Below are 72089 nucleotides of genomic sequence, written 5' to 3' on the forward strand. Positions count from 1 at the left end.
TAAAACAATCCCTCACAGTTCCCCATAGCCTTCAGAGTTACTGACTGTGCATGCCTCTAGCAATGTACCCCCCACAGCAGAGTACTTGTATGGAAACATATAGCCTTCATGTCTTGCACCATGTTGAATGAACCAGCGTTACCGTTTGTTTCCTAGACTTGTTACTTATTCAAGTCTGGTTACGCGATCGTCAGTACTCTGAACTGGCAGTCAAAATACATATATTAACCCTGGCTCATTTCTTGACTATAAACTACTTACTTAACTACATGTACATATTGTAATCAATAAAACAGGAGAAAATAAATGAAACCCACAGTGAATTAATATAAAAATACAAAATATCTTCAGTATTTACTCTGTATTTACAATACCAAAGGCCTTTCATTTACAATTATTGACATCATAATATCAAGTACCATATGTATAAGTACCATGTTTATGAAAACTATGAATATGTTTATACTTTGATTATTTATTCTGGGAGCAATTGACAGAAATTCCATTTGCTTTTTCTTTTTAATGACTTTACTAGTGGTAGAATCATAGAATTGCTTGGGTACGAATGGACCTTAAAGGTCATGTCATCCCAACCCACTGCCAGGGAAAGGGACACCTTCCACAAGACCAGGTTGCTTATAGCCTCATCCAGCATAACTTCGAGCACTTCTAGAAATGGGGCAGCCACAGCTTCTCTGGGTAACCTGTGCCAGTGCCTCACCATTCTCACAGTAGAAAATTTCTTCACTTCTTTATCTAACCTTTAGATTAGATAATTCTTTTTCAAAATATCTAATCTAAACCTTCTGACTTTCAGTTCGAAGCTGTCTCACTTTAGAGACAAGTTTAGGAGAAGAGCACCTCGGAATGAGTGTTTCTGCTAACAAAAAAAGGGGTTTCAACAATCCTTTTTTGCCAATGAGAAAAGGAATACTAGTGGATGAAAGTGTAAAAAACCCCAATCATTTATTGACAGGTGTCCATAATGCCTGGGGAAAAAAATTAATAAATGCTAGATATTGAATTCACAGAATTCACAGAATGACTACATTGAAAGAGACCTTCATTAAGTCCTACTCATGCCCTAACACCTCACCATAGCACTGAGTGACATATCCAGTCTTTTTTTAAACATATCCAGGGATGGTGACTCTACCACCTCCCCAGGCGGACCATTCCAGAACTTTATCATTCTTTCAGTAAAAAACTTTTTCCTAATATCCAACCTGTATTTCCCTTGATGCAGCTTGAGACTGTGTCCTCTGGTTCTGTCAGTTGCTGCCTGGAGAAAGAGACCAACCCCCACCACCTTTCAGGAAGTTGTGGAGAGTGATAAGGTCACCTCTGAGTCTCCTTTTCTCCAGGCTAAACAATCCCAGCTCCCTCAGTCATTTGTAATAGGGCTTGTGTTCCAAGCCCCTCACCAGCCTTGTTGCCCTCCTCTGGATGTGCTTGTGTCTACATCCTTCCTAAATGGAGGGGCCCAGAACTGGACGCAGCACTCAAGGTACTGCCTCACCAGTGCTGAGTACAGGGGAGGAATGAACTCCCTGCTCCTGCTGGGCACACTCTTCCTGATACAGGCCAGGATGCTGTTGGCCTTCTAGGCCACCAGGGCACAGTGCTGGCCCCAGCAGGGCACACTGCTGGCTCACGTTCAGTCAGCTGTTGACCAGTACCCCCAGGTCCCTTTCTGCCTGGGCGCTCTCCAGCCGCACCGTCCCCAGCCTATAATACTGCAGGGGGTTATTGTGACCAAAATGCAGGACTCGGCACTTGGACGCCTTAAACTTCATCCTATTGGACTGTGCCCATCCATCCAACTGTTCCAGGTCTCTCTGCAGATCCTCCTACTCTCCAACAGATCAACACACGCTCCCAGCTTACTGTTGTCCACAAATTTACTAATGAAACACTCAATCCCCTTGTCCATGTCATCAATAAAAATATTAAACAGAACTGGTCCCAGCACAGACCCCTGAGGGACACCACTGGTGACTGGCCCCCAGCTGGATGCAGCACCATTCACCACCACTCTCTGAGCCCGGCCATCCAGCCAGTTCCTAACCCAGCAAAGAGTGCTCCTGTCCAAGCTGTGGGCTGCCAGCTTTTCCAGGAGTGTGCTGTGGGAGACAGTGCCAAAGGCCTTGCTGACGTCCAGGTAAACGACAGCAACAGCCCTTCCTGCATCCACCAGGTGGTTCACTTGGTCATAAAAGGAGATCAGGTTGGTCAAACATGACCTACCCCTTCTAAACCTGTGCTGGCTGGGTTTAATACCCTGGCCATCCTGTAAATTCTGTCTGATGACACTCAATATAAACTGTTCCATAATCTTCCCTGGTACTGAGGTCAGGCTAATGGCCTATAATTAACAGGATCCTCCTTCCCACCCTTTTTATGAATGGGTGTCACACTGGCCAGCTTCCAGTCATCTGGAACCTCACCAGTGAGCCAGGACTGTTGGTAAATGATGGAGAGTGGCTTTGCAAGCTCATCTGCCAGCTCTCTCATTACCCTGAGATGCATCCCATCTGGTCCCATGGATTTATGAATATCCAAGCGTCTCAGCAGTTCTCTGACTGCCTCTTCTTGGATAACTGGGGGACCATTCTATTCCCTGATATCATCAACCAATCCAAGAGGACAGCTATCCTGAAGGCAAGTTGTCTTCCCACTAAAAACTGAGGGAAAGAAGGCATTGAGCACCTGTGCACTCTCCCCATCTGTAGCTGTCAAACCTTAGCCCTCACACACATATACCTCCCCCCAAACCAGAACAAAAAACCCAAAATGCCAGGGAAAGAAAAAAAAATTCCTGGCCACGTGACAGGGAGGAACAAAATGGTGCCAGCTTTTGTATCAGCAAAAGGAAAAAAGTTCACACAACAGCTTGGGGGAAAAAAAACAGATGGGAACTTGGTGGATCTCCAGTGTTGGTCTCCTCCTCACATATGACAAAGCTGGTGGATGCAGGGTCCTTACTTTCACAGGTCAGCCCCTTTTTAGGTCTGGGCTCCAGATGAAGCTCCTCAGATCTCACTGGTCCACAGCCTATGCTTGTCCCATTGATTCGTCATCTCTGATCTCGGACCAAAACCAAGCTGAACAGTTCAAGAAAAAACAAAAGCTGCTGGAGAATTGCACTCTCCAAGGCCAGGGAAAGGCAAAAAACTCCTCCTCTTGCCTACGCTAAGACCAGAGCCCTAAGGATCCCACCCCTTGCCCAACCCCATCTTAAAGCTACAACACCCATTTCTGGCCATAGAGCAGATGATATAGGGAATAGAGGATCACCATAAAATCACTGCAGAACAGAAGCCATTCCTCCATGTCCTATCACTAGAAACACTTGTAAAAAGTACCTTTCTGTCACGGGGGCTCCCTTCAGGCACTAGAAGGTCATAGTTAGGTCATCCAGAAGCCTTCTCTTCTCCAGACTGAACAATCCCAAGTCTCTCAGTCTTTCTCCATAGAAGAGGAGCACCATCCCTCTGATCACCTTGGTGTCACTCCTCTGGACTCTGTACAACAGCTTCATGTCCTTCCTGTGCTGGGACCCCTGAGCAGCAGCTCTGCAGATGGGATTTTACCAAAGTGGGGCAGAGGGGCAGAATCCCACTCTCCACTGCTACCCACTGGTCTTTGGATGCAGTCCAAGATACATTCGGCTTTCTGGGCTCGGAGTGCCCATGGCTGGCTCATGTCCAGCTCTCACCCATAGCAACTCCAAGTCCCTCTGGGCAGGGCTGTTCTCAATCTGTTCATACCCAGCCTGGGTTAAAACCAGGGGTTGCTTTGATGCATGGGCAGCACCAGCACTTGGTCATATTAAAATACAGGAGATACATATGGGCTCCCTGCCTTCTGGTTGTGACTACCAAACGAATCCCTTACCCTCCCAACAGCCGATCTACTGAATCCATCTTTCTCTAATTTATAGAGCAGAAAACTACTTATGTAGTTAGCAATTGAACAAAAAAGCCAGTTTAAGCCAGAAGATTTTTTTCTGAGGTGCTGAAAAGTTCAGCACTATTTACTTTTGACAAGATGAAGGATGCTGGAAAAGTTGACAGTGCAATTACTTTTTCTACTAAATCACATTATCTTAACATTTATTTAGGCTTTATTTGCATATGTGGCATCACATATTTGTGTGTGTATTTTTTGTGACGTTTATAATTTCTGCCATTTGAAAATATTGGTAATTAGATTGATACAAAATATCACTAATGAGATTATTTGTTTTGATTGAGGGGTCTTTATACTATTATCTTGCTGTGAAGATGTGAGAAAACCAAGGCAACAAAATTAAAATGTTATGGGGTAAGAGGAAAAAGCACTAGTTTAGCTTTGCATCTGTGATCTCATGACAGTGCCTAGAATAAAAGTCAGCTACAGAAAAGTTCAATCTGGCTTGAATTTACAGGGTTTAGCAGCAAGTAGAGAACAGCAACTCACAGAGGCGATGGAAATACCTTCACTATATACCATAAGGGTAAAGGAAGAGACAAAGCTCAGCTTTACCTACCCAGGGCTATGTGATCTCATGGCCTTGTGCCATTTGCTGTGTGGGAGTTAAGGTGGCCTCCAGGACGTGCTAGTGAAGGTGGGTCTTCATTATTTCCCACATGGGTCTATGTGGGTCTTCATTATTTCCCAAACTGGTGCAAACAATTTACAGAGAAGACAGAACCTGTCCTGGAGGAATTTGCTGCACCTGGTTGATTGTGGAAGTGTTTTTGGATTGACAGTTCCCTGACACTTTGGTGCTGTGAAATTCCTGCAAATTTCAGTCCTCTGGTGTCAGAAATAGTTGTCTTCTCTCCAGCTTCAGTATTAATCTTTACTAGGTGTTACAGAGCTAATTTCAATTTGGGTGATTACTGATCATTTCACCGACATAAACTGTCCTTTAAACTTGTTTGGCAAAGTTAATCCGCAGATGAAAGATGGAGGGTAAATGTTATGAACAAAATTCGGGTAATATTTTTTTTGTGAGAAAAAGTTACAAAAAGGCAGCCAGATCACTGTAGCTGCCGAAGTTCTTCGTGTTTTGTTATTGTAATCCCGGGTCATTGAGGCTAATTGCTCCTTTTGTATTAGCAGAGCCTTGCCCGAGGCTAAGGTGTACTTTTCCCAGAAGGGTGAAGAGACCTGAGAAGGTGAGGGGGGCTATGCAAAGTGACTCCCAAGACCAGAATGCTTTGTGGGACCCCCAACTCCAAACTCACGGAGAAACCCCAAAAACAATGAGCCACCTAAGAGTTGAGAGACTGGAATGATGTCTGGACATGAGGAGCCGAGTGCTGAGCCTGCAGAGACGCGGAACACAGTCGGAGCCTCTCGCCCTGACCAGGAGAGACGACCCCGGCGGTGAGACCAGGCCGACTGAGTGGGAGGGGCAACATCTGGCGGGGGACACCACTCCTAAACGCTCCCACGAGGACTGGATTCCCCCAGCTCTGCCCCTTGTGGACAGAGCTGTGCATATCCTCCTTCTCTGAGTCGCCTTGGGAGACGACGGGACGCTGCAGACCTGCCGAGCCACCCAATCCTGAGCTGATCACTTTTAATAAAGGCATTAAAAAGGAGAAGAAGTCTCCTGGCCCTGTTTATTTCAGTAAACCTCAATGATTTATGTTGAATTTATTGATCAGGGTCAGCATCCTTATCACTAGGGTTGAGAGCAGCTTGTTTTTGTTCAAAGATCAAAATTGATAATATTCATGATGTTTATATTGCTTTATCACAACTCATAGATTCTTAAAAAAAAGAGACAATTATGTGTCACTCAGAGCAGTAATTGCTAACTGATTAACTTTTAATAATGAATTTCATATGGTGCCTGAGATTTTTATTGTTTTTTGAAACACAATTTTAGAGTACTCTTTGTCTTTTTTTCTTCCCCATTACGTTTCGTTCCATGTTTTAAAATGCCTTACAGCTGCAGAAATATTTTACAATGTGTAAGCATTTAAAAGTCTGTGATTTTTGGTTGCTATAGTTTGTTTTTATTTTGACTGTTACTGTTGACTGATCCAAATAAAAGATCAATTCAAATGAACTCCAAATACCATGTTTATAGCAGAGTTTTGATGAGAAATGCAGATGTGAAATTCAGTTCAGGGTTCAGGCTACTTCTTGGAGCCATTCAGTTTCAGTGGCAAAGTATATGCCTCATGCTTCTTGTTGAAAGTATAATTTGTGAATGACCATTGGAGTCACTGCTGCTGCTACATATATACAGATCTATACAGATTTTTTACCACCACTATCAAAAAAGCAGGCATGAGCATCCATTTAGGGAAAAGAGGAACTCCTTGCAGTAATTTAAGGTCTGCATTTTTTTTTCTTGCAACATGGAAAAGGGTCAGCCAGAAATGTTGTGACTGGTATCTGTAAGGGAGAAACTGTAATTTCCACAGATATTCTGCAACATCTAATGTGTATAATTAGATGCAATTGCTCTGGGGTGATTCTGCCTAAAATATGTGTCATGGTTTGGCATGAGAGACATTTAGGGAAGTGATGCAAACCTTCCAGTCCCTAGGAAGCTGGACACGCCTCTGTGAAAAACACATGTTAATGACGAAAAAAACGCGTGAACTTCCTCTTTTCCTTCGAGCCTGGGGACAGGTAACACAGCCCACAGCCCTCCCCAGCCCTGCCGTGAGGCGGGGACCCCTTTTCCCAGGCCGTCAGTCGCCCCCCCACCTTTCCCCCATTGGCTGCTGGGCAGGGAAAGGGGGGTGCTCCGGGGCTGGATGGAGCTGGCCTTGCTAATATCTGGCTGCTTGCTGTATCCCCTCCGGCGAGAGGTCCAGCTGAGCCAGCTGGGCCCTGGGAGCAATCTCGGGGCACTGGCAGGATTTTATCCCCGTGGAAGCTGCCCGTAAGCGTTAGCAGACGGAAGGAGAAGCCCCTCCCTGCTCCATCTCCAACCTCCAGCATGCTGCTGCTGCTGAGACCTGGCCTGGCTGATTTGATCGGAACCGCTTCCCCAGCGACAGCTCCCGCTGTCTGTAGCACCCTGCTCGACCCGGGTCAGGTTGACTATCTGCAGGCCCCAGGCAGGATGTTAACCCGTTCAATACTGTGAAAAATGTATATTATATTATTGGCTTTTTGCAAATATTAAAATGAATATTATATGTGTTATGTTAGAAAGTTGTGCTGTATTAATCTTTTGTGTGTTAAATATAGTTTTAGGCTACAATATAATATTAAAATAGAAACGATGTGATGTAAGATACTTTTTTAACTAGCTCAAGGAATGGATAAGATAACCGAGAAATTCATTGCACAGAGATAACAGCAACAAGACACTACAACCCCAAAGAGAAGAATTATTGCCTCCTTACTGAGAAGAACCAAGCTTCTTCTACATACTTTTAGACTCCATGGAGTCAAACCATGATTTACAAGATGAAGGGGGAGAAGTTGACAATAAACAGAAAAATCCCTAGTTTGAAAGGAACGTTTGCATCATATATGAGATATATGAATACGCAAGAGGCTATTGCTTTTAAGGGTTAATCCCTTGTTAGCGGACATGCTTTTTTGAGGAAACCATCTGAACATTCATAATTCTTTGCTTTTTTATTGTTCTTTACTGTCCTAACTCTGATTGTCCAAATTCTTACTGGTCTATTTTTATAACCATTTTATTACTATTAAAGTTTTAAAATTTTAAAACAAGTGATTGGTGTTTTTCACAAGTATTTCTATCTTCCCTCAGGTGAGAGAAAGGAACAAGATGGAAGCATGTGAAGGAACAACATGAAGACATCATGGTCAGTGAGGAAGAAGTTAAATCCCAGATGAGAGGGATGAGGACATGCCTTGATTTTGGAGCTGAAATCCTCTTGTAAGCTATGGAGAAAGGCTATGCGTTCCCTATAACGCATGAAACTATGGGGAGATGAAGGGTTCAAACTGGTATCAAGCAAAGGCCTCCAGGTTAAAATAAGCAGATGTTAAAGTAACTGTGATCCCATGAGAAGTTTGAACAGAGAAAGAGCGAAGAGTAGTCCTGTGCCCCCAGGAGAAGATCTCTGTTCCCAGGGATGAAGATGACTTTGGAAATAGATAATGAGAACTTTTGCCTTTGAACAACTCATCTTTAAAACAGTACCCCATAAGTCAACATGGCCCATCGACAAGATGTGGGAAGGTGTGTGTAAAATGGGAGGAACTTCACTATGGCAGGGTCCCCTGGGCGGCTGTTATCAGTGAGGAAATTAAGAGCCGTGAGAGAAAATGCTTTTTTGTCCTCTTGTGGAGAAGTTTCCATAACGTTAACAAGAGGGGTTTCTCTCCCTATGTGAACAGAAGAAAGACTATTTCAGAGGTAGTAAACTGGAAATTTTAGGGGTTTTTTTCTTTACATTGTCAGTGGAAAAGAAAAGGTTGTAGGGGGAAGAGAAGTGTTCTGAAGGGTTTGTTTCAATTCTTACTATTTTCTTTTAGTTACTGTTAATTAATTTTCTTTTAAAGAAAGATTTTAATACCCTGTTAAAGTTTTGAGCCTGCTTTGCCTTTCTCCTAATCCTGTCTACATCAGGAAGTGAGGGCATGTGTGAATGGCCAGCACTGAAGCCCACCACACTCATCAGCTCATTGGTTGGAAAATCTCAAAACTGGGGTAATCTTAATTTGGTGAACCAAACCACTACAATATCGTTTTTGCCATTAAGGGACAAATTTCTGCTTAAGTGAAATCAAACATATCTTTGTTAAGGGAATAAAAGTTTACCCTGTTCTGCTGCTATTGTTAATACAAAGGGAGGTATGGTTGGAAAAAAAAGAACAATGAAAATCCTGAAACTGCAAAACAGCATTACAATTAGAACTCTTCACATATTTGCTGATGACTTACATTACCAACAAGCATGGCAGGTGGCCTGTGATCCTTGAAAGGCTGATATGTTTCATATAGTTGTCAAAATCAAGTGTGGTTTCACACTGGGTTGAAAATACGGCTCTGGTACTATAACATGCACATGTTATATTTAGGCTCTCATGCATTGGAAGGCTTTGCATCTTCTCAGAAGCACACTGAGTTTCACAAGACTTATTTCAGACACAGAAATCTGTTTACACAGAAGTGCTCAGTGCAAAAAATAGATACTACAAATCAGAAAGAATGTATTGCTTTAACATCTTTTGTATTTGAGAAATCATTGAGAAATCAGATCAACTGTATATATATATATATGTATATATTTATGTGTATGTGTATATATATATATATATATATATATATATATCTAAAAATGAATGTGATTAGACAGTGTTTACTGCACTTTGTGCTTATGCATCTTTTTTTTTTCTTCCCAGTAACAAGAATTTTATCTATGATCTTTTTTCTTGCTAGGAGTAAACTGCAATTTTATCATAACTTTTTAGATCACAGACATGAATTTCATATATAACTATAATACTACCATTTTGCAAGTTCTTCAGATATTTGTAGACTTCAGCAAGATAGCTTTTTCTTAGCCACTTAAATGTTTAAGACTTTTCCTTTCATGGAGTCATATAATTCTGTGTAGGCACCTATGGGTATGACTTACATGGATAATGCTAAGTTTAAATTAGCACAATGTGTCCTGTAAAATTTTTATACTGTCCTTGTATTATACTGACTCAGGGTACTGCTACTATGCAAGGAATTAAGTAAAAATGCACCTTATTTCTATTCACATAAGTTGTTTTAAGTAGAATGAGGAATTGACCCTAAGAGTATACAGTACAATGATTTTGTAGTTTCTGGATGTTCCCACAAATTATATAAACAGCAAAGACAAGGGGCAAAAAATGCAACTTACTTTATTTTTGAAGGTGGCTTAACTTTGGACATAGGCAATCATTGAAGACTTGTTAAATAAATTAGATTGGATAGGACCTATAGTGGTTCTCTAGTCTGACCACTAGCTTAGCCTATAGTTGTCAAAGCTACTATGGGTGGCATAGAATCACATTCCTTTGATTTTTAGGCATTTCTAGAAAGGGGATAGTGTAATTTCCCTTGGCCACAAATTCAGTCCTTGTGTATTGCCACAATAATAATCCTTGTCTCTGAGCAGAATGTATCCCTGCTGGGCTGGAAGCACAAAATGCCATGAAAATGTGCTGATGGGTGGGTAAACTGATGCAACAGTTGTAAAATGCAATAAATCTCACAAGCTCTAAATGCTGGAAAGTATTTTTTTAAGTGGGTTTTTTTTCTTTTACAAGCTGTCTGTACTTTATTGAAATTAATGTTCCACTCAGAGAACTGTTGGTCCCAGAACTTGTACAGTTTTCCACCCTCAGGGTCATGATTGCTAAGTTATTCTTACTAAAAGCTAAAATCAGCTAAAAAAGAAGTTGTTTTTTTTCCCTCTGTTTTCAGTTTTGCCTCACTTATCACATAGGGTGTCTCAGTTCTTTATTGCACTATGTTCTTGTGGGATTTTCCTATGCACAGAGAGGTTTGAATGATGACTGACATTTTACAGTAATTCAAAGATAGATAACAAAATGGCAATGATCTTCCTTTATGATCATATTAATATGAGAAGACAAACTGATGCTGGGTACAGCTGTAATACTGAAGGATTATTTAAAAGTTTCAGGATTTAAAGGGGATGATAAAGAACCTGTGATTTCTAATGAGATGGGAAATTGTATTACTTTCTGTTCTTTAGAAAAGTCTACAGATCTATAACAAGATCTGGCCTGATCTTGTTATAAAAGCCCAATAATAATTCAAATCCTTCCTGTTACTGAGTTGCGAGCCCCTGTGCCATAAAAATCTAGTAATAATCAAAATCCTTTTGCATTTCATGCTTATTGTGGAGATAGTCTTTACTCCAGGATGCTTTAAATTTAAAAAAGGTGTTCCATGGTTCAAATTAAAATGTTCACAAGATGACAAATTATGATCGGTGTTTCTTCATAAGAAATAGGCTGTAGATACCTCAATTTGATTACTGCTGGCAGGGGGTTACAGCATTCTTCTACTTCCTTAGCCTGTTTTCGTCAGTTGTATTGCACTTTTTAATTTAACTTGCAAAACTGGGAAAATCTTTCCCATCAGTTACTCAATATAGGGCCTACTGGCATATAATGCCACATCCTGAATGCTCAGGATGACTTCTCACAAGCAAAATCAGTTGCAGTTCCAGGGATCAGCAGCAAAAAGCTGCTGATCCCTGGAAGAAGGAAGATGTGCTGCCCACAGTTGAGGACTGTGCAGATTTTGGTACCCATCTTGCTTGGAAACTTAGCTGTGCAGTGTTAGTTTTCTCTTTCTCTTTATGATATGCTCCCGTTCTCTGATCTCAAAATGTTTAGGTTTGAGTCCAATATCACTTTAGAACCTCTGCGTGTGCTCCTATTTGTTTCAAACAAGGTCTACTATGACATTTTCAAGGAGCCAGTTTCAATAATGATGTGTTAGGAGGAGGATTTGCAGGATTCTTTTTCTAAATTGATTATCTTCCTCCTTCCTCCCTCACACACATGTTGTTCTCTACTGTTTCACTCCTTGCTTTAGAAACAGGAAATAAAGTCACTTTTTCTCTCTGCTACTTTGTCCATAGAGCCCAGCATAAGTACACAACATGAAAAATGTGTCTCCAAGTAAGGCTGCTTCTGCATGGCTGAGAAAAATAACTAGTTTCCTAAATGGCCACTTACAATAAGAAGGACTCTTTATTTACCTATTTCAGTCTCACAAAGTCTTTTTCATCAACAGCTCCATTCACAGTGGACAAAATATACCATTAGGAGGTAGTAAGTAAGCTGGGAACACGGATGTGAAAGTCTTAGAAAGGCAGAAATCCTTGCAAGGAGGCTGATGAGGGAAGATGTCTAGAGGCAGAAAGAATGCCTCAAGGAGCAGGCACTAATTACAGCAAAGCAAGGGATGGATATTTCTATCCCTTGAAAATTTCCCAGAAAGAGGGTGAAGATTCTGGGGCTGGATCACTGTGAATAGCTTCCAGAAATGACAAAGCAATACAAAAATTCAATAAAATGTAATATAAAAGATTAGGAAACCTATCTTTTGGTATTTCAGGATTAGGAATGAAGACTTCATAAAGCTAGTATCAGCTGTTCTGGAAATGTATACAACATTTTCTGAGTTTTTTTCTTATAAAGAGCACATCTTCATTAGGATAAAGTTGGCTACGGCCTCTAAAATCCAGTAAACTGGATTTTAAAAGAAAGACCTTTTTAAAAGGTGTAGACCTTTATAGTTTAACCCGACCTAAAATCTCCAGTCCAGTAAGTAGAGTTCAGTGCTTTAAGAGAGTGTACATGGGGCACAAGCTCTGAGCTGTGGTAAGAGTTATGCCAATGGCTCTGCATTTGTATTCGAATAATTGCCCTACTTGCTCACACAGTTTTCCTTCCCACTGAGACTCTGTGAGGTGGTACTGGCTCTCTTTTGTCTTTTGCTTCTGGAGACCATTTTAAGCAGAGAAGGGATGTACGTATTTGTAGTGCTCTCAATGCATTGGTTTGGTGGGAGTATGGTGCTGCTCAACATGAATGAAAGGTACCATGCAAGCTGAGCATTGACCACCATTCCCACTGAAAATCATTCAGTATGAATCATATACTTTTTCCTTGGCAGTACTGTCCTGCAAGGCACTTTATGGCTGCAAGCAGGGCTATCTCCTGTAGCCTATTTCTGTGGTCAGCATGGCTTCTGTTGCCTTTTTACCCCTATGTTTAAATTGTTTGCTGACTTCTGATAGACTAAAAATAATACATTATCTGTCTAATGCAAAATTTTCAACAAGTTCAATACAAGGCCAGATTAAAGTAAAATAGCAGATTTGACAATACTAGTTGAGTGGTTTACCTAAAAAATCTATATATATTTTTTTCTCTGCTTTGAAACCAGGAGGATTAATATTTTGTGATATCATGGTAGAAGTTTATCTCATTGCTTCAAATATTACTGACAACTCAGTAGTTTTAATGAAAAAAAGTTTTAATGAACAAAACTTTTTATGTATTTTGGTTTTGTAAATGTGAGCTAAACAATGGTAACTATACATTCCTTCAGTTAAAATTTATATTCTTACCTATACATGGATCACTACCAAGCCCAGCACTGGGAAGTAACACACTGATGACTCTACTTATTAATTTGGACAATGTGAAACTGGAACTGAAAACCTCAGTTCAGTGGTAAGCCAAGTGTAAAAGCCAGCTGTTGAGATTGGATGATCTGAAATAATTGTTTCCTTATTTTAAAATGTTCAGATAAAATGCAATATTTCAAATTTCATATGCAGCAATATGAAAGAGAATCAAATAGCAAGTGTTTCCATTTGTCAGTTTGATCACAAATGTACATATGTGCAATTATGTCCAGTAATAGAGTGGGAAGACAATGGAAGGATATGATGACTGCAATGTCTTTATAATAGTTATTTAAAATGTATGTGTTCTGGCCTCTGTTGTGAGTGTCTTATGTAATGAAAAATTAAAGATACATTGGCTGGGTTTTCCCCCTTGAAGCAGGTATCACAGAAAACTAGATTCAAAATTCTTTTCTCTGTAACAAAATATATTCAGTGATTTGTTTTTTGAGGTGACAAAAGAAACCCGACACAGAGAAACTGCAGCAACTCTGCAACTATATTTTTGTTTGTTTTTAATGGAAGAGTAATATGTATAATTCTTCTTTTGTTACTACCCCTTAACAAATAAATTAATGCTCTTAGATAGTTGTTTTTTATCTCAAGGTTACTTAGTATGATGTGCAGCTAAAATTTTTCTGCAGGCTTGAATCTCCAAAATACTGGATGTGCCATTTGACTGGTCATAGGGTAGCATTTCTAGGGTGTTAAGACCTGATATATTACTGACTTCCAAATCATCAAAGTGGTGAGCAAGAAAGAAAATTCAGAAATCAGATTAACTGACTTATTAATCAAGACTGTTAGTCCTGTGCTGTCATTTCAAGTGAGGGATCTATATGCAGTTTTTCTGTGGAAAAAAAAAGAAGATAACCCAAATCCACAGAATTCCTGCAGTGGTTAGAGCACTTCTCTAGCATGTGGGATGACATTCAGGTCAGTTTGTTTCTACAGGCTGTCCAAATTCCCCTAAAAGGTAGCACTGTATGCTTCTCAGAACAATTTGCTGTGATCCACAGGCCTGCTGAGGGGGATCAGCAAGCAAAAGGTCTCCTGAGATTACAGGTGGGGATCAGAGTAGTGTTTTTGGCACCTGCAGGAGGGAGTTTCCTACATCATTCCCATGACCTTACTCTTTCCTGCAGACATTAAATTCAGACTCAGCTGATCCTGGCATTCCTCACTCTTGATCAGGGAACTATGGTTATGCTAAAGTTGAAGCTGTGGAGGTGAAACAGGAGCAGGCTTCCAGCCTTCTTCACCCTGCTAATTCCTGTCCTCCCTCAACACTTTCCTCTCTGTATCTGGACTCTGCAGATTCTCTGCTACAACCCTGGTAAACTCCCACTCATTCTCTGGGGAAGAACATTCCACTCACCACCCTACAAATTCTTTGCAAGCACAAAAATATGTATCTCAGTTTGCTGCTTATGGAAGTCATAAACACCATGGCTTTACACGTACTCTCCATAGTATGATTTCTTATTAAAGCTACTGTCTCCTAATGGTGTGGTGTGCACTATTTCTTCCTCCTGCCCAGGAGAAAACTGCTTGTTTTCAAATCCAAGGAGATTTTTCTAATTCTGTGACAGTCAATGAAGTTGCTATTTGCATCCGTGCTTTTTTCCAAAATATTTTGAACTTTATAACTCTTGTGAAAAAATGCTTGTTTTCTGAAGCAGCTGCTTGGTAAAATAGATTTGCAGGGAAGTGGAATATAATTCTGGAGATCATGAGCTGTGGTAAATATTTTACAAAATCAGCAATCTAAGAATTAATGAAAAAGCAATTAAGCTTTTGTAGAGGGGTAAGTGTTGTGAGAAATGAAGCCCACTTCTCTAAAATTTTAAGAGTTTAATAAGGGATAATAAGGGACAGATCAATAAAGCAAAAGTAACAGCACAGGGCGGCAGACAGCAGCCAGAGGCACATCCACTTCTTCAGCAAGCAGTCCTTTATACTATTGCAATTGCATTACTTCCTTAATTGTCTTGACACATTTTCAGAACCCGTTGACCACAACTCTGCCTCAGGTTGCCACAGCATTGCATAAGTCCACATGATGGGCCACAGGGAGGCAGTCCAGGGTGGTCTTCAGATGCAACTTCAGACTTGATATTCTCCTTTTATGGTCCTTTGTTCTTTGCCTAATGCTATCTTGGATACACACTTCACAAGACCAGACATACCTTATGAAATGACTGCTCTTGCAAAATATACACCCTCAGACAACACTTTGCCAAAGCAATCTTATCTTGTGATACACTTTCTGCAAGTCTGCTTGTATCTTGTGATAGCCTTGCTTTATGCCTAATTCTAGTTTTCCGATCTGCAAAAGTGATTACAAATTTGAGCTATATCTAAAGCCAGTTACAATTTATAATCATTATCTATAAGCAATTACAGTGTTTAATAACTTACAAAAGCAAATACATAGTGAAAGCCAACTATTACATAGCTGATTATAACAGTGTGAATGAAGTGGTGTCCTGGTTTGAAAAGGAAGAATTTTTTGAATTTTTTGGGATGCTGCAGCCCAGCTGTGGGCTGAGTGGGGGAGGGGAAGCCTTGCGGCCGGGTGAGGTAGGCTGGGCGTTGGACAGAGAGGGGAGGTGAAGGCCTCTGCAGAATGGAAGGGTGGAGGAACACTGAGTGGCATCGGGCAGCCACTCCACCCCTGCGAGAGAGAGAGAGAGGGAGAGAGCCTGTGTCTTTTCTTGTGCCACCTTGAAATTTAATATCATGTGCTGACAGCACAGCTGGCCGAGAAGGAGAAGTGGGGGGGGGGGGTGCAGCAAGAAGGTGCCCGGCTGTGGGAGTTCTGGGCAGGCAGACACCAAGATTTTAACCCTTTTCTTGGACAATGAAAACGTCACAGAACATTAAAGCCTCCAGGAAAGAGACAAACATAAAATGGAAGGAAATAGGCAAGTGTGGTGAAAGTTTGAGCAAGTAAAAGATGTCAGAAAAGTTGAGAAGAATCCTAGGTGGGAGGAGATGATACAGTGGCCTTTAGCTGGACTTTTCTTGTATAGCCATAGACAGAACCATTTTTTTCCTGTGACACAGACTGCATTTAGGGGGAGGCAATGGCTTGGAGCCAAAAGAGTGCAGTGATGTTATGTGAAGGAGTAGCATGAACAGAGACAATGGATGAAGAGGGTGGTGGTGCCCTCAATCTTCAGTAAAAAAGAAGATCTCTGTTCTCGAGACCCCTCTTCCCCAGGGGGTGAATCTGGGGGGGACTGGTGTCCCAAGAGAGACTGTTGCTTTTTTGGAACTGGGCAAAGCATCCTTAAAATGAAAACCCTAAAAACAGCTCTAGACCATGTGCAGTAGTGAGAGCACTATACATGGAAAGAAGATGTCACGATAGCAAATGTTCTCAGGGCAGTGCTACATGTGACACAGAAACACAAGAAGTTTCAACTGTGTTTCCTAAAGAAGCCTATTGTACAAAAAGAACTCTCGTCTTGATGAACTGAGAGTTGATTATCTGAAGGGTGTTAATAAACTGAGAGTTAATTATCTGAGAAGTAGTAACTGGATTGAGAATCTAAAGTTCTATTTCGTGTATTGATGGAAGTTGTGGGAAGGAGGAGGAATGGTTTTGGAAGGTTTTCATTCTGAGTTATGTGATGGTTCCTTTTTACATATAGTTGTAAGTTAATAAAGCTTTTTTTTCTTTATTTCTAAGCTTGAGCCTGCTTTACTCTCTTTCTAGTCACATCTCACAGCAGATATTAGAGACAATATATTTTCATGAGAGCACTGGCATTGTGCCAGTGCTGAACATTCAGGCAAACAAAAGAAAGAATGTTTTATCCAAGATACTCATCAGAAGCCCTTTGAGTGACCACTGCTTTAATTGTTTACACAAGTGTAAACTCCTGTTTGCTAAATGAGAAACAATGAAAACAACTCTCAGCATCAAAGTCAAATATTAGTTTTAGGGAGCACAAAGGAAAGGTGCAAGAAGCATCCTAAAAGGATGCAAGTTCAGCTTTGGCCAGTTTAGGTACTACAAAGAAAAGCTTACCAGGTCAAACATTCAGCATCAAGCCATAACAAGTGGTTTGGTAACTTTCTTCACTGTCATCTATTGTTATCACAGATCAGTATTTCATCACAGTTCGTAGCTTTCAGCTCTCAGAGGGAAGGGAAGGTACCTAAAATACAGATTTTTAAAGGGGTGAAAGCATAAATTATGAATTACGAAGATGGAGATAAAACACAAAGACCAATTACTGACTCCAGTGGAGGGCTGTTGGAGTTAATGAAAGGGTTGTATGTAATTTTTGAGCCTGATCATAAAAGAAATAGCAGAAATTGATGGTAGGATAGTAGTCTTGGAAAGACCAGAGCTTTCCAACTGAAGTCAGAGGTATAGTGCTTATGGTGCAATAGATTTCAAAGATACAAGAATAGTACAAAAAGATTTGTGAAAATGACTTCAAGAAGATTATGGTAAGATTCATTTTAAAAATGTTGGAATTGTGCCAGGTTTGGATGTTGATCAAACTTCTGTCATTCTGCTATTAGTTGTGTGGATTTAATAGGGAGTTCATTGGAATGATGTCAGAATGGAATTTATCTTATGAAGATCAGAAAATAAGTGTGTTGCCAGGTACATCTGCAGTTGTGATAGCTAACATTTCTCCAAATTCGCATAAAATACAAATGATCTTGATAGCTTCAGATTTATCTTTGAAAAAAAATAAGAGTCATTAAAGACTAGTTCACTGTAAATAAAGAAAAAACGGAGGCAAGTATGTCAGCTGCAAAATAACATCAACTCACACATTAGAGGTGAACTTCATAAAGTCAAATGAATGAAGTTAAACACACTGGAAATAAATTAGATTAAATATACAAAATAGCTAGAACTTGTGTATTAAACAAAGAAGAAAACCGGGGACTAACCAAAATCTTCAGAAATGCAAAAAGAACTCCATTTTCTGGGCTTAATTTTTTACTCTTAGACACATGGAAAAATTAAGAGTAAGAATTGCTGAAAATTTGGTCTAACTTTGTAAAGCAAGTAACCCAAAAACCTCAATGTTCTTCAATTTCACCAATTAAAAAAAAATAGGGTGAACAAACATAGTTTCACATCCTGAAACTAGAGGTTTGGAGAAGTCTAGGCAGAGCTCTTAAACTGGGTTTTCAATTTTCACCTAGGATAATAGAACTTCTTATTGGAGGTAAACACTAAACAGTAGAGGAAGGGTTAGAATATGAAAACTGCTTCCACTAGGATGGAAGTGAAACTCAAATGAATATTTTCAAACCAGGTTATCTAACCTTTTCTCTTGAATGATGAAAAAAGTGCCCCACGTTCCTTCACTCCCTGTATAATAAGTTTCATTGTAAGTTGTACAATTTTAAAAAACCACAATCTACTTAATGGATTAAGCAAAATTAACACATCAGAAAATAATAATAATAATAATCATCTTCAGTTATTTGAGAATATATTTTGTAAAGGCTTTAAAGTGCTTGAAGAGGAAATTGCATCGGCCTGCTCTGAAAATAAAATTATGAGTTTGGAGGAAAGTTACAGAGATTCAGACATGAGTCTTCGGACCAATATAATTTAATATTTTCATTAAAGTCTTCAGGAGAAGAGAGCTAATGAGGCCTGCTGATAAAACAAAGTTGTTCAGCATGATCGAAAAAAGGGATGAAAAACTGGATCACTTTGTGAAATAGCCTGAAGTGTATGAGATTAAATTTAATAGTACAGCTGCTTAGTCCTATCTTTTGGAAGTGGCAATAAGAAAATTCATTATTAGCTGAAAACTGTTTAGTTGGAAATGACAAAAGATAACGGCAATTAAGGGTAACAGTTGATAACAGAAAAAGTACAAGTCAAGAGTTACGAAAAAAGATGTTTCCAAGGAAAGGGATGATGAGATCCCAGGATTCCTTGCTAGCATGCTATAGGCTTTTACAATAGGAGTGTTTCTAATAGAGTCTTTAGGAAAAGGGATACAGGCAAGGGTCAATATGCAGACTGTTGTGGGCAGAAATGAAATTAACTATGGTTTGTTTGGCATAGCAAAATAAAAGCATGCCCTCTAGAAAGGGAAAAGGACTAGTTCAGCTATATAACAATACTGATAAAGTACCAAATAAAGGGACTACATTAAAGTTTAGAAAACCAGGAAAAGTGTTCAACTATCAGAAATAGTGGAAGTCTGGAAAAAATCCAATAAAGGTAGTGGAACTTGACAGTCTAAGTACTTTTAGGGCACTTTGATGAGCTTGTCACCAAGCAGAAAGTATAAAAAGCTTTCTAAATGTGATGAAATACCATGAGCAATTTTCTTTCAGCCTTTGCATCTATTAACTAATTTGAGCTTTATTGAATATCTAAATATTCTCCTTAGAGCTTCACTGCACTTGTTTCTGTATTTACATATATTCTGTAATGGTCATTTACTTACGAGCTTCTTTGGTGCTTGTGGATGGATTACTTTTATTGCCCCTAAAAACTAAATCCAAAAAGTTGGCAAGCAAACCAAATGGGCTGGACTACCTTTATGACTGTTCTTGATTCTTCTTTATCTTTTCAATTCTTTCTATTTCCCTAGTCCTTCCTTTTCAGTGAGATCCTTCTCAGCTTCTCTTACAGTCATCCGGTTGCCATGCTGACACATTAACACTTCCATTTTCCTCACTTCCTAACAAATCAGGAGTGAAATTATGAAAGCCTCATGTTTTGCAGATTTAATTCTGAAGGGAGCCCAGGCACCTTACACCTTAAAACAGTGTTTTTCAACCTTTTGTAGTCAGAATCTATGTAGTCATAGTCTATGCCAGTTCATACCTGGTATAAAAAATTAATTAAAAATTTAAAATGTTAAGTAGGAACATTAGGAAATTTATTTTGCAAGCAATCCTTCTCTTTTCAAAAAACTTCGTGATGTGCATTAAGTCTGCATGAATTCATGGCAACTTTTCTACAACAGTTTGAGATTCATAAACCAGCACTACATAATACCCCTAGATAATTCCTAGATAAATCAAAGGGAGTAAGGTTTTCAAATGTCACTAAAGCTTACAAATCCATGAGAGATGAGATCTTGACCCTTGTGCAAGTGGCATGCAGACCCTTGTGCAAGTGGCATTCAGAACCTAAGGAGTCTCAGAGTGGTGCCCTCTGAGACTATTTACTATATGAATAGTCCTAACAGACATCCCTATCTTCCCATAAGGCGTTTTTAAAACTAATCTCCTTTAGAGGGAGCATAATTCTTACCTCATGGGTTTTTTTGGCAATAAAATAAAAGCAATAAACATGCTGACAGAGCTTCACAGAACCATAGAATTAACTAGGTTGGAAAAGACCTTTGAGATCATCAAGTCAAACCTATAACCTAACACAACATTTTCAACTAAACCATGACACTGAGGTTTGGTGCTGAAAGCACCAAATGTAGAGAAATAATCAGTATTTAGAAAGAGGAAATTATGAAAGAAAATTATTTTCTTTTCCACTTTTCTATTATAAGCTACTGTGTCTCAAATGTACATGGCCATGACTGCATTTCAATTTGGATTGAGTATTTTTTTATGCCTTAGCCATGTGCAGGATTTTTTATCCTAGGAAGATTACTTATATGTATTTTGAATTTTTCACAAGCACTTCCTACACAGATTTTGCTAATAATACACTGGCTTAAACTTCGTAAGAGTTACTATATATCTCTACTGACACACTATACTAAACTGTGTAAGTTCATGCCTCTAGGCAATGAATTTCTTAGTGAGACTGATAGTAGAGCCCTGGAAAATGTTCAAGATAGAACTCTGAAAAGGCTTTGTGTTTTCTCAGATCAGTGCACCTGCGTAAGCAGTATGATAAATGATATAATTTTCAGATGTGATGATTATTATATAATCATAAGAAGCATCATGAGAAACTATGTTGGAAATTTAAAGAGGGGCTATGTTTAGCTGAAATCTATGTATACAATAGAACAATATAGACCATTCATCTCAAATGTATGGTCGGAATCAGATTTGGGTTCTAATACCCTGATTCCCAGAGCTCTTAATAAAAGCACCTGCATATAATTATGTGTTTTTGAACGCCAACATTTTGGCAACCCGGGATAGAGCCCTGTGATTGCTGCTGAGTGAGTTCGCAACTTGACCACGCTCCAGTCGGCATCGAGGGATTCTCGCGGAGCCCATCGGCCACGACCGCTCCTGCCGCTCACAACGTCCCCAGGAGAAAGGTAAGGTGCTTTTTACTTTACTTTTGGGTGCCTGCCAATAAGACGCAGCGAAAGCTACGTTTGGCTGGGGTAAAGGAATTCCTGGTGGTATAAAGCCTAGGGGCCGTCCATAAGACAATTGCAAAAGCGTTATGGGTTTGGCAATTTGTGGTATATTTGGAATGGAGAAACTTAAAGGGATTTTGGGCAGCAATGCCTCTATTCTGCAAACTTCTCCTTTGGGGTGCTTATTAGCACATTGGAAACAGGGAAATTTGGGGGAAGAATTACATAAAGCTAAGTTGATTGAATATTGTACTACATGGTGGCCAGAATATGTCTTGAAGAACGGTGAAAAATGCCCAAAATACAGTACTCTGCAGTATAATACTGTTTTGCAGTCAATGTCATTTTGTAAACAAGAAGGAAAATGGGATGAGGTCCTGTATGTTGATTTGTTTTTCTATTTACGGGGAAAGTCAGAATGGCAGGATGAATGTGGATTATTGGTGGTTAAAACATCTGCAAGTAATAAGTGTGGGGTTTGTGACGAACGTTGTTTAGAACACTTGGCGTTGAAAGAAGACCTGAGTAGGGAAAATTATACAGATATTGATTTACAGGTAGCTCCAATAAGACCAAGAGAATCTAGCCCCATCCCACATGTTTCATCTGTCCCTATCCCACTGCCTGCTCCTACCCCACCTAGCCCTGAACCTGTCTCGTCTAGTACACCCTTCCCTCTTTACCCTCCTCTCCCACTGTCACCTGATACCTCTTCTTCAGAAGATGAGCAAAGCCTAACCGTGATAGAAAGGAGAAAGAGGGATGCAAGTGAAACAGATAGCAATGGTAATAAATCAGTGACCCCAATAGCCCACAGAACCAGGAGTCGGTCTAAAAAAGATAAAGGCAGACAAAAACGGACTGTGGTTACCCCTTTGCAGCAAGGTGTAGCAGGGGAAGGGCCAGTATTTGTAAAAGTGCCTTTTTCCCCTGCAGATTTAGTTATTTGGAAACAGTCAGTCAGAACTTATAGAGAAAATCCTGATAAAATGGCACGAGTAGTAAAAATGGTTATAAAACGTCAAAATCCTGACTGGGATGACATACAAATAATATCAGATACTTTGATGGATTCTACTGAGAAAGAGATGGTACTTAAGGCAGCCAAAGAGAGAGCAAGAGAGGATATCAGAAATGGGCTAGTAACAGGGAATTTAGATGCGAATTTCCCAACTGAGGATCCAAATTGGGACCCTAATTTATTTTGCGATATGAGGAAATTGTGGAAATATCAAGAGTGGATCCAAATAGGAGTTCAGAACTCTGTGCCCAAAACTATAAATTGGTCCAAACTATATGAGGTTCGACAGGAAAAGAAGGAATCTCCCACTGTGTTTTTGGAGAGGCTTAAAGAGATAGCAAGGAAATATACAGATCTCCAAATGGACACAGAACAAGCAAAGGTTCAGCTCGCTCTCATATTCTTGGGCCAATCACAGGACGACATTCGTAGAAAATTGCAAAAATTAGAAGGGGAAGAACTAAGGAATTTGGATAAGCTACTTGAGGTTGGTTGGAAGGTATATAACAATCGGGAAAAAGAAGCTAGTAAAAGGCAGCAGCAGAATCTATTGGCAGTAATACAAGGAGAAGGGAACCCAAATTTCAGGGGACATAACAGGAATATTCGAGGAAGGAGACCAGTCACGCAAAGGTTAAGCCTGAATCAATGTGCATATTGCAAGCAGGAGGGCCATTGGAAGCAAAATTGTCCAGACTTGAATAACTGGTTTCACCAGGACAATCAGTTCCAACAGGTTACCAAGGAGATTGTCCTAGGGGAGTATACCAGCTGACTAGGCATAGAACCAGTAAAACAAATTAAGGAACCTGTTATAAATATACAGTTAGGGCATAAAGAGGTCAGATTTCTAATAGATACGGGAGCTACTTTTTCTGTATTGAATGATTTGCAAGGACAAATTTGGGACAAAGAAACAATAGTCAGATCTACAGGGAAAGAGGAGAAACGGCCATTCTTGCAACCCCTAGATTTGTGTTTTGGAAACAAGGTTATAACACATGAATTCCTATACGTACCTATTACAGCGACCTGATGAGGGTCTTCAAGGTGAGAGAGAGACGAGAATCTTGGTTCATGATCAGAAGGCTGGATTTATTGATATATGATACATAATACATTACGACTATGCTAAAAGGAATAGAGAGACAAGTTGCAGGGGCTTGCTAAGCTAAGAATAGAATAGAATCTAAAAACAAGAGAGTTCTCTGTCACTGTGTTCCAGAGAGCTTGCCCTGTGATTGGCCCTTAATTTTACACATGGCCCATGAGCCAACCACAGGGGCAACCTGCTACATTTCACAGCAGCCAATAACAATTGTTTACATTCTTCTTCTGGGGCCTCAGCTTCCCAGAAGATGAACAAATCCCAAAGAAAGGATTTCTATGAAAAAATGTCTGTGACATGTACCTGAGTGTCCAATTCCTCTTTTGGGGAGAGATTTGCTAGCGAAACTTGATGCGGTAATAACCTTTGAAAATTGAGAGCTTATAATGAAAATACCTGAATCAAAGACGGGACAGATATTAATGATCAAAGAAAAACCTGTTCCCTCTATCCTTAGGGAGATAGAAGATGCAGTGATTCCCTCTGTATGGGAGACAGACATACCAGAGAAATCTAAATTGGCACAACCAGTGCATGTAGAGTTAAAAGAAGGGGTGAGGGCTGTACAAGTCAAACAGTATCCCATAAAACCAGAAGCACGGCAAGGAATAGTAAAGATTTTTGAGAAACTCTTGAAATACAGAATTTTAGAAGAATGTGAATCAGAATTTAATACACCAATATTTCCAGTAAAGAAGCCAAAATGGTGAATGTAGATTAGTGCAGGATTTGAGAGCAATAAATAAAATAACAAAGGACATTTATCCAGTGGTAACAAATCCTTACACATTGCTAACATCCGTAAAGGAGATATAGAAATGGTTTACTGTAATTGATTTAAAAGATGCCTTTTTCTGCATCCCCCTTGACAAAGAAAGTAGGAAACTGTTTGCCTTTGAGTAGAAAAACCCAGGGAACAGAAGAAAGACCCAGCTCACCTGGACAAGACTTCCACAAGGCTGCAAGAACTCACTGACCCAATTCGGAAACCAACTGGCAAAGGAAGATTTGGACTGAAAATGGGCAAGTACCAAGAGACCAATACTTACTGTTGCAGTATGTTGATGATATACTAATAGCTACAGAAGAAAAAGCAACCTGTATAAAGGTAACCATGGAGATTTTAAATTCACTGGGAATGGGAGGTTACAAAGTATCCAGAGGAAAGGCACAAATTGCTCAACAGACTGCGATATACCTGGGATGTGAAATTTCACAAAGGCAATGAAAACTAGGTACTAACCATATCCAAGCTATTTGTGCTATTCCAGAGCCCCAGAATTTACATGAGCTGCAAGTCTTCCTCGGAAGGGCAGGATGGTGTCACCTGTGGATCATAGACTATGGACTGATTGCAAAACCCCTGTATGAAGCTCAGAGGACGCAGCCACTCACTGGGGCAAACCACAGAAAGAAGCCTTCCTAAAATTAAAGGAAGAACTGACAACTGCTCCAGCATTAGGGTTACCTGATCTGTCTAAAGATTTTCAGCTGTTTGTACATGAAAGGCTTCGCCTAGCACTAGGAGTCCTGACCCAACGTCTGGGAAGCTGGAAAAGGCCGGTGGGCTACTTTTCCAAACAACTTGACAACATAAGTGCTAGGCGGCCTCCATGTCTGTGGGCAGTTGCAGCCACTGTCATGCTGACACAAGAAGCCAGGAAACTTATTATGGGAAGGCACATAGACGTCTATGTACCACACATGGTAACCACTGTCTTAGAACAAAAGGGGGGCCATTGGCTATCTCCTAGCAGGATGATGAAATTCCAGGTAGTCCTGACTGAGCAGGATGATGTCACATTAAAAACAACTAACCTTTTGAATCCAGCTCTGTTCCTAGGTACCACAACTGAAGAAGGCCCATTAGAACACGACTGTGTAGAAGTAAGAGAGTACACTTATTCAGCAAGAGAAGACCTGAAAGACGTCCCACTAGAGCAGCTGGAGTGGGAGCTGTTTACAGATGGGAGCAGCTTCGTGGAAAACTGAACCCGATACGCTGGATATACAGTAACAACAGTCAATACAGTAGTGGAGGCAAAAGCATAACCACCAAATACATCTGCCCAGAAGGCAGAACTGGTTGCTTTAATCAGGGCACTAGAATTAAGTGAAGGGAAAAAGGTAAATATCTGGAGTGGTGCATGTACACGGAGCACTGTGGAAAGAAAGGGGACTATTGTCTTCTCGGGGTATGCACATTAAACATCAGGATGCAGTCCTGCAATTGATAAAGGCAGTACAAATACCTGAGCAAGTAGCAATCATATACTGCAAAGCACACCGATCAGGAAACTCCAAAATCTGTGAGGGAAATCAAAAGGCAGACTGGGCAGCTCGACAGGTTGGTTGAGAGGTGTGGGATCTCAGTCTCTCAGAACTGGGGTGCAGGGTGAACAAGACCCCCCCTGGGGGGCTCGGGAGTCCTGGAATGCTGCCAGAGATGTCTGGTGGCTGGACTTTGATCCCACATGGGAGATGACATCAGTATGAGGACGGGAGGATTTCACTGGGGTGAATGGTGAAGGGACAAGTTAATTGGAGTGTGAGATACAGGGTTTAAGATTTTTGTACAGGGGGGGTCTAGAGAAGTAAGATGGAGGAATTGGGGCGTGCCCTTCTCCTTCTTCTTCTTCCTCTAGACCTCCATCTTCTGTGGTGATGTTGGCACTCCGGGATTGGACCTTACTAGGGGAACACTGGTTAAGAAGGGTAGAGGGTATTGGAGAAAAATGATAAATATTGTATACGTAACTCCGGGTATAAAGATAGGTGACCGCCCCAGGGGCTTTCAGTGTGTGCCCATGGCTGACTGCTGAGCAGAACTCTGTCAGGCCAAGAGAAAATCTTTTAGATAAGCAATTAATAAACACCAAGACCAAGAACAAATCTGAAGCTTCCTCTCGTCCTTTCGAACCCGGGGGCCCAAGGCCATCTTTGGGCTTTTCCCCAGACCATCTGAACAGCCCAGAAATCCCACAACTGGTGTCCGCTGTGCGGGCTATCTCCCACCAAACCTTTCGGGGGGGGGAAAGCCCTGAAGAGCTGAAGAGCCAAGTGAACAGCACTGATAACTCCAGAGGAGGGAAGCCTGAAGAAAGAAAGAAGAAAAAGAAAAAACCGGCCGGGAGAAGCTGCAAAAATCAGCAGTCACTGAGAAATCCCATCTCTCAGCTTCTGCTGAAGACAGCTCGTAGCAGAGCGGCCTGGACTGGGACCAGAAAGGCGCCTCTGATCCATCCCTCGTAATCTGCTGGACGGAGAACAAGGGCCTCCAGACCACGCTGGCGACAGATTCGGTAAGAAGGCCAAAATAATATTATGGGGGCAACACTCTCCCAAGAACAACGGGAAATCTTATCCACCTTACAAAGTGTAGCAGAATTATATACAGAAGGGATCCCAAAGAAAGAATTAAAACAGCTGTTATTATGGGCAAGGCTCAATTACCCACTTGCAGAGACATATCTTTTGTTCGAAGTCGGGTTTTGGCAAGAGATTAATAGGCATTTATATATTTTAGCAACAAAAAAAGATGAGACAGCGTTAAAGCTACTCTCGCCGGCAAGAATCATGTTACAAGGTATTTTAGTGCAGTCTAAAAAACTGGAAAAGCAGCGAGAAGCTGCGGTACCCTCAGAGCAGGGGGCGGAGCGGCAGAGCTCCGGGAAAAAATTAGCTCTGGCTTTAAAAGGCCAGGGGGAAAAGGCTCTCGAAAAAAGAGAGCAGGAAAAAATATTAAAACCCCCGATCAAAAAATGCAACAAACCCCAAGGGCGTCCTGAAACTCCAGAGAGTGTGGAGGAGTCAGGAGCAGAAGGGGGGGAGCAGGAAGATAAGGGATCGGGGGGGGGGCCTGCTCGCGGCGAAAGCGGCGACGCGGCGGCGGCGGCGGGCGCGAGCAGCGCCGGTGAGGATGAGGACACGCCCGCGGAGGGCGAAACTCGCAAAAACCGGGGGATAGACTCACATACCAGCGCGGGGGCGGCGAGCGCGCAAGGCGGGCTGAGGGAAAACGCGCAGCCCCGGAGGGCCGCCGCGGCGGGACGCAGGAGGCGCGCGGGTGTGATGTCAGAGCCGGTGCGACGATCAGCTCGAATCGCGGGTAGAGCCGGGGTGCCGGCGGGGGAGGCGAACACAACATCAGAGGAGGAGGGGTCGGATTCTGGGACAGACCGAGGGGCGGGAACTTCGGAGGTGAAACAGGGGGGAGACGATGATGACGTCACCCTGGGGGACACCGGAAGTAGCTCAGAGAGCACGCACGCGCAGAGAGTAAGACGCGGGCGGGCCCGAGCCCGGTCCCCTGCGACGTCGCGGGTGAGGAGGGGCCGTGTTAGGGATTCTACGTCCCGCGGCTCCACACCGTCTCCAGATCTGGTGCCTTTAGTCTCGAGCCTCGGAGTTTCAGTTCCTTCCCCTCACGGGAGACGCCGAGCCGGAAGAGGAAGTAGGGTAGTCGAGATTGCACCGTCATCCGAGCCAGGGGGGCCGGTGACAGCGCCACCTAGTGGCAGGAGGGCAGAAGTGCACGACATGCCGGGTCGGCTCGGCGGAGCCACAGCGCCATCTCGTGGCGAGACTGCAACAATGCAGCAATTTTTTCCAACAATATATAAAAAGAAAAGCACCTCGAAGAAAACAATGTTAACACGACAAAGGGATTATCCATCCACTTCGGGATTTCATGAAGATGATGAAAGCTCAGATGAAGAACAGCTACAAGGGGAAGATGTCATAAGGATCACAGCATCGGAAGGTGTCCCAACATGGATGCTATCAGCAGCAGAAGCAGCAAAAAGCTTCTTGCATTCATTCGATACAGTAAAGAAGAAATATCAACAGGATCCTCGAGTTTCCTTTTCGGATTTAGGAGCAAGGCCAAAAACCTCAAGGCAAAAAATGAGACACTATGAATCACCGATGACATCTACAACACCATTATTCATGCAAATCCCAATGGAATCTGATGAAGAGGGGTTTCAAGAGCCGGTGAAGACAATGGATTGGAGGCAAATCAGAAAAGCATTGGAAAAGGAAAAGCATTTATTCCCGGGATCAGGGGATTTGACAATGCCAGTGACATATGATGCCCAGGGACAGAATCCAAGGTGGGAAAGGATGGGTCATGAGACACTCAAAGACCTAGGGAAGGCAGCTCAGACTTTTGGGCTGAACTCACAATACTTCAAACAGCTATTAAGAGGGACATTCTCTATGTATGATCTCACACCATATGACATTCGAAGTATTGTGGCAATGATCCTCACTGACACACAGAGTCTTGTCTGGGAAAAAAGGTGGAGAAAATATCTTGCTGAGTTGCGGAACAGATACCAAGGTGGGCCGAATGCGAACCTCACAGAAGGGCAATTAGCAGGGGATCCTCCAGATGACAATCCAGGGGAACAAGCAGCGCGGCTTCCACGGAGAGTGTTAAGCGACATCAAAGAAGCAGCGCGATTGGCAATCATGCAAATTACGCCGACAGGAGCTCCGGATGTCCCGTTCTCTTGCATCAGGCAAGGTCCCACAGAGCCATTCATGTCATTCATCGACCGACTCACGCAAGCCGTGGATCGACAGGTGACAACAGAAGAAGTGAAGAGGCCTCTCTTGGAGAATTTAGCTTTCGGCAATGCCAACCCGGATTGTCAACGGGTGATTAGCACCATGCCAGGACGGCCATCCTTGGCAGAGATGGTGGAGGCATGCAGCAAGGTGGGGACGCCTCAGCACGTCGCAGCGATTGTAAAGGATGAACTAAAAGAGGAATGGGAGAAACAGCTAAAGGGACGCTCAGAAGGGCAATCAGAGGACAAGACATTGGAGAAGATGTTTGAGAAATTACTCCATCAGCAGGACGAAAACATCAACAAAATTCTCGCGGCAATGCAGGAAGAGAACAACCCCCAAGGAGGACAGTGCTACAGATGCGAGGGAGATCATTAGTGCTTATCCAGACTGTCAGCTTGTGCAGCCACCTTCTTCTACCGGGGCCATCAATCCGCTGGGGCTGCAAAGTCTTCAGTTGTGGCAAGCTGATGTCACGAAATACCCATCTTTTGGGAGGCTCAAAAATGTTCAAACAACACATAGGCAAAGCTAAGGGAAAATCGTTTGGTTTTGATCAGAAACCCAGAAACAGGTTAAATAGAGGGTCCTTTCAAACTAATCATTTGGGGAAAGGGTTTTGCTTGTATCTCCACAGATCGAGGTCTGAAGTGGGTGTCGGCACGGCATGTGAAGCCATTCCGAACGCGAGAACACGAGAATGCTGATCCAAGAAGCAGAGAGACGAGTACTCAGACAGAAGTCGAGACTCGGGCTGCGAAAAACGACCCAGAAGAGAAATGAAAAGAAACTGAGGACTTTGGGGGGTTTTCACATAAAAGCAAAAAAAGATCTTCTTGGTGCAAACAGAAGGGGGAGATGTGGGATCTCAGTCTCTCAGAACTGGGGTGCAGGGTGAACAAGACCCCCCCTGGGGGGCTCGGGAGTCCTGGAATGCTGCCAGAGATGTCTGGTGGCTGGACTTTGATCCCACATGGGAGATGACATCAGTATGAGGACGGGAGGATTTCACTGGGGTGAATGGTGAAGGGACAAGTTAATTGGAGTGTGAGATACAGGGTTTAAGATTTTTGTACAGGGGGGGTCTAGAGAAGTAAGATGGAGGAATTGGGGCGTGCCCTTCTCCTTCTTCTTCTTCCTCTAGACCTCCATCTTCTGTGGTGATGTTGGCACTCCGGGATTGGACCTTACTAGGGGAACACTGGTTAAGAAGGGTAGAGGGTATTGGAGAAAAATGATAAATATTGTATACGTAACTCCGGGTATAAAGATAGGTGACCGCCCCAGGGGCTTTCAGTGTGTGCCCATGGCTGACTGCTGAGCAGAACTCTGTCAGGCCAAGAGAAAATCTTTTAGATAAGCAATTAATAAACACCAAGACCAAGAACAAATCTGAAGCTTCCTCTCGTCCTTTCGAACCCGGGGGCCCAAGGCCATCTTTGGGCTTTTCCCCAGACCATCTGAACAGCCCAGAAATCCCACAGAGAGGTACAAACAACAATGGCATTGATACCTTTAAAGCTTAATGTATCCCAATTCAATTTACCTCCAAAACAAAAATATTCAGTAGAAAATGAGAGACTGGCACGTTTGCTAAATGCACAAAAGAATTCAGAGGGATGGTATGTGACTGCAGAAGGACAAATAGCAGTACCCCCCTTGATAATGAGAGAAGTTCTACAAATTAAACATAACGAATGTCATTGGGGAGCAGAGGCATTGGTAAAATTGCTAAAGCAGAGTTTTATTTCGGTACGGAGGTTAACAACGGCAAAATCAGTAATGTCAAAATGTGATATCTGGTTGAAAAACAACCCAGTGCTAGGTGACAGGCACAGCTAGGAAGAATTCGGATAGGAATAGAGCCAGGAGACTATTGGCAGGTAGATTTTGTAGAACTACCAAGGACTCGAGGATACAAATACCTGTTAGTGGGGGTTGACACATTCTCTGGGTGGCCAGAGGCCTTCCCTGTCACACAAACCAAGCAAAGGAAACAGTTAAGTGGTTGCTACAGGAGATTATTCCCAGGTTTGGGGTACCCCTAGGGGTATCATCAGATAGGGGGCCCCATTTCATGGCTACAGTAGTAAGAGAGGTAAGTAGATTGCTGGGGATAACTTGAGACCTCCACACACCGTGGAGACCCCAGTCAAGTGGACAGGTAGAGAGGATGAATCAGACACTAAAAAGACAAATCAGTAAAATATGCCAAGAAGCCAAATTGCAGTGGCCCCAGGCTTTGCCAACAGCATTGTTGAGAATTCGGATAAAGCCTAGGAGTGGGATGTCAGTCAGTCCTTATGAGATTTTGTATGGGAAACCATATGAATCTCCTGAGCCTAACCCTAATGTACACGTCACAGGAAAGCAGGAAGTGTATAATTATGTTCTGTCTCACGGGAAAACTTTAGCATGGCTCCGGAGCATCCTTGTATGGAACAAACCACTGATTCTGAGAATCCAGTTCATAACATACATCCAGGAGACAAGGTGTACATCAAGAACTGGAACGAAGAACCGCTGAAAGAAAAGTGGAGTGGACCCATCAGGTACTACCAACCACCTTTACAGCAGTCAAAGTAGCTGGCGTGGACCCCTGGATTCACTACACCCAAGTGAAGAAAATCCATCCGCGATCAAGGACTGTGTAAACTGTGGAACTAACAAGGCTGCAGATAAGATGTGTTTAATTATGCTATCAGTAATTGTGCTAACGTTATGGTCATTAATGTCTTTGGGATGTGGAATGCAAAATGATCAACTAACTACTCTTCATTCTAGAATGAAGAGAGAGGTACAAATGGAAACACAGGTGATAAAGGTTTCTAATGCAGTTTGGGCTGAGAATGTAATGATTGGATTAGTCAAAGATTTTGCCAAAATGCAAAACACCAGTAGAATAACTGCCTGTCTGCCAATACCAAAGGCAGCAGGAAACCCAGTAAATTGGGAATCATAACATCAAAACTACCTGAAATACAAAAGAACAAACAATTGCATGTAAACAGGTACCCGAATCGAGGCAAGTAATCAAGGAAACTTGGGAGAAAATAGGGACATGGATGAGACCCATGAGCCAGAAAGACTGTATTCTAAGTGATGGCATACTAGGAACCCCTATGGGAGAATCAGGAGGTGTCACACAATGGCAATGCTATTTGCCACACTATAAAAACATTATAGAAAATGTTACAGAAACCACTCTGGTATGGAAGTGTGAGGCCAAGGATCAGAAAGATCAGATAGAGCCTTGGGACAGTGCGTGGTCTGTGAGTATTCTTCAAAGATTCCAATATGTGGCAAACACCCCTTGGTATATTAAGTGGGAAGGCCCCGAGAATGAAACAGATCCAGCAATAACGAACACTGCCACTAGTAGCAGAACGAAGACAGACAAAGTAAGTTGGTGGGCATGTAATAAAACTTATGACTGCACTTTGGATAATGCAGAGATAAAACAGATGCCACCCCTGGAAATAGCCCTAAAAATTGGTTGTGTTTGCAGAGGGATCAAACATAAACAAGTCAGAGTGAATTATAAATTAATTACAGGATGTACCAAGGTTACAGTCCGAGGTCCAGGACAATTTGTATGGGCAGCAAGCAATGGCACCTGGACAACACATCTGCCTGTAGATGCGAAAGTAAAGGAGATTACTTTAGGCCTTCCAACCTTATGCCCAATTTGGAAAAAGTCCCCATTTAATGGACAACATGAACTTCTGCAGATAAGAGCAAGACGAGAAGTTCTAGACAATGAAAATCCAGATGACATTTGGCAAGAACCCTCTAGTGGAGTGAAATTTGGGTGGGCCCTAGAGTCATTGCTTGGTCCTATAGCAAACTATCAGAGTAGAGAGAAGCTGTACAAACTTACAGGTCAGGTAGATAGACTGGCAAGAGTCACCCAGGAAGGATTTAAATAATAAAACATACAATTACAAGCTACCACAAAAATGACTTTACAAAATCGATTAGCCCTAGATTTTCTACTCCTGAAAGAGCATGGAGTATGTGGATTTTTAAAGGGACAGGTTGATCATTGCTGCATTCACATCCCAAATGTAACTGCAGATGTAGAATATGACATGAATCAGTTGAAACAAATAGAGCATGAAGCACAAGAAGAGCAAAAGGACTTGACTACAAGCTGGTTGGGAAAAATCTTTAAAGGATTAGGGTGGAATGTGACTTCATGGATTAAATCTATCATTGAGAGTGTGATTATCTTACTAATTGTATTCTTAGCAATTTGGTTAGTTTACAGCATCCTAAAGGGAGAGATACAGAAGAAAATGTCCTGGAACCAGAAAATAATAAAGGCACTGACACGAGATCCACGCCCACCATCTTCTGGTTCTCCAGTTCATGATAACATCCATGACAATGTTTACGTTAACCCTGGATTTGAAGAACCAAGTATAAATTGAGGAATAAAGGAGTGCATCAAGTGAAAACATTTACACCTATAGTGAAGTGAAAATGCTTTCAAAGTGGGGAGAATGATAGTGGAGCCCTGGAAAATGTTCAAGATAGAACTCTGAAAAGACTTTGTATTTTCTCAGATCACTGCACCTGCATAAGCAGTATGATAAATGATGGAATTTTTAGATGTGATGATTGTTTAGGAAATAAATATAATTATTATATAATCATAAGAAGAATCATGAGAAACTATGTTGGAAATTTAAAGGGGGACTATGTTTAGCTGAAATCTATCTATACAATAGAACAGTATAAGTTTAATAATTAACATGAAGGTTATACAATGATAGAGTATAAAAACATGTTCATCTCGAATGTATGGTTGGAATCAGATTTGGGGTTCTAATACCCTGATTCCCAGAGCTCTTAATAAAAAGTACCACATATAATCACTTATGTGATCATGTGGTTTTGAACGCTAACAAGACTAATGGTGAATAACAGCATATTCTAATGCTATTTAGAACTTTGAATCAGGATAGTTGACATATGCTTGAGACCATTGAATAATTCAGAATTCTGCTGCTGTGAATGTCATTTATTCTGAAAATCTAGAATAGTTTCTAGGAATCTCATTTCCTGGCCTAATATTCCACCTGAAGATCCCAAGGGAGCACCTCCTTCCTACTGAGATTTGCAAGCCTTCCTCTTGTCGCCAGTCAGCCGTATTAACTGCAACTCTGAGTATCATCTGAACTGAATGGGAACTTTGCTATTGGTTTGGGTTGTCAAAATACAGAGAAGTAAACTTCAGAAATATCTTATTATTCTGCATGTCATCCTAATGGTTTTTGAGTTAAAGAGGGCAGCTTTTTTAGAGCTTAGGTCTTTTTGGAAATTGCAGAAGTGAAACCTAAGTTGGTTTTGACTTTGTAGAAGTGTGCTCAGCTTCAGCAGCACTCACTAACTCAGTAGAGTTCTGGAATAAACCTTTCCTATGAATAAGTGCAGATTTTTCCATTTTTAATAAACCACATGGTCGAATAGCATATTCTTGCTTGTTGCACAGCTGTTTAAGATAATGTAGTGATAGCTAACTAGCTATTTAGAAATAATATTTTCTCATTGGTTTCTAGAAAATATATTCCAAAATACATTCCTTATTTTAGTTGGTATTCTTTCAATAGTAACACCAACAGGAAAAAGTCTGCCTTGGTTTGTTGTTGGTTTGTTGGTTTGCTTGTTTGGTTTTGGTTTGGTTAGGTTTTGTTTGGTCTGGTGTGGGTTTTTTTGATAAGCCGAAATATAAATAAATCTTTTGCTTTGTTTGGAATTTCTCTCCTCCCAAATCAAGATTAATAAAGCATTTGAAGACATTAAGTTGTTCAGGCTGCAGAAGCAATAACTCTAAAAATATGTTGCAGTTTTATGCCCTCTTTCTTTCTTGTCTTTAAACTGAAACTTAATGTGCTAGTTTCTCTAGGGAACAGGAAAGACCTACTTCTTACTTTTCAGTGAATTTTTTTTCCCCTGAAACCTGTTGGAAGTTTTCTTGGCTTTTTGTAGGCCTTCATTATGTTATTGGCAAAGGGAGGTTACCTTTCTTTAAGCTTATTGATATCTTGTTCTGAGGAATGGGATCGTGCTATTTGCATTGGTTCATATGAAGACAAATTGGACAAAATTACCATTATTACTACCTAGTACTTGGAAAATGTACTCACAAAAGTGAATCTAAATAATTTGTGAAGAAAGATACAGGCAACAAATATTTCAACTTCAAGAATGGTACATCAAATTTAACAATTGTATTTGGACAAGGAGGACGTGGTATCCTGTCATGATTTTATCTGATCTAATGGCCATTGACCAAGTCTATGAAAACTTTTTTGACTTTTTTTCCTTTAGTATTCATGAAAATTAAATTTAAAAGAGAGCAGAAAAAAACGTTAGTTTGAGTTCTTGCTTAAGGAGAATAACTGAATAATAATAGATGGTAAAGTGGATCTGGGCCCTGCATTTCTTTTTTCATTGGTTTATTTCAGTAGAGACTTAACATATATTTATAAATAAATTAAACTTTCAACCTACAAGTATTAGTCTCAATGTTCTTCCAGTCTTGATTCAAAAGGAAAAGTATGGTTAGACACTGACTTAAATTTTGTGATAAAAGATGTATACATGTTTATTAATTTTGCATTGCCTTGTTTGAAAATAACACAGGAGAATATGCTTAGCCAGTAAATTTTAGTTTTGCTTCAAGGCTTCAGCTTCTATGAGTGTTTGAGGGAAGGAAAGAAGGTGAAATCCAAGACTGTGACTTGGTCTTTTAAGTTAGTTCTCTGTGAGGTTTTTGGCACTTTAACCTCCTGTCCAGGGTTTGGGTTCACAGTTTTCTTAAATAAAAGGTTTGTTTTTCTGCTCATTAATCAGGTCATGTAAACACTGATTTTTGTTTAATAATTTTTTACTTTGTGCTTTGCTACATTCTTGTTTTGGAAGGGGTAGTAAACAGCAGTTCAACTGTAGGGACTGGCAGGTGATTTAAAATCTTCCTGAAAGAAAACAATAATACCTGGTTTGGTGGAGATTTTGTGGTTTTGAGCAAATCTGTTCATTATCATAGTATAAAAGAAAGGATCTATAAAAACAAACCACTAGGAGTTCAGCTTTGTTGAACAGAAGGAAGGCTTTGCTCTTTTAAGCTGAATGACATCCTGATTATAAAATTAGTGGCCACATAAAGCACTTTTTATTTATTTTCTGGATGTCTTAAAATGCAGTTCTTAAAGAGCTTTGTCAACTTTCAGGAATAAATTTTATGCACATAAATAAACCTCCAAAAGACATTTTGGAGAATCATAACTAGGTTTTAAGTTTTGGTAGAGAGTAAAGCCTTTCACAAATATTGCAGATACCTCTTTAATCACACTCAAAATCATGCATGGGTCATTTCATATTTCTGACTAGCACTATATACCATGCACATATTATGGGTTTCCATTATATTTTACTTTTGTGCATGCTGCAGTAATTTCATAAAAAAAACTTAATCAAGGGCAGGTACTGCCTGACCAGACTAATTTCCTCTGAGGATAGAGTGACTACATCAGTGAACAAGGGAAGAGCTATGGATAGCATTAATTGGGACTTTCTTAAGGCCTTTGACATGGTCCTTTGCAATGTCCTTCTCTCTAAAATGAAGAGATATGTATTTCATGGATGGATAATTTGGTAGATAAGGAACTGGCTAGATGGTTTAATGTAGAGAGTTTAAATCATATTTGACAACTAATATTGTGAAAGCATTTGTTTAAGTAATTTCTGTGTGATTGGAGTGGAAAAAATGGGCCATGGAGTCACACATCCTTTCGAATAGGCTTGTCAGGCCAAATAGCTCACTGCTGCTCAGTATTTCTTACTCCTTCAATTAGAACATCTAATTTTACCAAGAAAGCAATCTTCTGATTCCTGACAGTGCAACATCCAGTCCAGCTATTAACAATTAGTATTTGAGACTTCCTTTCTTAATTGGCAGAAAAGAGGCTCCTTTTATTGCCTACTTCCATGTTGCTGCAGAGATTTTGCCATGCTCTAAAATAGGAGATTAGTGAAATTACAGACAGAAAAGCAATTTGATAGACACTGCAGAGAAAAGAGCTATTAACTCCTGTTCCTTGTTTGCTCAATGAAAGTAATATTGTGATTCTATGAGAAGACTTAAGGAATTAGCAGATATTTTTGGTATTTTTGTCTGCACAGATATTTGACTCTCTACCATAAAGCACTCAGAGTAAAAGGAACCACTTTGTTCCAGGAACCACTAACACTGTTTCTGAAACATGTTCTTACTGACACACAGTCTTTATCTGTAAGAATGTTTTACTTTTTATCATATACATGATAGGAGCAACATTGGATGAAGCTCCATTTCCCTGGAGGTAGTAACACATTGCTGAGCAAGCGTAAGACTTATGTATCACCTCTTAATTGCGCTGCATTTTGCATGGTTTATAAGTATTGTGATGACTTGTTGCATGGGTGCATTTCACTATATTTGAGGAATGGATATGCATACTAGAGAATTACTCAAGTGATAGCTCAGTAAGGTACTTTGTTCTTAGTCAGTGCTTTGAAAACTAGAAGTATACTATGTGCCATGTATGTCCTCTCACCATTTATTTTCAGTTCAAGATCTCAGTTTGGAGGGGTTGCACTTTCTGTACTTGAGAAATATCCTTTACTTTGGAGATCCTCCTTTAAATAAGAACATCTGTTCCCAATCCTCAGGGTTATAAGGATTAACTAGAAATTTATTATATAAGTTATAACAGCCCAAGGCCACCTGCTGAAATAATCCTGATAGCCAGCTACAACATTCCCTTGCCTTTCAGGAGGTTTTAATGCCTTCCTAAAAAAGAGCTATGTGCCTCAAGGTACATAGAGACAAAACAAGTGGGGAGGGAAGTAAGAACATTTCATTACTACTGTTGTAAAGGAATGTGCATGCCAGGGCAAAAGTGTAGGTCCACAGGGCCTATACCATGGAAACCCAATGGTACGGTATTTCCTTCTCTGAAAATTTTCTTAATCAGTCCTGTGGAAACTGTCAGTGATCCAGATACAGAAGCTGTTTGGATGTTTGCTGTTGACATTAGTCATGACTGGAAAATTTTCTTACTCAGGGATAACAATGGAACTATTTAATAGCTCCTGCAGTGTTCATTTAAGGTATAGGTAAGAAGTAAAATGAGTATGATTTTCAGGTTTGTCATCTTTGGAATGATGCGACTCATTTAGCATTTATAGGAAGAGAAGTTGGCATATAGCTGGCTTCCCATCAGTCTTTCATAGCATGAACTCTGGTAAGTATCAGCATTCCATACTTCTTGTCTGATACAGAGGTAATAAATATTTTATCTTTATAGAGATAAAGTTGCTGTAATGAAATAGTCAATGCCTTTGAGTCCATAGGTCTCTGTATTTTGTATAAGAAGTCATTATGTCTTAACCAATACATTTTCTAAGGCAGCACTGGCTATGGGTAGAATGTAAAAAAACATTGACACTGCTTTGTTATAACTAGAAATTACCTTAGTTACTACTTGAGAAGGTCATACTACAAAACATCGTGTTGTTTTCTATGGTAAATTGTTTTCAAAATATTTTCTTCCTTTCTTCAGACCCATATTTCTAAAAGTAGCATACAACTCTGGAGGTGCTCAGTGCATTCATCACCGAAAATATAATTGTCTTTTCCATCCATAAAGTACAACTCAGCATCACATCAAGCTTCACACTAATTTTTTAAAATTTTTCATTATTGATAGGAATATTATCCATCTTTATTATGAAGTGTATTATAGGAAACTTGATAAATACTTTGGCTAAATATCTTATTTTGAACTTAATAAAAGTCTCAGAAATATAATCTCAGCACTGTACAAATGTCAAATATTTTGGCTAGATGTATTGTTTGCACACTATAAAGCAAAAAATCCCAGCAATTCTCATTAATTTCTTTTTGCTTGTATAAAGGAAATTATAAGAAATTATTTTAGAGAACATTTAAAAAAATAATCTGTAGGAACAGTCAAATATGGCATAAGAAGCTGGGAATAATGTTTTATTTATTAATCTGAAGATTACTTTCATTTTTACCTTTATTATTTTACATTCAAATTGATAACGAAAATTAATTATGTAAAATTGGAGTTTTAAAATTCCAGTTTACTTTGGTTCTTATGAAGTTTTAAAAGCTTTAAATTAAATCATGTCCTTCTTTTAAAAAATATTGGAGTTTATCACAGATGGAAATGTTTAGAAGAATGACAAATCTCCTTCCTTAACAGATCTAATGGGTTTTATTGTGTTCTGAGACCCTGTGCTCAGCATTGATGAAGCCACACCATGAATTCCATGTCCAGTTTTTGGGCCCCTCATAACAAGGAAGATGTTAAAGTGTTGGAATATGTCCAGAGAGAGCAGTGAAGCCAGGGAGAGGTCTGGACTTCAAGTCTGATGAGAAGCAACTGTGGGGGCTCAGTCTGGAAATAAAGGAGACTCACAGGGAATCTTATCACAACTTCCTGAGAGGGGGTTGTGGGCAGGTAGAGATTGGTCTCTTCTCCCAAGTCACAAGCAACAAGACGATAGGAAACAGCCTCAAATTGCACCAGGGCAGGTTTAGGTTGGATATTAGATAAAATTTATTAATTGAAATAATTGTAAAGTCCTAGAACAGGCTTCCCAGGGAAGTGGTAGAATCATGGTCCACACAACTGTTTAACAGGTGTCTAGATGTGACACTCAGGGACATGATCTAGTGGTGGATTAGGCAGTGCTGGGTTAATGGTTGGACTTAATGATCCTACAGGTCTTTTCCAACCTAAATGATTATGTGATATAAAATTACACACAGCAGTAGAGAGTTGTCAGAGTTTCATGCCATGTCCATTGTGATACCTAATACGGATTTCCTCATCATCACAATGGGAATGTGGAATGAGAGGCCTGCGACCTCAGTCATAAAAACAGAGCTCTTGAAAATTTATTTTGAGAGACTATTGCAGCTGATATAACACTGATATAACAACATCATGAGATCTGTTACTTTTAACATACAGTTTTAACCTATATTTTTTTATTAAATGTGTTTTGCTGAAGTACTGATTTTTCTTCTTTTCCATAAAAGTATATGGCAACTATTTTGAGATTCAGGCATTACTACATCAGTATAGTTCAGTCAAGATTGCCAGAATGGATAGAATGGAATATAAAATTACAGGATATTTTGCAAGTAGGTGACTATGCCATGGGTGCTGCCAGTAGCATCCAGTTTCCACCGCTTTACAAGTTCTTCCTCAAGTAAAAGTCAAATTTCTTTGCTGTGACACAGTACATTGCCTAGCAGTGCCCAGTTTCAAAGTTAAAGAAGGCAATCTGTTAGTATAGTCATGATGGTATTGAGTAGGGATAAGTGCCTCTGTATTCCTTTCAGCTCTGATCTTCTGTGTAACATCATCAAGGAGCATTTTGGTACTGTATATTTAGCAGGTTCCCTGCCTAACCTGTCATACCAAAATGCTGCTAGTGAGAGGCTCACACAAAACAAGAAGCTGCCTGTAAGAAATTGTCCTTCAGGATATTCTCTCTCCCAAAGGGCAGTTGTGGAAACCCAGGGCACTGGGAATATTTCTCTGTCTGCTCTGGGGTGCCCTGACCCCCAGATTTTGACCCTCATTCATGAAGAAAGTTTCCTAGATAGACTTCAAGATATACTAGAATCCACAAAAGTGTGAAATAGATTATAGAGAATAGTGTAGGTGCATCACTTGCTGAGAAATTTAGATTTTGGGATTTTTAGGATGTTGTGGATGGAAGCAAGATGGAGGGCACAGGGTGTTGTCCTGGGTTTCTTCTCCATGCTTCTTCTCCTTCCTCTTCATGGGTTTAGGTGGCATTTTGTAATGGGCAGAAAAGTCCGCATTGCAGCTCTTTGGGATTAGTTATTGGGTTAAAAGGGAAAATAATCTAGGTGTCAGTTCTTAATTGGATAGTTTAGTCTTAAAAGACCTTGTAACAAGAGATTGTTGGCCATTTTGTTCCTTCTAATTAAAAGCTGCTGAATTCACAGTTGTGAGACTGTTTTACTGATAAGAAATAATAAACACTTGAGTCCGAACACAGATTCCTCTCTCCAGTGTCTTCAATCCAGACCCAGAAAAACTGACGACTGGTACTGCCACAGGCAGTTTTTTCCCTTACCAAGTAGAGGTGCTTCCACCACTTCAGTTCAGCTGGCTAAGCAATCCTCAGCTTTGGAGCAGCAGTGATGGTTTCCAGCATGTTAGTAGAGGAGTTCTGCATAGAGAGAAAATGCAAATTGTAGTTTCATAATTTTCAGCAATCTAAGTAATTGGAGGATCTAAATCTTGCTCTCTGTAAAATACTGGCCTCACTAAAACTTACATCTTTAGCATCTCAGAACTTTATGGACTATTGTTTAAGTCATAATATTATACAAAGTGATTGCTTTTCTAATTTATTGTTTTATATAAAATGTGAAAGCAAATTAAGGAGAGGGTTTTTTAAGTCTTGATCATTTCATACGCTATTATTAGCATATGTACATGCTAATATAGATTTTATTGACATATTTATAGTTAAGCATCTCAATATTGGGAGAGTAGGAAATGCTCTTGGCAAAATGTTGCTCACAAGGGAAAATTATTTTATACTTGCCTAATGTAGATCACATACAGATAACTGTGACAATTACAGGATTTTCTGAATGTCCTGTGATTGCCAATGATGGCACCATTTGCTGTAGGATTCAATATGATTTGATAAACGTCTTGAAAGAGTAATTTAGAGTAATTTTGTAAGATGAATAAATAGCTTCGTAAAGATTTTTCATTAAATTCAAAGTAGATTAATACACATTCCTTTTCACAGTTTTGCAGTACAGTAAGTCATACATATAGAATATAAAGAGAGTCTGAGAGATCATCAAAAGGAAAATACTTTTATCTCATAAAACTAAAATGTTTTTGATGTGCAATGTAGCAGGCCCTGAGTCTACAATGCCTCATGGCATTCAGCAGCCTAAGACAGGAAATGCCAAGTCATGGTGAATGGGCTAGAAGCCCCTCTCTTCTGCCTTTGCCTTTGGGTTCTCTTGGTTATCTCTCTGTAACCCTATAGGTCACTTTCCTTTAACCCTTGCCATTGGACCATTTCTGATACCCTTGTACCCTATATGAAGAGTTTTAACCCAGCTCTGGCAGAAGAGCTGTCATTGGGAACCTTCACAGAAGAATCAATAAAGATATCACTGTGGAACCCCATACGGCCTTCTCCTCTCTCTCCCTGCATCTGCCTGCCTAGGCACCTAGCAAGCTAAAGGGCTGAAATCACAATAAGCTGATAATCACAAAAGAGATGATCTCACTTAAGCTTGCTAAGGCTGCCTCCGGCTAAGAACTGCTTGGGAGCTCAGACAGTCTGTCTTGAACAGGACTGCGCTATCCAGGACCCCTGCAGCCAGCTGGGGACTCCCCGAAACCCAGCAAAAGGCCGCCTTAGTGTAACAACACTGTATTTCTTCAAAATATTTTTTGTAGTTTTCAGCTCAACTTATTTCAAAGTCCTCCTGGAAAATGAGGTTTCTGATTCTTCAGTAGCAACATCAGGGCAGATATGGCCAGGGGAGACAATGCCAAGTGTCATAACAAAAGAATTGATACATTGAGAGTAAGGGAACTTAGAGATGTAAGAAAAATTGTGGGATCTCAGCCTCTCAGGACTGGGGTGCAGGGTGACCAAGACCACCCCTGGGGGGCTCGGGAGTCCTGGAATGTTGCCAGAAATGTCTGGTGGCTGGACTTTGATCCCACATGGGAGACGACATCAGTATGAGGATAGGAGGATTTCACCGGGGTGAATGGTGAAGGGATAAGTTAATTGGAGTGTGAGATCCAGGGTTTAAGATTTTTGCACGGGGGGGGCTAAAGAAGTAAGATGGAGGAATTGGGGTGTGCCCTTCTTCTTCTTCTTCTTCTTCTTGGCCTCCATCTTCTGTGGTGATGTTGGCACTTTGGGATTGGTCCTTACCATAAGTGCACTGGTTAATAAGGGTAGAGGGTATTGGAGAAAAATGATAAATATTGTATACGTAACTCCGAGTATAAAGATAAGTGACCGCCCCGGGGGCTCTCAGTGTGTGCCCATGGCTGACTGCTGAGCAGAACTCTGTCAGGCCAAGAGAAAATCTTTTAGATAAGCAATTAATAAACACTGAGACCGAGAAAAGATCTGAAGTCCCTTCTCGTCCTTTGGAGCGCGGGCTGCCCAAGGCCACCTCGGGCCTTTCCAGACCATCTAAACAGCCGAAAATCCAACAAGTGGCGTTCACTGCGTGGGCTACTTCCCACCAAAACTTTCGTGGGGGGAATAAGCCCTGAAGAGCTGAAGAGCTGAAGAGCCAAGAGGACAGCACTGACAACTCCTGAGGAGAGAAGCCTGAAGAAAGAAAGAAGAAAAAAAAAAAAAAAAACCGGCCAGGAGAGTCTGCAAAAATCAGCAGTCACTGAGAATTCCATCTCTCAGCTTCTGCCGAAGACAGTTCGTAGCAGAGCGGCCTGGACTGGGACCAGAAAGGCGCCTCTGGATCCATCTCTCGTGACCTGCTGGACGGAGATCGGGAGCCTTCAGACCACTCTGACGACAGATTTGGTAAGAAGGCCAAAAATAAGAATATGGGGGGCACACTCTCCCAGGAACAACGGGAAATCTTGTCCGCCTTACAAGGCGTAGCTGAATTATATACAGAAGGGATCCCAAAGAAAGAATTAAAACAGTTATTGTTGTGGGCAAGGCTCAACTACCCACTTGCAGAAACATGCCTGCTATTCGAAGTGGGGTTTTGGCAAGAAATCAATAGACATTTATATTTCTTAGCAACGAAAAAAGATGAGACAGCGTTAAAGCTGCTCTCGCCGGCAAGAATTATGCTAGAAGGCATTTCAGTGCAGTCTAAAAGACTGGAAAAGCAGCGAAAAACTGTGGCACCCTCAGAGGGGGGGGAGCAAAGCTCCGGGAAAAAATTAGCTCTGGCTTCAAGTAGCCAGGGGGAAAGGGCTCTCGAGAAAAGAGAGCAGGAAATAATATTAAACCCCCCGGTCAAAGAACGCAAGAAACCCCAAAAGCGTCCTGAAACCCCAGAGAGTATAGAGGAGTCAGGAACGGGAGGGGGGGAGCAGGAGGAAGACAAGGGATCAGGGGGAGCGCTTTCTCGCGAAGGGCACGGCGGCGCGGCAGCGGCAGAGCAAGGCGGCCGCGCGGCAGAGCAAGGTGGCGGCGCAGGTGAAGATGAGGAGATGCGCGCAGCGGGCAAAACTCGCAAGAACCCGGGAGGGGGGTCACATACCAGCGCGGGGGCGGCAAATGCGGGCAGCAAATTGGGGGAAACCGCACAGCCCCAGCGGGCCACCGTAGCGAGACGCAGGAGGCGCGCGGTTGTGACGTCAGACCCGGTGCGGAGGTCGGCCAGAATCGCGGGGCGGGCCGGAATGCCGGTGGGAGGCGGGCTGTACACACCGGAGGGAGGAGTGAACACAGTGTCAGAGGAGGAGTAGACAGAGTCAGGGACAGACCGAGGGGAAGAAGCCTCGGGGGTGGAACGAGGGGGAGAGGGTGACGTCAGCTCGGGAGAGACAGGGAGCGGCTCGGAGAGCACGCATGCGCAGAGAGTGGAGCACGGGCGGTGGCGGGCCCAGTCCCCTGTGACGTCTCGGGCGAGGAGGGGCCGTGCTAGGGGCCCCACACCTTCTCCAGACTCGGTGCCTCTGGTTGAAACTCTCGGAGTCCCAGTCCCTTCCCTTCAGGGGAGACGTTTTGGTGTTCAAGCCCCATTTTTAGCTGAATTAAAAGCCAAGCAAACACGGTCTCAAATGAGATCGCCGGCACGTCGGACCGGAAGAGGAAAGGGGGCAGTCGAGCTCACTCCGTCATCCGAGCCAGGAAGGCCGGTGACAGCGCCACCTAGTGGCAGGAGGACAGAAGTGCACGACATGCCAGATCGGTTCGGCAGAGCCACAGCGCCATCTCGTGGCAAGACTGCAACAATGCAGCAATTTTTTCCAACAATATATAAAAAGAAAAGCACTTTAAAGAAGACAATGTTAACACAACAAAGGGATTATCCATCCACTTCGGGATTTCATGAAGATGATGAAAGCTCAGATGAAGAACAGCTACAAGGAGAAGATGTCGTAAGGATCACAGCATCAGAAGGTGTCCCGACATGGATGCTGTCAGCAGCAGAAGCAGCAAAAAGCTTCTTGCATTCATTTGATACAGCAAAAAAGAAATATCAACAGGATCCTCGAGTTTCCTTTTCGGATTTAGGAGCAAGGCCAAAAACCTCAAGACGAAAAATGAGACACGATGAATCACCGATGACGTCCACAACACCATTATTCATACAAATCCCAATGGAGTCTCAAGAAGAGGAATTTCAAGAGCCGGTGAAGACGATGGATTGGAAGCGAATCAGAAAAGCGTTGGCAAAGGAAAAGCATTTATTCCCGGGATCAGGAGATTTGACAATGCCAGTGACATATGATGCCCAGGGACAGAATCCAAGGTGGGAAAGGATGGGTCATGAGACACTCAAAGACTTAGGGAAGGCGGCTCAAACTTTTGGGCTGAACTCACAATACTTCAAACAGCTACTAAGAGGGACATTCACTATGCATGATCTCACACCATATGATATTCGAAGTATTGTGGCAATGATCATCACTGACACACAGAATCTTATCTGGGAAAAAAGGTGGAGAAAATATCTTGCTGAGTTGCGGAACAGATATCAAGGTGGGCCAAATGCGAACCTCACAGAAGGGCAATTAGGGGATCCTCCAGATGACAACCCAGGGGAACAAGCAGCGCGGCTTCCACGAAGAGTGTTAAACGACATCAAAGAAGCAGCACAATTGGCAATCATACAAATTACACCAACAGGAGCTCCGGATGTTCCGTTCTCTTGCATCAGGCAAGGTCCCACAGACCCATTCATGTCGTTCATCGACCGACTCATGCAAGCCGTGGATCGACAGGTGACGACAGAAGAAGTGAAGAGGCCTCTCTTGGAGAGTTTAGCTTTCGGCAACGCCAACCCAGATTGTCAACGGGTGAAACGGGTGATTAGCACCATGCCAGGACGGCCATCCTTGGCAGAGATGGTGGAGGCATGCAGCAAGGTGGGGACACCTCAGCACGTTGCAGCGATTGTGAAGAATGAATTAAAAGAGGAATGGGAAGAACAGCTAAAGGGACGCTCAGAAGGGCAATCAGAGGACAAGACATTGGAGAAGATGTTCGAGAAATTACTCCATCAACACGACGAAAACATCAACAAAGTTCTTGCGACAATGCAGAAAAAGAACAAACCCCAAGGAGGACAGTGCTACAGATGCGGGGAGTCTGGGCACATGAAAAGGAATTGCCCATGGACACATATACCAACGCCAGCCCAGAAAGCAGAAAGGCCAATTTGTGCACGGTGCGGAAGAGGTAGACACTCTGTGAAAGAATGTTATTCCCGGACAGATGTGGAAGGAAATCCGTTACTGCATCCGGGAAACGGGAAATGCAGCGCGGGAAATCGCCAGTGCGCTCAGACACAAGTACTGGCAGTTACAAGAACAGACAGGGCAGTCATCAGTGAGTGACAAGCAGATACCCTCAGCAAAACCCTCAGTCGATTCCATGGTGACCCAGACCTCCTCCCACCAGGGGCACAGTGTGCATTGGCAGCTTCAAAACTAGTATGCTTTCTAGATGAAAGTCATGCGGAGATACCAACAGATATCCGCGGGGACTCATACAAGAAACAAGATTTCTTGATAATTGGACAAGATAAGTGCAGTATTCTTGGACTCATTGTTTATCCAACAGTTGTCTCAGAGGACAAAAATACAGAGTTAACAGTTTTGGCAAGAGCGCTTCATCCACCATTGACTGTGCCGGAAAATACTGTGGTTGCGAGAGCCTTTGCATTGCCGCCACACACAGTTGGAGAGGTCATGTCAATCTTCGACGAAGAAGGTTTCCCTATGAAAGAGCATGTTGAAGTACATACAACATGGGTGAAGCACATAGGTCGAGACCGACCCACGCTCACGTGCCAACTGACATGTGGGGACAGGACAATATCGATCAGAGGTATGCTCGACACAGGGGCGGATGTAACGGTAATATCGTACATCTTTTGGCCACGCAATTGGAGCTTGGTCGCGCCATTGGGCTCTCTCTCAGGCATCGGGGGAGCATCTCTGTGTCTGCAAAATGAGAATTCCGTCGTTGTCACGGGACCAGGAGATAAGACGGCGATCATTCGTCCTTTTGTTGTCCAAAAGCCGATCACAGTCTGGGGTCGGGACCTTTTGGCACAATGGGGCGCGAAGATCGAAGTGGATTTTTAATAGGGGTCACTGCAGCACTCGCCACACTGAAGCTGACATGGAAAACAGATGATCCAGTTTGGGTGGATCAGTGGCCCCTTGAGCGAAAAAAATTGAGTGCTTTGAAAGACCTGGTCCAAGAACAATTGCAGAAGGGACACATCAAGCCAACAGACAGCCCTTGGTATTCTCCGGTGTTTGTCATCAAGAAAAAGCTATCGGGCAAATGGAGGTTGTTACACGATCTCAGGAAGATCAACAAAGTCATAGAAGACATGGGGCCACTTCAGTTGGGACTTCCATCTGTCTTGATGATTCCCAGAGATTGGCAGCTTGTGGTCATTGACCTCAAGGATTGTTTTTTCAGTATCCCACTCCATCCAGATGATGCTCCGAGATTTGCCTTTTCAGTTCCGAGTATCAACAGGGAAACGCCTCTGCAGCGGTACCATTGGGTCATTCTTCCACAAGGCCTAAAAAATTCTCCGACGATCTGTCAATGGTATGTGGCACGAGCTTTGGCACCAGCACGGAAGAAATTTCCGAAGGCGAAGATCATTCATTACGTGGATGATTTGCTCATTGCAGCATCAACACGACAGGAGCTGCAAGAAGCTCGCGACTGTGTGATCGCAGAGGTGCAAAAGGCAGGTCTGGAAATCAGCATTTCGAAGATTCAAGAGGTTGCACCTTGGAAATATCTAGGGTGGAAAATTTCAGAGAAAACAATAAAGCCTCAAAAAGTGGAGATCAGCACTAAGGTCAACAATTTGCATGATTTACAACAGCTTTTGGGAGAAATCAACTGGATGAGACCAGTTTTGGGAATCACAAACAGCGACATTCCAGCGCTGCTTGATCTCTTGAGAGGAGACACAGACATTCGTTCTCCTAGGACACTCACGCCAGAAGCGAGAAAAGAGTTGGAGAAAATCACGAACGCAATACAGAAAAGGCAGGCACATCGATTTGTTCCAACGTTGCCTTTTCAGTTGGCAGTGCTGGGGAAGAAAACGCAGTTCCATGGTTTGATCTTCCAATGGGATGAATCGCAAAGGGACTCTTTGATAATCATAGAGTGGATTTTCCTACCACACAGACCTGCAAAAACGATTCTCACAGATTTGGAGATGGCAGCACACATCATCATAAAGGCAAGAACAAGGTTGCTGACAATGGCAGGAAGAGAATTCTCAGTCATCAGATTACCTCTGAAACGAGACTATTTCGATTGGGCAATGCAACAATCGAAAGACCTGTTAATCGCGTTGTTAGCGTTCCCAGGAACTTGCACAGTCCACTTTCCACAGCATAGAATACTGCAATCACAAATATGCTATAGAGCAAAACCACGAATAAGTGAAGAACCTTTGGATGGGGTCACAGTGTTCACGGATGGCTCAGGGAAGACACACAAGTCAGTGATCACGTGGAGAGACTCAACGACAGGGGATTGGGAATCAGACGTGAGGATGGTTCAGGGCTCTCCACAAATTGTGGAGTTGGCAGCCGTTGTCCGAGCATTTCAGTTGTTCAAACAGCCTCTCAATCTGGTGACAGATTCCGCATATGTTGCGGGTGTGGTCAAGAGATTGGAGGGTTCGCTCTTGAAAGAAGTCAGTAATGAGGTTTTATACTCATACCTGACAAGCTTGAAAACACTGCTAGAGAGCAGGGAAAGAGAGTATTTTATCACACACATTAGAGCGCACATGACACTTCCGGGATTTTTAGCGGAAGGGAATGCTCGGGCGGACAGGTTGACAATGCCCATTTTGCAAACACTGCCGGACATTTTTGAGCAGGCAAGGTTAAGTCATGTGTTCTTTCATCAGAATGCGCAAGCGCTGGTGGAGTCCTTTCGTCTCACAGAGTCAGGCGAGGGAGATCATTAGTGCTTGTCCAGACTGTCAGCTTGTGCAGCCACCTTCTTCTACCGGGGCCATCAATCCGCGGGGGCTGCAAAGTCTTCAGTTGTGGCAAGCTGATGTCACAAAATATCCATCTTTTGGGAGGCTCAAACACGTTCATGTTTCTGTAGATACATTCTCAGGTGCAGTCTTTGCTTCAGCACATGCTGGGGAAACAGCAGACCATGCTTGCCGACATTTTCTGCAGGCATTTGCAGCATTAGGTGTGCCTCAGGAGATAAAAACAGATAATGGTCCAACGTATACAGGCAGGGTGCTTGACAGATTCCTGAAAAGATGGGGTGTCAGACACACGTTTGGTATTCCACATTCACCCACAGGTCAGGCGATCATTGAGAGAACACATCACACCCTTAAATCCCTTCTGGACAGACAGAGAAGGGGTAAGCCAGAGGCAACACCTCACATGAAATTAAATAAGGCACTGTACGTGCTGAATTTCCTAAATAGCTCATCCTCGGAACCTAATCCACCGATCGTGAGACATTTTCTAAACAACACACAGGCAAAGCTAAAGGAAAATCCTTTAGTTTTGATCAGAAACCCAGAGACAGGACAAATAGACGGTCCTTTCAAACTAATCACTTGGGGCAAGGGTTTCGCTTGTATTTCCACAGATCGAGGTCTGAAGTGGGTGTCGGCATGGCACGTGAAGCCATTCCGAACGCGAGAACACGAGAACACTGATCCAAGAAACAAAGAGACGAGTACTCAGACAGAAGTCGAGACTCAGACTGCGAAAAACGACCCGGAAGAGAAATAAAAAGAAACTAAGAACTTTGGGGGTTTTCACATAAAAGCGAAGTAATGAGTTTCATGATGCTTATGTGCATCATTCTTTCACTCATTGCAGTAAGCAATGGGGGAAATTTACCTGTTAGTCAACCAAGGCAAAATGTATGGGAGACTTTAGCTCGGGCAGCGAATTTAGATGGTATTTGCCTGACACATTCGAGGCCAGGAAAACCATTTTCAGCATGCATGGTTGGATTGCCGGTGGACGAATGGCCAGTTCCAGGGCACTCCGCAGTTAACATTTCGCAGGTCATTAAAGATCCTGTGAAAGAGTGGTGTGCTTGGACACATCTGCTTCCTGTGGCTTCTACAGAACCTCAGGAATTGGAGATTTTTGGGTCCATGACAATGGGACTCTGCATGCAGTTTGAAGCTCCAAAGGTCACAAAGGCGAAAACTATTGATTTGACTCCCATTCATGAATTCTATAAGAATGCATCAGCTTGGTGTAAATATACAGAGAAGACCACCAAAGGATCGATCCAAGTCCCGGTGCAATTGCCACAGGGTTTGTTCTTAATTTCCGGGGACAGAATTTGGCACGGCATTCCTGCTAATGCCACGGGAGGTCCATGCAGCATTGAGGAAATTTCAATGCTATCGCCTGATTTGAACATGTTAAGAGAGAAAAGGCACAGAGAAAAAAGATCAATAGAACAATATGTGGCAGATTGCAATGATAAAATATTTTCTTGGGACAAGAAAACGAGGATTGCTACAGCGATCTTCTCACCTCAAACAGCATCAGGGGTGGCCTTGACTCAGATCGACTGCATGGGTTGTTGGTTGAGCAAACATGCGCGGTCTGTGTCTGTCACATTGGATGACATGTTAAAAGACATCACTGGTGTAAGACAGGCGACTCTTCAAAACAGAGCGGCAATCGATTATCTATTGCTCGCTCATGGACATGGGTGTGAAGAGTTCGAAGGGATGTGCTGCATGAATCTCTCAGATCATTCAAAGTCAATTCATGAAAATATCAAAAATATAAAGGACAGCATAAATAAGCTTGGCGAGATCACAGGATCATGGATCAATCAACTGGTAGAATTCTTTGACATCTCTCCCATTTGGAGAGGAATTTTAAAGATAGGATTCTATGTTTTAATAGTTGTCCTAGTCCTCATACTTGTTGTCCCATGCATATTTGCATGTTTAAAACGTGCGATGAATCGGATGGCGAAAGAGATCTTCTTGGTGCAAACAGAAGGGGGAGATGTGGGATCTCAGCCTCTCAGGACTAGGGTGCAGGGTGACCAAGACCACCCCTGGGGGGCTCAGGAGTCCTGGAATGTTGCCAGAAATGTCTGGTGGCTGGACTTTGATCCCACATGGGAGACGACATCAGTATGAGGATAGGAGGATTTCACCGGGGTGAATGGTGAAGGGATAAGTTAATTGGAGTGTGAGATCCAGGGTTTAAGATTTTTGCACGGGGGGGGTCTAAAGAAGTAAGATGGAGGAATTGGGGTGTGCCCTTCTTCTTCTTCTTCTTCTTCTTCTTGGCCTCCATCTTCTGTGGTGATGTTGGCACTTTGGGATTGGTCCTTACCAAAAGTGCACTGGTTAATAAGGGTAGAGGGTATTGGAGAAAAATGATAAATATTGTATACGTAACTCCGAGTATAAAGATAAGTGACCGCCCCGGGGGCTCTCAGTGTGTGCCCATGGCTGACTGCTGAGCAGAACTCTGTCAGGCCAAGAGAAAATCTTTTAGATAAGCAATTAATAAACACTGAGACCGAGAAAAGATCTGAAGTCCCTTCTCGTCCTTTGGAGCGCGGGCTGCCCAAGGCCACCTCGGGCCTTTCCAGACCATCTAAACAGCCGAAAATCCGACAAAAAATAGAAGAAACTAAACCAAACTCACAGCTTATAATTCTGCTAGCAAGTAAAAAGAAGGCAGTAACCTATTTGCTTCAGTTTACATTAATGTTATTTCTCATGTCTTTCTCTAAGCTTCACCGAGATAAAATAATGTCCTACTTCTACCATAAAATTAATCTGAAGGCATTTTAAATTAGAGTTAGAAAGACAGTTCCTGAGATTATCACTAATATCACAGAAATAGAACAATAATGGGTCTCTTTCTAAGAAAAAAAGGAATAAGAAAGGACTTTCCTTTCTTCATGGCATATGTTCTCCTTGTACTTTCTACTGTTAAAACAATTTTGTTATGATTCCTCTCTTTGTACAGCTTTATTATTCTTCATTTATGAACATGCAAGTTATATAGGTATAATAAAGTCACAATGAAGCTCATTTTTCCCAAACTTTGGTAATGTTTTTCAATAGTAGAATTAAGTATTAGGATTCATACTTCAATACTTTATTAGAATTAATTTATCTAGTAACCACTTAGGCTTCTAGCAAACACTAAAGACAAGAACAAATTGTCTTAATTTGTGCCTGCTATAAAGAAATTCAGTACTGAAGGAGTACAAAGTCTCCAAGAATGTTCTCTGTCTTTGACTTAGTTTGGGATAGTCAGCTTTTTGCACATGTTGTTTTCATATATGGATTAAGCTTCATTTGACATATTATATTACTTCTTGAACACATGTAAAATGGAATCATAATCACAAGATCATATATATTTGATTATATCTAAAACAAGTGTGTCATCTTTGGGACAGTTGTAAGGGTTGCAAAGTTGCAAAGGCTGGTGGCTCTTTGGAAGTCAGTGCAGGGCTTCCTCCTGAGACGAAAGGGCAGGGCAGGGCAGCTCCTTGCCAAGCAGAGCTCATCCCCAGTGTCAGATGCCATCAATCTGAGAAGCTGCTACATAAGATTGACTAGGCCTTTGGGGGGCCCGGTTCAGCTAGCTCTGAACCCCTGTCCCTAACAATCTCACAAGGACAAAAATAAAGAACGGGAGGCTCTTTATTCTCAGGTCCAAAAAATCCCACTGCTTTATTGTGGAATTCCTCTAGGGGGTCTAGGAAGAGCAAGAGGTCGATTCTGTGATGGTGGGAGATTTTAAACCCAGGGGAAGGGGGGCAGAGGAGACAGGCCACAGCCAATGGGATACAATTGATGGGAGGGGCAAGGGGAGGAGTAATGTGGGAAGAGACCATCACCACCAGAACTTTGCGGGAGAGGGGAAGGCGGAAAAAACCTTGTGATACAACATAAACTATTCGTGCTATATAAAAACTACTCAGTGCAAAAATTCCAATTACCAGTGCAAAACAATAATTAAAGAAACCACTCAGTGCAATGCAACACTGATAATCACAGGAGACAAACTCTGTCTTTTTTTCCCTGATGTCTGAAGGACAGGAAAGAAAAGAATGCACTTTATTGCCTGAAATTTTCTTTAATCAGCAATAAATGAGCATGTGTCTGCACGAGTTCTTCATCAGTAGAGTAAGAATTGTATTTGGGGGGCTTTCATTATTTGCTCTGGCTGAATTGAAAGGGCTTTCATTATTTGGTCTGGCTCCTTTTCCGCAGTGATGTCAACATAGTTCTTACTGTCCTCTCCATCTTTCTTATTGATGCTAAATTAATTTTGGACTTTTGCTTTTGTATTTCATTCATATATGTTGCTGTATTGTTGTATAGTTATATAGTTCCTAGTTAGCCCTAGTAGTTCTTCATACTGGGAGGGATGAAGGGAGGGAGGGAGAGAGGGAAACCCTCCAGGTCTTGCTGTCGCTTTCTGGCTTTCCTGGCGTATAGACATCCAGTACTTTTTTTTCAGCACATATAGTGTATCTTAAAAAAATCCCAACTGAAAATGGGATCATCTAGCTCTCTTTCATCCCAAATATCGAACTCCAGATGTTAATGGTAACCATGTTTCGTATTTTATAAGGTTAATGCTTAAATGTATTTATCCTTTGAAGTTTCAGGCACTCATTCTGACTGGTGAATTGTACCAATGTAACAGAAAGTACAATTAGAAATCTTCTTCAGCAAAAACTTGCTATGGTTCATGAAATAAAAAACCACTAGAATGGTTACAAAAATTCACAGTCTCACATGTAAAGTTTTACATTTAACCCTAGATTAATATAGCCAGTTAAAAGAAAGACTTTGCAGCACTGCCTATGCAACTGTGGCATCACAAGAGCAGAAATTTAACTCACACTGGAAAATAGCTTACAGTAAAATTTATATAATTAATGTTATTTTCTCTTAACTTCTCCTGTCTTAGTTTATTTTCATGAATTTTCTGTAGGATGGTGTTGGAATATGCCCCCTGTTGACAGAATGACCAAATTATCCTTTGTCTTCTTAAAAAGGAAAAAGCACAGAAGTTTCTCCTACCTCAATTTGGTAAAAAGACCCTCATAGGACCTTGGGGACTTCACCTCAAACCTAGGGCTGCCAATTGGACAGAAGCCAAAAGGTCCCACCAAAGTCATTCACTAGAAGAAGAAGAGCCTAAAAGAACTAATTGCTTTTGTGGGGTGTTTTCAGCAAAGCAAGAACCTCTTGCCCCTGTCTCAGTTTTTCTCTGCAAGAGCTTTGTTATTTTGCCTTTTATTAAAACTTTTCTGTTTCCAACACCACCTCAGAAAGTCAATCTGCTACTTCTATGCCATTTGAGGTAGCTGGGCTATCTCAGGTGTAATAGGTCCTCTGAGAGCTCTTAACACCTGGCTCAATGAGAAAATACATCACTTGGCACCTGGATCAGTGATTTCTCATATTGAGAGACACAGTTCAGGAATTTTTGATTGGCCCTCCATCAAAACAGGACATTTTTTCTTTGGTCTTGCATTTTGGGGAGTGCAGGCCTGCAACTGGGTTTTTGTGGTGCCAGAGGAAAAAAACCCTGGTTACGGAGGATCTGAGACCATTAGAGAGGGCCACACAGATTGAAGCATCATGCTCGTGAGAATGGGCTTGAGAAAAACGCCAATCACTTGTTTTTAAAATTTTAAAAGTTTAATAGTAATAAAATGGTTAAAAAAATAGTAACACAACTAGAGTAATAATAATTTGGACAATTTGAATTAGGACAATATGAGACAATAAAAACAAAGAGTTACGGACGTCCGCGTACCTTTTTCTGGGCATCACGAGCCCGTAAATGGACACCTGTTAACAAAGGATTAACCCTTAAAAACAATAGTCTGCTGCATATTCATACACTTCATACATGATGCATAAATGCCATTCAAACACAGGGTTCTGTCTGGTCATCGTCAGCTTCTTCCTCCGAATCCTAACAGCACCTTCGAGGCGGGAAGAAGTTAGTTTCTTCTGATAAGAAGGCAATAAATACTTTTTCTCTGAAAGATTTAGGTGTCCTGTGGCTGCTATCTTGCTGCAAGTCCTTTCTTTCAAACAAAGCATCTTACATAGCATAGTTTCTATTTTAACAGTTTTTATAATCTAAAATTATATTTAACACAATACTTAAAAAAATTAAAACACCATTACTAACACAACACATATAATGTTCATTTTAATATTTGCGAAAAGCCAATCATAAAATACATGCATTTTTCACAGGCTGAAACCAGGTCAGGCTGGAGAATGCGCTGCCAAGTCATAAGGACCTCTTCAGAGACAGCTGCTGTTGGCTGACACACTGCTTTGTTTCCAGACCTGGGGAGTTCAGGTCAAGGACGGTAGCTGCTCTGAAAACCATCCTTTGGTAAGAAAATAGGGAAAAAGCTAACTGTAGAATAGCAGGATCTTCATTTTATTTGAAATACAAATTAGAAATTTAAGATGTAAAATTTGATAAGGAACAGCTTAAAAAAACTCATTAGATGGGTTTTCACAGAATTCCTGACCATAAATACAACTGAGACGCTTACCCTGAAGTTCTGGGATGCTGCGGGACTCAGATTATACAGTTTGGAAAAGAATAAGAAGTCCAGCCTAAAACTACATCCAATATTTTGGACGGTGTTACAATTGGTAACATGGGAGAATGAAAAGCAAGCTAGAGACAGTCACAAAACACCTCAGACCATAGAGAGAGCAGACCACAGGCTGAAGAAGAAAGGAAGGAGGGTGGGCAGAGGTTCCAAGCCCCCAACCGTGTTCCCAACACACCCTGAAGCACACCAGCCCCAAGAGCGCAGGCGAGAGACGGCCAGGCCAGCTGATCCCTGTCTGGCCCTAATTCCTTCCCCAGGAGGGAAACAGATTTGTCCTGGCCAGACAAGTCTGCAATCTGTCTCTCCTAACCCCCCTAACCTGATAAATTTCCCTCAGTTTCCTCTCAAAAGTAACATCAGATGCACTAAATTGGTGAATTTTGGCAGTCAATTGAAAAAAAAAAACGAGCCGAATCCGTGCTCGGTGAGGACAAAAGCCCACGTGGCCTCCGCCATGTTTCAGAGTTGCTGAGGTCTGCCCTTCGTGGGCGTGTTCCATTTTCTGACTCCCAGGATTCCCTTTCCAATTCATCATTAAGCTCCCGCCCATCAGACGCAGGACACTCCCCTTTTGTCGGCCGTGCCCCGTCTGTCTCACTACTCCAACTCCCGGCCCACACCCCAGGCCGCCCCTTGCCCTGCCTACCATGGGAACCAGATGTGCCTTCCCAGAAGTGACCCCTTCCAAAATGGCGGCACCCATATCAGGACATCCCCCAATTTCAAACAGATATTCCCACAATCCCTGGGGTAGACCCCCAAAATCTGAGGACGAGTTTTATACATCAGGAGGTACAGATACGTGGCAGAGGATAAGAAGGGATGCAGTCCAGGACAGAGAATGGGAAGTTGCCTCTAAGATATCAGTGTTTCCAGTCTGATACAATGTCGGGGGTGCAGAAGGACCACAGTGGGAACAAATAAGCTTTGCAGAAATAAAAAAAATATGCAAAGCAGTTGGTCATATGAGAGGGAATCAGCATATTTCTAAGGTCTGTTACAAGCCACCTTTTCAGCCAATGTATTCACCCCTCATTACCAAAGGGAGCTTTTTACATCTTTGCTGTCTCCAACAGAGAATTCTGTGAGGGAATTGGCATGAAAACGTTTACTAAATGACCTTTTAAGAGGTTATGCAAGAACTCGAGCCACTGCAGTAAGAGCCTGAATGCGAGATGCGGGACTCCAGGCGGCTCTTCTAAATGCAGTTTATTACATCCAAGACGTTACCACAGTCCAGGGTTGTAAGCGACAGAGCCTGTGCCTACAGCTGTCAGCTCCAGCTGCAGACAAGCCTGGAGACCCTTAGTTTAGGTTACAAATGCATTATATATTTTTCTTTGCTGAGCATCTTAATTCAGTAGAACCAGTCTATACCTTAACTTTTATCTACAGCCTATCATAACTACTACAATTACCATATTCATGTTACTATTCTCCAATCACTAAAAATTAGTACATTATTTAAGCTAGAAGTTGTTTTTCAGTTTTCTTGCAGTGGGAAATTCTGAGACCTTTTTTCTACTTGCAACATCTGCTGACTTGTTTGCCTGTGCTATCTTTCTGCTTGGTAAAAACATTTTCTTGTTTGAGGTGGGTTTATCCTTTGCTCTAAGTCATAAAACCCCCCTTGTAACTAATATACTCTTTGCCTCCTTAGTTATCCAGTAAGACTGGCTCAGTAATTCTTTTCTTCTATATCAAAACTTGATTTCATTTGTATTCCTTCTTCAGATTCTGCATTCAAAAATCTTTCTGCCAAGCATATATACCTGTGAGACTTTCTTGTCAAACTTTAATCCTTCCCAACAACTGCAAATATAACCCTCAATCAGCTTGCTAGGAAATGAGCCTACATACATCCACAAAGACATGCAAGTAACCTCTGCAAAGAACTATTGTTAAGGATTTAGTTCTGTTGTTTGTTTTGTTAAGGAGTGATTCTTAGTTAAATTCACCTAGGCAGCTAACTGATGAAGCAAGTGATGCCTTAGATAAGGTATCCCATGCCATTCAAACTCATCAAGCACACAGAATAAATCCAAACTTACCATTCCTGCCAGCTCTTTTGGGAAAAGGACCCAAACCTCATGCCTCAACACATGATTGGGAATCTGACATTGAAACAGTAGAAGGTTCATCCCAAATAGTTGAATAAGCTGCAGTTGTTAGGGCTTTTTCTAAGTTCACACACCCTTTTAACCTGGTAACTGATTCTGCTTATGTTGCAGGCATCATTGAGAGAGCTGAAAATTTGTTCCTAAGAACAGTTGCTAATGATCAGTTATATTCTTTGCTTAAAAGTTTAATTTTTATTCTTTCTCAGAGACAACACCTCTATTTTGTCATGCACATTCATTCTCATGCTTCTGTGCAGGATTTCTAGCAGAAGATAATAGACAAGCTGATACCTTGGCTATATACACTACACTTCCAAACATCTTCAAGCTGGCTTTGCTCAGCCATGTATTCTTCCACCAAAATGCACTTGCACTAATACACATGTTTCATATCACCAGAGATCAAGCTAGAGCCATTGTCAGTACATGCTCTTATTGGAATAGGATCCCAATATTATCAGGTAGATTGTGCCTGGGCTCGTCTGACCCTTGCTGCTGGGCCAAAGGTGGCATCTGTGGTGTTCCACCTCAGAGACACCATTGGCTGGCTGGATGTTGCAGCTGGGTGCTGAAACAAGTCCAGGTTTGTAGAAACTCAGTTTACCTCAGGTGGGAAGGCTTCAGGCTAGGGTGAAGAGGAAAAGTAGACGGATTCTGCCAGAGGGTTAATATCCAGAGTTTATTCCATGGTCACAGACGTCTGAATCTTAGGTAACAGCTCCAACAGAATCCCGAGCACATGGTCCATGCTCAATTTAAGCCCAGGGACAGGGGGAGGGGAAGGGACAAGTGAGCACCAAGCAGGTGGGAGGAGGAGGGTCTCAGGGGATGAGGGACACATAGGCCAATGACCCCCAGGCCTGAACAGCATCCTTTGAACTTGACCAACCACACGAGGCCTTGCTGGAATGTTAAGACTGATTGACAGAACTCACTCAGCAAGGGGGCGAGGGGGAAGGAAGAGAGGTATTGCCACACCTGGGAAGGGGCTGGGAAGTTTAAACAGGAAATTGCAACACACTGCAACATCTCCCCCTAGTTTTGTTTAAAAAGAAAGGGACTGGGTTTGTGGTGAAATCGGTTCTTCCTCTACAGGAGGGGGAGATGGGCTTGAAATTAACTTAAGAACCATGCGTTTGATTAGTCCAAAAACAATACTAACATCTACATTAACAATAACTAAAATAAACAGTACTAAAAACAGTTTCCAGAATAGATCCCAACCGGCCCAAGAGTCCCCAGCCTTTGAACAGTCCACTCAGCCAGTCATCAGTTTCTCTGTTGATGTCTGAGAGCTTTTGTCAAGGTAGTCCATATGTGCTTTGGGCTGAGGGACTATCCAGGAGATCGCAGGTGGGATAATCACAAGTAGGATGAGAAGCAGGCTCAGTCTCATGGCGTCTTGAGACTACACACAAACAGTGGGATCTAAACTGGTACAAGGAACTTGAAACAAACATATATTACAAACTGTTCCAGATAGGAGGCTTAAATGGAGTTTGCTCCAGAGAGCACATGTGGCATTTCCTTCTCCAGGCAGCATTAGCAACCTGGGGTGCTTCTGTAGATTTCTCTGAGACCTTGGGAACATAGGGCTTTACCCTTTTGGAAGGAACCCACTTTAAACCAGACGGGGTGGACACACAGGTGTATCCACGTCCCCAGGTAACCAATTTGTAAGGTCCCACCATTTTCCAAGTCTCAGGGTCCTTTACTAAAACTGAAGGCTTTTCTTTCATCAACCTATGACTGCTCCCAGCAAAGTGGCGTAGGATGGGCAGGTTCAGGCTGTCAAAGGAACAATTCAGAAAATTGATTGTGAATAGCACCCTGGATAACCGGATGTGGGGAGGTTCCACCTTCAGAACCTGTTGTTGCTGGTCCGGGACTCTCTTAATATCACAGTGAGTTAATTCTACAATGGCTTGACCTGTAGGGCAGTAGGGGATGCCAGTTTTGTGCTCTACTCCTCATTGCTGCAGGAAGCTCCCAAATTCCTTGGATTTATAAACAGGCCCATTATCAGTTTTCAACTCCTTGGGGATGCCCATGAAAGAAAAAACCTGTAAGAGGTGCTTAATAGCATCGGTAGATGATTCTCCTGTGTGGGCAGAAGCATAGATCGCTCCAGAAAAGGTATCTACACTAATGTGAACATATTTCTGCCATCCAAATTACTGTAGGTGTGTAACATCTGTTTGCCACAGTTCACAACTGTTCAGTCCCCTTGGGTTTGCTCCCGTACTCACTGTAGGGAGTGCCTGTTGTTGGCAATTTGGCCATGTGTCCACAATCGCTTTGGCCTGTTCTCGAGTGATGTGAAACTGATGAACCAGGCCAGGCGCATTTTGGTGGAAAAGCTGGTGGCTGATTTTTGCCTGTTCAAAAACTTTTGGGAGAGTGGCCATCACTGCAGGTGCAGTGAGAGTATCTGCTCTTCTGTTGCCTTCAGCGATAAATCCTGGCAAGTCAGTGTGTGACCTGACATGCATCACATAAAATGGTTGCTCTTGGTGAATGACTAACTTTACCAGTTTTGAGAGCAATTCGAAAAGTGTGATGTTAGACACTTCTTGCAGTATTGCATGATCTGCCGTGGATACTACTCCTGCCACATATGCAGAGTCTGTAATCAGATTGAATGGTTCTGGGAACCTTTCAAAAGCCCTAACAACTGCAACCAATTCAACAACCTGAGGTGAACCTTCCCCCTCAGCAATGTCCGTCTCCCACTGCTGGGTTTGAGGATCCTTCCAAGTCATAATGGACTTGTGAGACCTCCCGGATGCATCTGTGAAGACAGTTAGAGCCTTTTTTAAAGGTCTACTCTGAGCACTTTTCAATTTCAGAGTAGATTGAACATCTTGTTCGAACAATTTTTGTGCAGGCCCCACTACAGAAATTTGTCCTGAGTAGGAATCCAGAGCAAACTGCAACACTTCATTTTCTTGAAACAATTGTTCCAGTATTTTCATAGAATTTTGACCTGATGTTAACTCAATTGGAATGTGAATGCACTTAAAGTCACATCCTGCTAACTCCCTGATCCGGGTCCTTGCTTTCTGGATCAGTTCTGCTACCAGCTCCTGAAGCTTTGTCAATCTCTTGGACCTTTTGTGACTGAGGAAAACCCATTCCATGATCAAGAGAGGGTCCCTCTGGTCCTGGTCCTCTTTTGGTGTGTCCTTTGCCTTAGGTGTTTGTTTTTCCTCCCACTGGAAAATAATTCCATGGAGGTGTGGCAACTTACCTAGGATGATAAATTTGAATGGCAGGTCAGGCCGACATCGGTTGGCCTGTCTTGTGGACATTACAATCTGAACCTTTTCTAGAGCTTTCCGTGCCTCTGGGGTAATAGACCTAGGAGCACCTGGGTCCTCTCCCCCTTTCAATAAATCGAAAAAAGGGGTAAGGTGTTCATTAGTCAAACCGAGCCATGGCCTTACCCAGTTCAAAGACCCACACAACTTGTGGACATCTGCAAGGGTCTTGATCCTTGGATTGATTTCTAGGTTTTGAGGAACAATGGTCCTATTTCCAATTTCTAAGCCCAAATATTTCCAAGGTGGCATCTTTTGAATTTTCTTTTCCTGGAGCTCGAACCCTGCAACAATCAATGCATCGATCGTTAGGTCAAGCGCATGTGTGAGTAAATCATCATCAGGGGCACACACAAAGATATCATCCATATAATGATAGATTATGGCCTTCTCTGAGGCTGCACACACTGGGGAAAGCAGGGAAGAGACATACCACTGGCAGATAGCTGGTGAGACCTTTAGGCCCTGAGGGTGAACTGTCCAATGGTACCTTTTCATAGGGGCTTCCATGTTGATGGTAGGGACCAAGAATGCAAAATGCGGTGCATCTTCAGGGTGCAAGGGAATTTGGAAGAAACGATCTTTAATATCAATAACAGCTAATTTCCAATCTTGGAGAAGCATTGTTGGGGATGGCATACCAGGTTGGGGAGGGCCCATATCTTCAATTACATTATTAATTTGTTGGAGGTCATGGAGGAGCCGCCATCTCTTTTTGTCAGCTTTTTGGATGACAAACACTGGGGAGTTCCAAGAGGACATGATCTCCACAATGTGACCCTTTTTTAGTTGCTCTTCCACTAGTTCCTCAAGCGCCTTTATTTTTTGTTTACTGAGCGGCCACTGTTTCACCTGAACTGGTTTGTCTGTTTTCCACTTCAGTTTTTAGGTAGGGCGCTGTTGTTCAATGACTGCTGTGCAAAAATGCTGTGGAGAGTCTGGAATATCAATTGTGACACCCCACTGGGCCATTGAATCTCTCCCTAACAAAGGTTCCAAATAATCTAACACAAATGGATGGATATTTGCCAATTGTCTGTTTGGTCCCTCGATTTGAATAATGCTTTTGGATTGTCTTGCCAATTGCAGACCTCCCACACCTCGAATGTGACCGACAACGTTTGCAAAGGCCAATGTGCTGACCAGTCTTGTACTGGAGTCACTGTGCAGTCTGCACCTGTGTCTACAAGCATCTCAGTGCGTTTTGACTCCCCACCCCCACTAACATTACACCATAATTTGGGTTTGTCTTTCCCAATAACTTGGACCCGGGCGACTGTGGGCCCTTGTTTTTCAGTACTTTCAAGTAAAGACGGCACAGGGATAGCTTGTGCAAGAATTTGTCCCTTGGGAAGAAACAGGGGTGGGTGGAAACAGTGCAGGCCGAGAACAAATTGCTCAGGATCTGATGTTGTCATTCCTGGAGCAATTTCAATCTCTTGTGGTGTGTGTTTGGTGTCCCCAATGACGATGTACTTACAACAAATTCGGTGCCAAGTACCCTTCTGTTCTGGATTGACAGAGACAAAATGCCAGTTAGTGTCTTTCAAGTGAAGTGATTCTGTCAGCTGCAACCTGTAAGGCTCATTGACAGAAGACGTGGTTAACATAGGTTCACCTAAATCATAACAAAGGTTATTTTGTTTAACTTTCAACAGTGGACTGGCAGCCGTGGTCTTTGAAGCATCTGCTTCAGTTACAGAAATATTAATATTATTGTGCGCTTGGTTTGTTTTGCTACCCTTATTCCCTTGGCCTGCTCTTTTTGTTTCTGCATGCCTGGCAGGCCGGTGCTCCCCTTTCAGTTTTTTTGTTGCTCTTGACCCCCTGGGAGTGCTTGTAATTGTCTTCCCCTGCCATTTCTAAATTCATCAAATTGCCTTTTCAGGGGGCACTGGGTACTCCAGGGCTCAAGGTTATTGCAAAGCAGGCATGGCTTTGTGGGGTCAAGCATTGCTGGTCTTTGCTGCAGCCCAGGGTACTGTTGTGCTGAGGGAATAGGTGCAGGGCTGGCAACGGCGACGTGCTGAGGGAGTTATGGCAACAGCCTTGGTCTGGTGTCTTCAGCCACACTCATCAGAGGCACTTTCCTGTTACAGACTAGAAGCATATCTTTTAGTATAGGGGGCGGTTCTATAGGGAGACTCAAAATTGCCGCTCGGCACTGTTCATTTGCATTTGTACATGCCATTTCCTCTAAAACCTCTTCCCTTGCATTCTCTTTTTTAACTTGTATTTCAATGGCTCCAGTCAACCTTACTACAAGTTTCAAAAAAGGCTCTGATAATAGCTGCTTGATCTTACTATAGGGCTCGAAAGGCCCTTCAGGTTGGAGGGAAAAGAATGCTTTTTCAGCTGCTTCTTTTACTTTCTTGAGACTTTCTACAGGAATTGCCGTAGCTTGGATTGAGGGTAAAGACCATGGCCCTCGCCAGAGAAATGCTCAATGGTGATAGGGGTGCGACTGTTGTCCTTCGCTGTGTTTGGATCAGCATGCAAGCCTGGAAGAGCCTCTTTTAGCAGTTGTTTCCATGCTAATTCCCATAATTTGAATTCTGTGGAGGTCATGAGACACGAAAAAAGCTGTTTTACATCATGTGGGACTACTACAGTCCTACTCAGTTCAGAATTTAAAAGGCCATGGAAATATGGACTGTGTGGACCATATTCTTTATGAGATTTACAGATCTCTTTAATCAATTGTCATCCAAAAGAGTTCCAATTAGCAGTTGGGGCCGACCCCCTTGTCCTGCAGGCTGAAACGTAACAGGAGCAAATGACATTGTGGGACCCTGTATCAGGTCTGCAGTTTCCTGCTCTGTATCCCTTGAATCAGAAGCATTGGGATAACAGATACAGGTTTGGGGACAGGCAGTGGGTGTGGCCCCACCGTGGGAACCCAGGGAGGGGGCGGGGACGCAATGGGCACGGGGGCGGAGACAGGGGGCAGGCAAGGGGTGGGGATACCGTGGGAACAGGGGGCAGGGACGCCTGGTGACATCAGGTCAGCAGACGCCCCCTGGGAGGAGTAGAGGGGCGGAGCTGAGGGTACTGCAGGAAAGGGAGGGGGAGGGGGGAAGGTATCAGGAGGAACGGGAAGGGAGGGGGATGGGGATGGAATTTTGGAATGCTTAAGAGGATCTTGGGAAGAAGATTTGGGAGGTGCCACAAGGCCTCCTCCATCTTGTGGATTCCCTAGGGACTGGGGGCCATTTTGGGCTTCACTGCTCTCTGAAAAGCTGGCATGTGTCTGAGTTTCAGAGGAGAGGACACAGAGGTTTGGGAAAGGTTCCACACAGCCTGGCCAGGGCCTTGTGGGCAAGAACACTCAGGCATTTTAACCAGCTCAGGGAGTCGACTTCCCAATGAATGTGCTCTCTTTAAAATACCAAGTTTTGGGGTAAGAGGTTTAGGGGTTTTAGAGCAAGGAGAGGGAGAAACAGGGAGAGCAGAGGTACATGGCTTGACATTTGGCTTTTTCTCCAATTCCTTTTGTTTGAGCAAGGCTGTTCGAATTTGTAAACTCCAGAACACAAATTTAGCTGAAGATGTGTTCCCAGACTATCCTAAGGTTATCAATTCATTCCCTACTTTATCCCAAAATTGAAGAAGTCCATTGTGGACTTCTTCAGGGGAGATTTGTGGGAAGTGTAGAAAAAGCCATCTTATAAACTGTTTCAATTTTCCTTTAGAGAACTTTACATTACCACTGATTAAAATACCAACAATATGATAATATACTCCTTTTTGTACTGTGCTAAGCTTCGAGCCCTTCTTAGATGTAAAAGGCAAAGTACAAAATCCCGTCTGACCAAAAACAGAGCCAAAATCAGCTACCGATTTCTAAAAAAAATCACAGATAGGAAAGTGGTAACAAAGCAGACAAAAGCTTTACAATGCAGCTGTATATACTGCTTTTAAAATTGCCGGGCAGCAGCAGCGGGACACGCCCTGCCGAGCCGAGGAACAGACAAAGCCTCCCCCGCCTGAGAATGCAGCCCCCCCCCAGTGCTGATAGAGAGCAGCCTCCCCGCACCATGTGGCAAGCTGAAACCGGGGCCGGCCCGCGCCGCGTGTACAGAGCAGCTCCGGCCACGTGTAAAGAGCCCCCCTCCCCTGCATAGAGAGAGAGCAGCATCCCCCGCACCGAGAGAGCTCCCCCCCGCCAAGAGAACCGAGCATGCTGCACTGCCGAGCTGAGGGGAAGGGCAGGGAGAGCACCCCTGCTCCTCCGCTGGCGGCACGAATTCTAAAAGATGGCAAAACACACCAAGAAAACTAAAGCCTAGAACGCAATGGTTTCCATCTGCGGGGCTGTGCAGCCTAAATGCAAGAGCAAAAAAGAAACAGAACTTATGGCAGAGCCTGTTTTTGAGCTTCTGCTCCACCAAGGAGCAGAGATACTCACCCAAAATTGAAACTGTTGCTGGCCAGGTCCAGGCAGGCTGGTCTCCTCACAGGAATAGGACCCCACAGGCAGGAGAGGCTCCCCTGTTCTCCCCTGGAAAATCAGCTCACCAGAAAGGAGCTGCACTTTCCAAAGGCGCCGAACAGGCCGCGAGGCTTCTTGTGGGTTAGTCCCAAAGTCTCTGCTGAGAGCAATGCAGTCAGAGCTCTTCAGCTGGGTGCTCAGCTGCCGAAGTCTTTCCGAGGTACTGAAGTTCCTTCTTGGGGCTGCAGAGTCGCTCAGCCCCATGCTTGGGTGCCAAAATATTGGAATATGATCCCAATACTACCAGGTAGAACGTGCCTGGGCTCATCTGACCCTTGCTGCTAGGCCAAAGGTGGCAACTGTGGTGTTTCATCTCAGAGACACTTTTAGCTGGCTGGATGTTGCAACTAGGCACTGGAAAGAAGCCAGGCTTGTAGAAACTCAGTTTACCTCTTGTGGAAAGGCTTTAGGCTAGGGTGAAGAGGAAAGGAGATGGATTCTGCAGAGGGTTTAATCCAGAGTTTTATTCCATGGTCACAGACATCTGAATCTTGGTAACAGCTCCAACAGAATACCTGAGCACATGGTCCTTGCTCAATTTAAGCCCAGGGACAGGGGGTTGGGAAGGGACAAGTGAGCACCAAGCAGGTGGGAGGAGGAGAGTCTCAGGGAACGAGGGACACATAGACAGGCCAATGACCCCAGGCCTGAGGGGCATCCTTTGAACTTGACCAACCACATGATGGCCTTGCTGGAATGTTAAGACTGACTGACAACCCAGCAGGGGGCGAGGGGGAGGGGGAAGAGAGGTATTGCCACACCTGGGAAGGGACTGGGAAGTAAAACAGGAAATGAGCTCTTCCTGCAATAGCCATTTTTACCATACCACCCCGTGATGCCCTGCATTGCTCTGATTGCTTTTTGCGAATAGATGCTCCTGTAATAATTTTAAATTGTAAGCTATCTTTTTAAGCGGAAATTACCTGATATGTGTTTTCAAAGTACTCTTTTCTGACTAAAGAAACTGAAAGAGCAGTTCCCACCTCGCAACTTCCCTGATGTGAAAAAAGTTACTACTGGAATGAAAGACCTAACCCTCTCATCCTAAAGCAACTTTTGACTCAGGGCTTGTTTTCTCATGAAACCACTTAAGGAGATAATGTTAATATAATTGTAATGTCCCAAGCCTAGATTTAAATACCTTCTGTGAAGGAAAATAAGCAGATTTAAGTATTGTCAAGTAATTTTTTGCTTTTGTTAAAAAGTAACTTCATGTTTTCACTGAATGACTGTTCATTAGCGAAATTCAAGGTTAGCTATGTGATTATAGTGTATTTCTAGAATCAGACAGCATTATTATATAGAGTTTTCATGAAGGGATTTGGTTGTAAAATAATTATTTTATCTTACTTATGCACATTCCTTTAGTTATATTAATAAAAGTTTGCTTATTTTAAGAAAACACTTTCAGTCAAGGCTTGAGGGTCTGGCCGAGCTCTAGCCCTAGCTGACTGGGGATTATACTGTCAAACCCAGGTGTTTCTGTCCTAAAAATTAAATCAAGTTACTTTAACTTGTAAATTTGGTCTTATGAAAACTATACCCCTTTTCAAGGTAAACTTGAAGGCCTTATTTGGGAGGGGCTCTCCAAGTCCTTGCTAGGAAAAGGGGCTCTCCAGCTATGGCAGACCTTGGGGGATGGTAAGCATTTAGGCAGTTGTAAGTATTTTTTGTTTACTAGTCCATATTGTTTTGTTGGATATATTGTTTTACTCTTCATAACAAGATAAGTGCTAAACACCCTTTTGAATTTAATAGGTTAAATTATGTTCATTTTATAGTTATTAAGGCTGAAAACAGCAGTGAGTACTGATAACATGTTCAGATACCACAGCAAATATTTATTGCCTTGATGTAAATACATCTATATAGTACTATACGGTGGAATGGGAATGAAAGACTAGAAAAAGTATCAACCTGGTTGCTCAGTGCTGTGCTCTTTCTGCATTTCTGTGTCTAAAAGCAGAGATGCAAACATAAAAAATCCAATTCTGAACACCCATAAAAATGCATTTTGATTGACTAGTGCTCACCAAGTCAAGGCCTGCACAATCAGTAAAACCTTTTAGATGATCCTATTTTAAAAGCTATGGTACTTCAGCCTGACAGCTAGTGTTTGTAATCTTAAGGCTTCTAAAAGGATTGTCCAAGATACCATAATCCATTAAACTTCTTGAAAAGACCGGTGTCTGCTAAGGAAGGTAGGAACCTCCTTTGAAATGGAGAATGTAAACCCTCTCCCTCAAAATGATTATAATTTTGAAATTAAGGGGCTCTCAGAGATATGGGAGTAGGAATAACAATTCTTTATTAGGGAAAAAATAAAAAGCAAAGAAAATGTAGTAATACAAAACAACACTCCGAGAGTCAGAATATGACCTGACACGTGTTGGTCAGGGTGTTGGTCGTAGTCCGATTAAATGGTGGCTGCAGTCTTTTTGGAGTGACAGATGTGGTTCTGTTGAAAAAGTGATCCTGTAGAAGGGTTTTATTTTCCTCTGAAGGTTCAGTGGTGATGTAGATGGGCCTGGTCTTCCTCTGGGAGTCCAGTGTGGTGCTCTAAATCTCCAATTAGATATATGTAGGAGTGCTTGGCACCTCCCCCTGGGTGGAGCTTCTCACAATAGGATGATGTAATTTTATCAGTTGAGCAGTGGGACTCAATGGCCCATTAACAGAAGATATTTCCCAGAGGGAGGATTAGTTGTGGAAGAGAGAAAAAAACCTGCCACACCTGGTTTTAACAGGTGGCCCATTACAGAAGATAACTGCCCCACCTCTAACAGATGGCAGTAGAATATACAGCCCCATTTGTGACCTAAGACAGATGACAATATTCAATTCATACACACCTGCTTGGTGTGTGTGACCTCGTCTGCGCTCTGCTTGGGACCACAGCCAGCAGCATCTCCCTGACGGCCCCTCAGCAGATGCAGTGGAGCAGTGAACAATCTTCTGCACTAGCTGGATGGAAATCTGAGACCTTTGGAATGACAATTCACCTGTGACTTCACCTGGACCTCAAGATTCGGACACTTTAAGGACATTACTTACTGAAGGAAATGCTACCTCTGACAGTTTTAAATGTTGCCTCTGATAGTTTTAAAGTTATTTTGTTTATAACAGTCAAGTTGTAAGTTGTAAGTTTTAGGAAATTAGCATGCCGCATGGCTCCCAGTAAAATTGTGCCTTTGATAGCTCCTGGTCATGATCCTAAAACACTGACAGGACACACTGAAAGCTAGAAAGATTTGGCTTGTCGAGTTTAGTGAAGAATTTAATTCTCCTTGCACCTTGTTTGTTGTTCTCTCTGCAAGGGGCCCTTGCAGAGAGAGGGATGAAAAATACAGGTTTTACATTTTAAAAACAGAAAGGGAGAACTATGACAGTGAAACAGCTGGACTATGAGCCTCATAGGAAAGCAGATGCAGCCAATCCCAGAAGAACCCCTAAAGAGGTAGATGTTGGCCAGTGAGCTGGGTGGTAACCAAACCTTAGCCAATCAGGTTCAAACACAGAGTCTTTTGAATAGAGCAGTGCACACCATTAATTCTCTCTCCATCACATGAACCTCAGAGTGTTTTGTCATTTCTCCCCTGACCCTTTTATAAATCATAATCTAGACTCAGAAAAGGCAAATATTAACCTGATTGTCTAATATGTCAGCTCAATTAGCCAGATTCTCATTATTAAAGTAAAGGCTAGGATAGTGTTTACCAAAGCTAGAAAAATTCTAAAGATGTAACTGCTATGAAGGCACAAACTCAGCTCTGTTTTGATACCCTCTCTGTAATGTATGTTCAGGATCTTAAATCTGAGAGTTCTTAACATGCACAGCCTGCTATGAAATACCTAAATCCATAGCTGTGATTCTGAACACTGTAGATCAAATTGTCTGACAGCATTACTTCACAATTTTACCTTCCAGAGGAGTATTCTTTTTTCTCCTTTCGGCATCACCTATGGCTAGTGTCTGCACATGAACAGAAAATCTTTCAGACTGGTCAGGTGTTTTCTCTTACTTTATCCTGAGGCCAAAGAAAAAGCTGGAAACATAGACAGCTACTGAGATGGTCATCCCACAAATGCCTGGGCTCCCTGAATTCCATAAGCCTACAGGTATTTGCAAACATTCATCCTGTTCCTTCTACACACTCAGCTGTAGGCTTTTACAGCCTGGGAGGATGAGTGAGGCCCTGTTGGCATAAATGCCCTTTTTCAGAGAATATCCAACATTCTTTGCATCTGAATGAGAAAATGGATGAAAGTAAAACTGTGAGTTTTGGGCAGTTAGCTGAGGAGAATAGTAAAGATTACTCCTGTAATTGTGCTACTGTATTTGCATGTGTATAAACTAGACATCTAGAAAGAAAATTAATGCCACTAAAGATTTTGTTTTTAACATAGAACTTAGGTAGAAACCTGATCCCACCAAAATCAGCAGTTAATTTTTTTTTCCTTTTTTTTTCTCCTGTTTCACTGTCAGGTTTGAAAGCATCATAACCTTGGTATGTATGCACACCTGTCTTCTGTGTTTCCTCAGAAGCAGTGTTTCATTTGTGGAGAGCTCACATGCAATGCAAGTTACAGTCTTTAATATATAAACTGTTGTGGTATTTTTTACAGTCCAAATCCGTGGAGATTTTCATAGGTAAATGCAGGGCATAAGCAGAGTAGTTCACGTTTTGATGTGTAAATCTATGCACTTCAGTAGATCAGTCACACATTTACTTGATTATGTAACTTTGGGCCAGCCCTGGTTTTCACATAATGCTTAAGGGAGAGAAAACAGCTTTTCACATGAAGTTAACCACAACCTTGAGTCTTGGTAACAAGACTATTGTTGCCCTCTTATGATTCGAATATCCAAATAACAAAATTGACATAGACACTGAAAATGCATGTATCATTTAGTCATCAACTTATCCCTAAGTTCTGTTATTAGACATCAATACTAAAAGCAAAAAAAATAGACAGAAAAAGTGGTACATCATTGTTGATCAATGAAAATTAAGTCTTTATTTTATTTGCAGTACATAAAACATAAGTGCATCAAAATGAATATGAGGAAGAACATTTCTATTGTGCAGCTGACTGTGCACTGGAAGAGAATGCCCACAGAGGTTGTGAAGTCAGATTCTGAGTCTGGGTCAAATTTTTTAGAATTTTGAATGTCTTCATTTTTTGCCATTCTGTAATTTTTTTTCTGGTGAGATCTGACACCCATTTGCTCCATTGCTTAGTTCTTTCTTGTCCTGGGTTGGCTGTATGATGCTTTTATCCCCAGTCGTCTTGTTCTGTTTATGCTGAATAGTAAGTTTTGCACCTTTAAGACTTATTGCAGAGAGTGAAGGGGGGAGAGAAGTGCAGGGTTTTTTTCCTCCAGACATTGCTCTCACTCCCCCACATTCCTCCTCCTGGATTGTTGTCTGCGGACAGACAGCGGGACAGAGTTCTTTCTTTTGCTTTTTAGTTAGTGCTAGCTAGCTGAGGTAAAGAAGTTCTCTGGACTGTGTTTTTTTTCTTTTCTTTGGACCTCTTGAAACTGCTCTGGACTGAACACCCAGGGGAGCACCAGCAGCTCACATCTCTGGCCCACGGGGCCAGGCATGGCCTGCAACAATTCCTGCACCTGAGGGACTGATCAGAGACTGAGTGAGCTGCAACCCGGGGACGGGGTTTTCTCAGTTTGTCATCTCTTAGAGTGCCAAGGGGTCTCATTGTTTGATATTGTTTTGGTTTTATTGTTTAATAAACAAGTTTTTTCCACCTTTCTCCAAGGAGGTATTTTTTCCTCCCGGACCAGTTGCGGGGAGGAGCCGATAGGATCTGCTTTTCCCACCGGAGCTCCTTTGGGGAATTCTTCCCTGAATTTGCTCTAAACCTGGACATTTCTATAACCCTCTCAGAGTTAATCAGAACTGGTACTGTGTGCTTCTTTCAAACACTGTCCTTGGACTTTGTGTGAAGATGTGTTATTTAGACATGAATTGTACCATTTTCCATTGAATGTCAACCACTACCAAAGTCAGATAGCGCTCT

Source organism: Melozone crissalis, unplaced genomic scaffold (genome assembly GCF_028551555.1).
Source record: "Melozone crissalis strain CALT ecotype California unplaced genomic scaffold, PUWL_Pcris_2 ptg000005l_1, whole genome shotgun sequence".
Lineage (NCBI taxonomy): Eukaryota > Metazoa > Chordata > Aves > Passeriformes > Passerellidae > Melozone > Melozone crissalis.